This window comes from Platichthys flesus, chromosome 20 (assembly GCF_949316205.1).
Source record: "Platichthys flesus chromosome 20, fPlaFle2.1, whole genome shotgun sequence".
In the NCBI taxonomy this organism is placed as follows: domain Eukaryota; kingdom Metazoa; phylum Chordata; class Actinopteri; order Pleuronectiformes; family Pleuronectidae; genus Platichthys; species Platichthys flesus.
Window position 1 is genome coordinate 20,089,104 of NC_084964.1, and position 68,744 is coordinate 20,157,847.

Sequence of the window (68,744 nt, forward strand, 5' to 3'; positions counted from 1 at the left end):
TAAATAAAGAGCTGTATGTGGTGTTAATATTATTTATTATTTAGTTCACACAAAAAGTCTGACAGATGCTTCAAGCCACAGAAAATTTTAATTTGCCTGATTGTTATTTTAATTCATTGAACAATAGTTTCTCTATCTGAGACAAACGTGAAAATATATAATATAATATATTTAGACATCACATCTGTAAAGTACAACAAAGTTAAACTAAAGAAGCAACAGTATATATTATTTAAAATAAAAATATATTAAATGTAACTCAGATTTATGGCGTTCAACACAAACTTCCTCAGTTTACGTAATTTGCGAGATTTCAGTTACGCCTCTTGCGTAAGTTTCATGTTTGTTGCGATTCCAGGAGAAATGAAACTGAAACTCAGTTCAGGGACCGTCAATAAATTACTCACTAAAACAAAGTGAAGAAATCTATTACTTATTGAATTTAACTGAAGATTTAAAGACCTGAACTGATTATAAGAAACTTAAGGTCAAATGTTGTAATTTAATTTTGTAACATTCTTAACAAAACAGAGTTTATTCAGAAAGTTTCACTTGAGTGGATTAATTTGTGGACGTCCTCTTACAGTTTAATGTCTCCGGTCTTATAAACATTTCCTGATCATTTCATCTGCAGCTGAGAACCAGAAGGTGAGTGAATATCTGTTTATACTGTAAAAGTACTAATACACAGTGTAGATGTACTACTACACTGTGCAAATGTACTACTACACTGTGCAGAGAACACAGTAAAACTCTGTATGTGAAGTTCTGATCCTTGTAGAAACATTAACAGATCAAAATTCAGTAAACCATATTTATGTCATCGTCTGAAACCAGCTCAGATGTTCATAGAAGCAACTACAAGTCGTTAATAGTTTTTCTTTTCTTATGTCATAGATCTAATCAGTCACTTTAACTTTTATTCAGTTTTTAATCGTCTTATTTTCTAGGGTCAGATCAGAGGATGTTAGGTCCTGACACAACTTGTGAAAATGGGCCATACAAATAAAATGTGATTGATGGATTATTGATAACTTATTGTCCAAGTCAATTATTAACATTTAGTGGCTCCACTTGTTAAAATATGATCATTTGCTGCTTCCTCTGTTTTGTTTTACTCCAAATTGAATTTCTTTGGTTTCTTGCCTGTGACGTATTGATCATCACAAATATATTAGTTTACACAAATAATGATTAAAGATGGATGACATGACAGCTCCATCGCCCCCTGGCGGCTGGCTGCAGTACACGTCATAAACCCTTCAATCTCCACGTTAGCAGATTTGACCAAAATAAATCAAATCAAAGTAGATGTGAGATACATGTTTGTCAATGTTTGTTCAAGCTCCTGATAAATTTGATTTAAATTGATGATTAAATCATATAAAGATGGGCTGAGACGTCATGATTGACAGCTGAGACTCACTCCTCATTTTTTAACTCCCTAAAATCTGTGTCTAAATTATAAAGTTGTCTAAATTAATAAAAAAACAAATGAGTAATTGATGATGACATAACAGGTATCTACAGCCATAGTGGTTTTTATGGTTATTTACGACTCGTCAAAGTCCCTGAGGAAGAGGAGCTTATCTGAAGATTAAGATTCAGATTAAGATCCATTTATTAGTCCCAAACTCATGCACAGAAACACTCATGCAGGTAGGAAAATGTAACCTCTGCTTTTGACCCATATGGTGCAGGACACACAGAGCAGTTAGCAACCATGTACAGCACACAGGGAGCAGATGTTGGGGGAGTAAGGTGCCTTGCTCAGGGGCACTCGACAGGGTAGGGAGACTCTTGGATTTTTGGACAGGTCAATCCTGGTTCGTCTTTTTGTTGTCTCTCCGTGGAGTCGAACCAGAGACCTTCTCTGTCCATAGTCCAAGTTTCTGCCACTAGGCCTCTCCAAAGAATAAGTGTTTCCGCCCGGTTGTGCACAGTGTCACAGAGGTTTTGCAGACATGGTGGATGTGACTGACTTTTACATCCAGACACAGGAGCATGGAGCAGAGACGCTCCTAAAGGCCAAGTGGACAGATGGAGGAGGCAGCAGGAAGGGGCCCCGGATCCCAGCGGGGAACCAAGGGGAGGGAGGATGATGCAACCACAAGGTCCCAGAGAGGAACTAAGGTACAAGAGTTTCAAACAACAATCGTGTTTAAAACCCTGAAAGAAATGAAAACCAGTCTTGTGGTCGCGGGTTCAAGTTTACTGTACGTTACTGTGTGTCCCAGGAACAAGGTCCAAGCCGGAGAGGTCAGGACAGAGAGAAGAAGAAAAAGAGAAATCCAAGAAAGAGAAAGCACAACTCAAACGCAGGAGCAGCTGCCAGGAGTGAAAACACAGAAGAAGAAGAGAAGATGGAGGCTGTGACGACGACAAGCAGCCGAACTCCAGAGGAGGTTCCTGTAGAGACGCTTCATGTGGATCCTCCGGCTGAAGAGAACGAGCAGAGACCAGAGAATCAACCGAGGAGCAAGGAAGTGAGGACGGGGGAAGTCGAGACTCAAACAGTGACACCGGATGGTTCAGATAAGGTGACGCAAACTGAGGTTGTTGCTCAGATGGACAAGGAAACACAAACAGACTCAGCTGCTCCCGAACAGGACGACACAATCAAAGAAAAGACTGGACCTGGGTCTGACGGAGCAGAGACAGGACGAGACAAAAACTCACCTGAACCCACGGGGCCGGACAACGACGCCGCTCAGACTCCGATACCGAAACCTGAGAATCCAGACAACAAAGCCTCAGAAGCGTCCGATTCAGCAAAGAAGCAAAACCCTGCAAAGGAAGAGAGTCCTCCTGCAGGAGGCTCCAGCCAAGAAACACAATCCAAACCTCCAACAGGAACGGTATCGTACGCCGGAGCCGTGTCTGGAGACGGGAGGAGAGAGAGAGCATCCAATATGGCTGCTGACAAAACCACTGATAAAACCTCCAGAAGGTCCCAGAGCTCCCGGTGAGTGTGACCCGGATGTTTGTGACTCAAGCGGTTGAACCTGATTGTAAATGTGTGTTTCTCTCTCTGCACAGTGATTCCAGCCCAGTGAGAGCGCCCCCTGGAGTCCCCATGTTCACCTTCCATGTCTATGCTGTGCTCGAAAAGAAGTTTAGATTCAACCAACAGCACGACACGCTGGCTCTGTTTCACTCTTCAGGATATTGTCCTCTCAAAGTGAAGCACTTTGTGTAAGTTTGTTTCCTCTCGTGTGTTTTTACAAATATAAAAATTCTGCAATCTGCACCAACGGATACTTCCCCATCATAAGCCAGATACAGGTTCATTACACGTCAAGTAGTTTCTATCGTCCACGTTTGTATTGTGAAACATCTAATGAATGGTTTGGTCCTTTAACCCCTTTTTACACACTGTCCCATTAATATCCCATTAACCCAGTATCTGCTTTGGGCCACGCTAACCAAACTTAAAGATTAGCCTCCTGTCCGGGTAACCGACCTCCGGACAGGGTCCACTATTCATCCACTAGAGGGCAGTGCAGAGTCGTAGGTAGATAAGGTTTTGATAATGTTCCTCTTGTTGTTTAATGACCAGCCGACCAATCAGAGCAGACTGGGCTCTATCAGGAGGGGGGGTCTTAAAAAGACAGGAGCTAACAAGTGTTTGAGCCGAAGGCTGAAAAGAAGAGCTGCAGCGATGGACAGTTTGAGGAAATGTTTTCTGAACTTTAGAGAATGAAACCTGAAGATGATCAGAATGTGTCTCCTTTAATATTTGACCTGTTCTTTACCTGAAGTTCACAAACAAAACCACACATTCCATCCCTCTGTTCTGATTAACATGTTTATCTTGTTATGTTTAGTGGAGTAGGACAGCAAGGCTATCTGGTCGAAGCGACTCTTTCGCTTGAGGAGAGTGATCTGCAGAGAGACCACTACCTCTGGTATTCATATGGTGTCCTGCAAAGACAAAAAGAGATAAAGGAAGACGCCGAGAGATACATTTTGATTCCTCGAGACTCCAACCTTAAAGGTAAGACAAGAAGCATTAATCCTCAGCATTTCCCTGCTGGTTTCAGTCTCATTTGACCTGATGGTGTACTGGTCTGCGTTTCATCCAGAGCTGCACCTTTACGAAGGCCTCATCAGTGTTGGTGGGGGGCGAAGCTTTTGGAAAACTGGCTTTAACTTTGTCGGCTGGAGGGGATCGAAAGGTGAGGAGGTGTCAGATGCCTGGCTGGCCTCCGCCAAACTGCTGCTGAACAGGATCTTCCAGAGCTGGTCTCCGTCAGACAGACTGAGCACCACCAGCCTGTGTGACCACTTGAGGCATTTTACAACAAGTCTCGGTTCTGCACATTCGAGGGTGAAATTCAGCGACAGTTCACAACCCACCAGGATCCAGGTCGGTGCAGCAAGAAGGGTTAAGACATCTCTCTGAGTTTGACCTCCATGTTCCACCTATAACAAAACTCGTTGTTTGTTTGCAGACCTCAGAGCTGATTTCAGAGATGTTGGTTAAGATCTTGAAAGGAGAGGAGTTGCCAGGAGGCCGCGGCGGCACCAGTCCTCTGGTTCTGGGCCTGTCGGTTTTCACTGTGACCAGAAGCTGCAGTATCGATCTCGGAGTGAAATGTTGGGAGGAGCTGTGTGTCATGATGTCTTCAGAGCCGGCGATGGAGAAGACAAACCTGGACGGGCTGCTCACATCTTTCCCAAACCCACAGCAGTAAGTTGCATTAAGAAGGTTGTTCACCACAGCTGATAAATAAATGATAGATTCAGTGGATTCTATTTTCCTAAATGTGTTTAAAGTTGTGAAAAGCATCAACCACAAACTGAGGAGAATGTGTTCTGGGTTCAAAATGAAGACTATATTTAAAGGGTTAGGGTTAGGGTTACCTAGGGTTAGCTAACTAGGGTTAACTAGGGTTAGCTAACCCTAGGTAACCCTAACCCTAACAGCTCCAAGGACTGAAGCCAAAGCGCTCGATTGCCCTCAGGTGGCTGACTGCATTTTAGGTCATAAACCCCAGCCTCCTCCATGTTAGCAAATGGGACATGGACCAAACAGAAAGTGGGGTCCCTGTGATGGACGGGCGACCTCTCCGGGGAGGAACCTGCCTGACGCTGTGGAATGTTAACAACTTATAAAGTGATAAAGTTTGTGTTGATCTTGGTCACTGATGATTCGACCTTGTCTTCTCTCTGTTCCCCCCCCTCAGTACCGTGTTGGGTCTGATGAACCTCTGCTCTCAGCTCCTGGTGTCAGAGCTCGTCCTGCTCATTCCTCTGCTCTTCAGGCTCAGACAGTCGGGAGCCGCCGCCTCCAAAGTGGGTCCAGCCGTCGAGGAGGAGCAGTGGTCCGGACTGGAGGGCGTCGGCTTCACACAGTTCAGAGAGAAGATCCAGTCCTACCCCGACAAAAGAAGGTGACTCTATCTTCCCCTCAGCTTTCCTTCTTCATGAGTGAATGACGTGAGTCTTCATAACACTTCTTTCCCTCAGGAGGATGATGGATTTGACACAGTCACGCTTATCATTGGCTGAAGAGATGCCTCAGCTCCTGATTGGCTGGCTGTCACTCTTCGCCTTGGGGGACCTTCCTGAATTCTCGGACCTGACAGGGATACATGCAGAGCACCTGATCCAGAGTCTGCTGTACAGACTCCGAAGATGTGAAGAGACGAGGGATAACAACAGACTACAGGAGACCGTGAAGGTGAAGAAACCAACGAATAACATTTAAAATAACGTTGTCTTCTCTTTAAAATGACCCTTTGTGGTGATCTTTGTCTTTTCTACATGCAGAACACTCAGAAAACGTTGAGCCATATTCTGCTGATGGTGGACAAAGAGAAGGACAGGTAAGAGCAGGTGAAACCTTCTTACAGACCGATGCACCCTGGCTTCTTTCCCTGCAGCTTTTCCTCTTCGTCTGCAGATTGATTGAATCTGGAAACGTGGGCGCGGCCTTCATGAGCAGCATCAGCGTGGCGAGGAGCACGTGCATGATGGTGAAACTGGTCCCGTGGTTCCAGGCGGCGGTCCTGTCCCACCAGCTCGTCCTGAGACTGGCCGAGGTTTTGGACACTGCACAGAGAAATAAGGTGATGATCTCTTTTTTTATAATCCGTAACTTCTTCAATACTTCAGTGTAACTCAACGTTTTTTGTCTCTCAGTCTGAAGATGAGACGTTGGAGACCTTCAAGCTGAAGCTCTCGAAGACGCTTGGTGCCGTGCACCAGCGAATCCATGAGTGGCGAGAGGAGCTGCTGAAAAAAGACCTGATGGCGCCAAATAAAGCTCTCAGCTACCCAAAGGAAATTGAGGTACACGGGGAATCAGAATTACTGTCAGTGGTATATGGAAGCTCATCATCATTCAACTTACCAGAGTTTACTAAAGAAATATAAGAGTTTAAACTCTTGTCTCCTGGATTTAATTACGTTTTGTTTCTTGCTGCAAGAAAAAGATGATGGATTCAGTTTACAGTGAACTGATGAACCATGCAGGTGAAGCAGTGTTAATATAAACTGAGTGAATGTACCAGAGTCTGTGTTGTATCACCAGCTGTGGGACGCACTCTTCAAAGTGGAATGCTCCATTGAAGAGGTTTCCTCCCGATGGACTCAGAGCCTGAGAAAAGAGCTGAGGAAAAGGATCTCCGTGGTGAGTGGGTCTGTGTTGTTCAGTGTGAAGTCGATGTCTTTATCTGAGGTCAGAGTCAAACAAGGTTTATTGTACAACACATCTGAGCTGAGCATCTTCACAGGCAAGGGATGAGGCTAAAGTTCTGCTGTGCTGCGTTGATCCACCGGCATCGGCTGTGAGGAGCAGCCACACTGAGGTGCAGACGTGTTTCGATGAGATGTGTCAGTCAGCCATCAAGACAATCTGCCAGGTGCCGTTCAGAGTAGACCTCCTCCTCAGAGCGTTGCTTTTCCTCCTCTTCTTCCAAGAACATTTTAATTTGAGAGCTTATTCATTTTACGTACCCTTGCTTTTGGTTTTTAGGGAGGCCATGCCGGAGACCTGATGCGCAGTCTCAGCTCAAAGGTGAAGGAGGTTCCGATGGTCATCCTGTCTGCTGTCGTGGTCGAGTCCGCAGCTCGGTTCAGAGACGACCCTGTGCTCCAGCTGCTGGATTCTCAGTCGGCCATGAGCCACCTGCTTTTAAACGGTACCTCAGTCCATATTTCATTGTTCTAACTTGTTTCCTATCTTCTCAAGCTTGTGTAAAGACCAGTGTTGTTGTCTTGGCCCAGGGGAATGGAAGTCGATCCGGGTGGATGACTCCGCAGGGCAGGTCGTCCACAGCTGTGTGGTTGCAGTTGGATCTCTGATGGAGTCTGTGCTTCAAGGACACGTGGCGCTGGGACACCTGCAGACCTGCCTGAAACATAAAGAGCAGTTTAAGAAACTCTACCTGCAGTGTATGAACCTTCATCAGCTTCAAACTTCCTTCCTGGATTACTTTGTTAGCTATATTTAATATCTAACATTAATATCTTCCCACAGACAAGAAACATTCCACAGCTGGAAGCGTTCCTATCGATGCAGGTGATGTTCTGGCTGAGAGAGAGAAGGATTTGAACTCTTTCATGCAGCGGAAACAGCAGATGGACACACTGATTAAGATGATAGCAAAGGTTAAAGAAAGCATCACAGGTTAGTTTGAGCAGAATTACTCTACATTAGACATAATGGGCTTTTGGGTTTGGTTTGGTTGGGCTGAGTAACGTGTTTCTTATTCCACCAGTTCCTGAGATGTCGACTCTTGAGGAGCAGCACAGCGCAGATCTTCAGAACATCAGCCTGAACAAACTGGTGCTGGTTCAGTCTCTCGATGCTGAAGGGACTGTGAAGAAGACGGGTCCTCCCCATGTCCTCTGGTACCACATCAGTCTGAATGTGTTGAAAATGAGCCACGAGATGCACAAACTGCATCAGAGCAACCTGGTCCTCTCTTACTGGGTGAAGGGGGCTGCGAACTTAGCTTCGGCGAGGCGACCCTCCTCAGCTCCCATTGCAGTTACCCTAACACAGGTCTGTGAACAGATCTGGAATCCGCTGCTGACCGAGTTCCTGCAGCTTGGCGTCAGCATTGCGGGTGCAGACGTCACGCTCGAGCAGCTTGATCAGGTTCTGTTGGAGTCTGGCGATCAAGGAGACGGGAGGCTAATGGAGAAGGAGCTGAGTCTGATGTCAGAGATGTTTTGTGAACTCAGACAGTTCCGACCGGTGGAGAACTGGGTGGAGACGAGGCTCGCTCAGATCCGGGAGTATTCTCAGCTCCACGGGGCAGCGGCCGCAGCCGGTGCGATGCTGAAAATAGCTGAAAAGATGAAGCTTTCTGGAAACTTTGCACAAATTCAGAACCTCAGCCAGCTGGTAACTGTCTTATTATCTTGTGCTGCATTTGATTTCAAGTATTTACGATTTTCACTTGGTCTCTGAAGGTCTGATATGCCTAATTATTTAAAAGGGAGAAGACGCCTTTAAGCAGAGGCCTCTGGGATCTCTCACTGAGGACCTGTTTAGAGCCAAACAGCAGCTCTCCACAGTCACCAAGCAGAACACTCTGTGTCTGGAGGAGTTTCTAGCGAGCCAGACGCTGGTCACCTGGGTCAAAACAAACCTCAAAGGTAAAAGAAGAGTCTCCACATTGATGCAGAAACACAAACTGTCCTGGGATCTGGCAGGAGATGCTCATATTTCTGTCCTCTCGTTAGATATGAGCGATGTGAAGGTTTACGTGGAGTTGGCTTCCATATCTGCTGGAGAGAATGACACCGAGATCGACCAGGTGGCCTGTTTCCATGATGCAGTGATGGGCTACTCACCCCTGCTCTACCACCTCCCCCCTCATGCTGGCTTTGACGAGTTCATGAAGTGTGCTCAGCTGGTGTGGGACACCCAGAATCGAGATGAGAAGCTACCGGACAAATTGGTATTTATTTCTCCATTATCGGTGAGGGCACATTAATTTAATTTTGCTGTGGCGTCGTGACAGTTTTTTTTTTTTTTCAGAAAGAATCTACTCGATTGCTGAGCTGGTTAAAAGACCTGAAGGAGACCCACGGCTCAGTGGAGCAGTCCTCTCTTTCCCTGGCTTCTTCTGTTAATGCACATGGGGTCTATCACATCGGCTGGTCTGATGGAAACACTGAGAGGGTGAGTGAGAACTCCACCATTAAAAGATGAGTCAAAGAGATAGAGATACAGAACTTTACTTTCTCCGCTTTCTACTGGTTTGCAGAGATGTCTTCAAAACATGGTGCAGGTCAAAGTGACCAGCGACAGAGAGGAGAAGAGCTACAAGCTGGAGGAGCTGCTGGAGCTGCAGAACAAACTGATGCTCATGTCGTCTAAAGGAGAGCACGGCAGAGAACAGGTCAACAGGTTCACTGAGGTCAGTGGCGTTTACATCCATCATCTATACCTCTTACCCTTTGAGGGTCATGTTAACATGTGGAAATGAACTCCTGCACTTCTGTCCACGTGTCCTTTAGGTTTTCGAAGGCGTTCAGAGACTCGGCACCATCCTTCTCCAGATGCAAACATCTGGCAACATGCTCTTCAGAGAATGGCATGCCGAGGTCCAGTGCTGTCCACAACAGCAGCCGTGCATCACTGTCACCTTCTGGTCCCTGGGGAGCAAAGAGATAGTTTACTCTGGGGAGCTGACGGAGCAGCTACAGACACTGGCTCACTCTATGGAGAGCTGTCAAAAAGAATGGAGTTCCTTCATCTGCGACATGCGCTCAAAGTTCAGCTTGCTGAACCACTACACGTCAGAGCAGATTGTGTACCTGTGCTACTGGATACACAAAGTGTGTCAGCAGCGGGCGGCAGCTCCTCAACAACTGTGGTATTTACTTTTCCCCATAAAGCCCCAGTGCACTCTAACTGATGTGAGAGTCGCTCACAGAGAGGCAGTAGGTCTGATGTCAGAATATGATGAATCAGAAGAGTCTGGGTCAGATGATGAAGATCAACACCTCATACCGTCAGACTTAACACCAGATTCACCAGGACACACTGAAGAGGACGAAGACGAGACTCGTGATTTGATGGAGTTTTCCTCAATGGATGAAGATGACTGTGTGATGAAATGTGATGATGACCACGACGAGGATAGTCTGGAAAACCTCTGGAGACTATTTAAGAAAGACCAGTCTCGGTATCTCAGTGAGTACTTGGACATCTCCACTCTGGCCCAATTCCTCTTGTGCCTCTCTGAGATGAACCAGCAACACATGATCAGGAACCTACCACCGGTTCTCCAGGAGGGAAAGCCCAATCTCTTGCTCTGTCCCAGCGCAGAGGTTCTTACCACTGTCCTGTCGTTCTACATGGAGAGTCCAGAGCAGCCTCTGCCGTCAGCTGACGAGGTTCTGGTCTGCAGAGAGGAGACCACAGAGGAGGAGGTGGAGATCTTCCTCCGCCGGGCGCTCGGCCAAGGATCCAAACCAAGCTGTCAGAAGATATATAGTCTTGTGGATCCAGGGCTGCTGGGATATGATGTGAGTGTGGCGTTGGGGGACCTCTTTGACGCCCTGGAGAGAAGTGCCAGCCCACATTACCGCTTGGTCATCGTCAGTCCTGTTGTGCACCAACACAGATACGTGCCGTCTTTCTTCAGCAATGAAAAAGTACAAGCTGCCGTGAGTCCAACGTCACATAATGCCAGGAAATATCTGCATCACCACTTCACACAAAACACACCCCCACAAAACCCTGTGGCACAGGTTTCTCCAGATCAGCTGTCGGTCTGGATGGTGTCCTCTCTGCGCCCTGCAGTTGGTAAGGATAACCCTGATCGGTAAACCATCATGAATAGAGAATAGAATTTGCAACACTTGAGGTCTTGTCACACCAAGTCTATATTTTTCGTAAGCTTTTTTCAATCCATCATCCAATAAAAACCTTGAAATAGTCTGAAGTCTTTTATGTTTCTAAAAAGGAGAATTTCTTCTTCTTATCAAGTTTTGAAATCATTCCCGTTGCTTCCAAGTCTGTTTCAGGACGTCACTGGTTCAGTTTGATTCGATACCAGCTCTGAGACCAAACGTTAAAAAAAAGAGGAAAACAACTTTCTGTGATCTAGTGGATCCTGAACAACTCAAACGTCTCTCTGAAAGGACTTTGACAGATGAGAATCAAACGTGGTCATTTAAATAAATAAACGTGACTTGGTGGGCAAAGACCTTAAAACTGTATACGATCCACAAGGGCAAAAATGTCATGTTTACTGAGGCGGTTTAATTTTTCAATATCAATGTTATTTAATTTCTTGACAGAATGGATCTCTGTGTCTGTCATTAGGTAAATCCCTGTATGTGAATCGCTTGTTTGAGAAGTTCCAGCAGAGATCTCCTCACACCAAACACATCAGGATCCGACTGATTGAGCCGCGTGTCGATATCGACCTGTTGATTAAGAGTCTATCAGAGGAGCTGGCCTCATTGAGAGAGCAGGACCCCGTCCTTCTGCACATCGACATAGCTGGAGTAAGTATTCACTCCTTCATCTCTGCCGAGAACTGGTTGTGGCAGTTGTGCTAAAGAGTCTGTGTTCGATACCTGTCAGGTTCGCTCGGGCCTGGAGGAGCTGCTTTTCCATCTGCTGGTTCTGGGCTGTTTGAGTGGAAGTCATGGGATGCTGTGGAGAAGGAATGTGACTCACCTCGTGATGGTTGAGGTCCTGAAGACGTCAACACAAAGCCAGACTAAAGAGGTAGAATGTCGTTTTCAGATCCTAACTCCTTTTCAGTATGCGTGTCAGTGTTTTCAAATGTGATTTGGTGTGTCTTCAGATGTCAAACTAGACATTTTAAACTTTGTCACTTTGTGAAAAACCCTAACCCTATAAATGTCAAGCTATTTTTTTGAAACAACTCGGAATCCAAATGATTTCATATTTGATATATTTGAATAATGTGTGTGTTGACTTTGTTCCTACAGAAGAGCCTTGGACTTCTGGACGTCTTGCCTACGATCAACTGTCGGCCTCCAAGAGAGGTGACGCAGCTGCTGGCAAAACAAAGTGTTTTCACCCTCGATCCACTCATGGATGAGCAGGAGTTTCTCAGTGAAGGGATTCAAAGACCTTATCTATACTTAAAACTTTACAACAGCCGTCAGAACCTGGATCGTGTTACCTACAAGAAAGGATCCAGACAGGGGGATCCGCTTGATTGTCTCAAACACTTCCTGCTCCACTGTGGAATGAAAGATCCTTCTTGGGCTGAGCTGAAGAACTTCTCCTGGTTCCTCAACGTGCAGCTAAAAGACTGTGAGAACTCCATTTTCTGTGATCCAGACTTCCTTGGTGACCATCTGCCTGGTTTCAAGGGCTTCATTGTGAAGTTCATGATTCTAATGGCCAGAGATTTTGCCTCCCCTTCTCTGAACACATCTGATCAAAGCCCTACGCTGCACGTTGAAAGCAGCTCCGGTGACGACCTTCTTGTCCGTCTGATGATTCGTAAGCGATGGGAAAATGAGTCACATCCATACATTTTCTTTAATGCAGACAGATTCTCGATGTCTTTCCTTGGCTTTAATGTGAAGAAGTTGCGTAACACACTCTGTGCAGTTGATCCTCACAGCAACCAGGTCCTGATAGAGGATGTGATGTCACAACACCTTTTTGACGGTTTGGAGCGGCAACAGATCTCTCTCACCGAGGACTTTGATCAGCTGCCCCGACAAGACAAAATCAAGAGGCTCTCATTTGTTGTTGGTGCAAAGAAAGGAATGACGGACCCCAGATTTGATCCAGATCCAACATACGAGCTTACTGCTGACAACGTGATGAAGATGTTGGCCATAAACATGAGATTCCGATGTGGAATTCCAGTTGTCATCATGGGAGAGACTGGCTGTGGAAAAACCAGATTAGTCCGATTCCTCTGTGCTCTTCAGAGAGAGGGGAGACCGATGGAGAACATGGTACTTGTCAAGGTGCACGGTGGCACCACAGCAGAGATGATCTACAGAAAGGTGAGGGAGGCAGAGAAACTCGCTGAGCAGAACAGCAAAATGCACCACCTGGACACCATTTTGTTCTTTGATGAAGCGAACACCACAGAGGCCATTTTTGCCATCAAGGAAATCCTGTGTGACCAATCGGTGAAAGGGAATCCTCTGAGAGCCGGCAGTGGCTTAAAGATTATAGCTGCTTGCAATCCCTACAGGAAGCACTCGCCTGAAATGGTGGAGCGTTTGGAACGGGCAGGGTTAGGCTACAGGGTGAAGGCGGATCAAACAGAAGACCGCCTTGGCAAAGTCCCTCTGAGGCAGCTGGTGTACAGGGTTCATCCTTTGCCACCAAGCATGGTGTCTTTGGTGTGGGACTTTGGTCAGCTGAGTGATTCTACTGAACTTTCCTACATCAGACAGATTGTCCAGAAGAGAGTTGCCGACCATTCTTTGCCAGCGACCTGGAAGAATGTAATTTCCAATGTGCTGGCCGCCTCCCAGAAATACATGAGAAGCCGGAAAAACGAGTGCAGTTTTGTGAGCCTCAGGGATGTGGAGAGGTCCATGAAGGTGCTGGTTTGGTTTTACCAGCATCGTGAGCTCCTGTTCAACAACTGCTTTCATCACAGTGACATTGAGATAACCCTGAAGTGCCTGATTCTTGCAGTTGGTGTTTGCTATTACCCGTCTCTGGTGGCCAAAGGGACGTACCTGGATGTCATATGTCAGTACTTTCCAGAACCTCTCTGCTCCTCAACAACCTTGCAGGAGGAGATTTCCTCCTGTCAGAACTTCTTCCTAGAGAACATCAAGACAAGGGAGACCATCGCAAAAAACATTGCACTCAAAGAGAATGTGTTTCTCATGGTGGTTTGCATTGAACTCAGGATCCCACTCTTTCTGGTTGGTAAGCCGGGCAGCTCGAAGTCGCTCGCAAAGACAGTGGTTGCTGATGCCATGCAGGGCCAGAACTCCCACAGTGACCTATTCAAGAAGCTCAAGCAGGTTCACATGGTCTCCTTCCAATGCAGTCCTCACTCCAGTCCAGAGGGCATCATCGGGACATTCAGGAACTGTGCCCGCTTTCAGAAGGACAAAAACATGGAGGAGTATGTATCAGTGGTGGTGCTGGATGAGATTGGACTAGCAGAAGATTCCCCTCAGATGCCCCTGAAGACCCTTCATCCTCTTTTGGAGGATGGATGCATTGACAATGACAAACCAGATCCACACATGAAGGTTGGCTTTGTTGGCATCTCCAACTGGGCTCTCGACCCAGCGAAGATGAACAGAGGAATATTTGTGTCCAGATGGGATCCAAGTGAGGAGGAACTTGTGAAAACTGCCAAAGGAATCTGTTCATCCTCCAAACAAATTCTTCTGAAAATCACGCACCTCTTCGAACCTCTCGCGAAGGCATTCCTGAGCATCTGCAACAAGACCTCAAAGAATCAGTTCTTTGGTCTCAGGGACTATTACAGCCTCGTCAAGATGCTCTTTGCCACAGTCAAATCCACCCAGCAGGAGCCGGATGGTGCACAGTTGGTGGAGGCCATCTTGTGTAACTTCAGTGGTCAGCCAGAGGGTTTTGACCCTGTGGTATTTTTCCAAGAGGTTCTCCAAAACCTCACAGAGATCCCCAGACCGAGCACCTTGCAAATGGTGAAGAAGAATCTTGATCATGACACGGATCTGGAGAGCCGTTACCTTCTTCTGCTGACCACCAACAATGCAGCTCTCCACATCCTCCAGCAACAAGTCTTTGCCAAAGGAAACTCTACACAGCCTGAAATCATCTTCGGCTCAGGATTTCCAAAGGACCAGGAATATGCCCAAATCTGCAGAAATGTGAACCAAGTGAAAATATGCATGGAGACTGGTCGCACCGTCATCCTGCTCAACATGCAAAACCTCTATGAGAGTCTGTACGACGCTCTGAATCAGTACTATGTTTACCTCAGTAATCAACGATACGTCGATCTAGGTCTTGGTTCCCACAGAGTTAAATGTCGTGTCCACACAAACTTCCGACTTGTGGTTGTGGAGGACCAGAAGAAGGTCTACGAGCTATTCCCTGTGCCGCTCATCAACAGACTGGAAAAACACAGACTGGATCGCAGTACTGACCTGGAACCATGGCAGCACAGGGCTCTGCACAAACTGAAGGAATGGGTGAAGGCGTTCTCCGGTGAGGCCACAGAGGATTTCATGCTGTCTGACATTTTTGTTGGCTTCCACGGCGACGCCTGTGCCAGCGCTCTCTTGCAGGCACTTGAACGGAGAGCACACAAAGTAGGAGACAGTCCAGGAAGACAGGATGAAAACAGAGACTCATTGGAAGAAGACAAGCTAAATGAAACCATTGAGTCAAGTCCTAATGGACTGATAGAGGCAGCCGATGATGCAACTGATGCAATGGACACTGAAGTCTCTGGGAAAGAGCAAGAAGCTGAGTTGGTTGAACAGAATGATGATGATTCCACTGAGATGTGCCAAGATGAGACCAAAGAGATGTCTGAGGAGGTGGAGATGATGGAGTCAGAAAACAGTGTTGGGTCTGCTGCTGCTGATGATGAGGAAGAAGTCTTCGATTTAGCCAAATGCCTCTTGTTGAACTGCGCCACCCCCGATGCTGTGGTGAGGCTCAAGTATTCTGATTTAGCAAAGCACGAGAGGGAGAAACTCCAGAGGATGTACTTCCAGAAGCAACATCACCACTCACTCCGAGACTTCCTGGAAAACTGCCTGAGCCAGACCCAGCGATCCACCAGGTTTCTAGAGGTAGGCCAAAGGGCACTGATCCAGTTTGGTTTTCATCACTTTCTCTACAATCTTTATAAATCGTTGACATCACTAACAACTCTGTTGCTTGGTGCAGGTAACTACGTTCTCTAGCTTATTCACCAGATCGGATGTCAAGGTGGTAGCCAGGGCCCTCGGACTGCAAATGGAGAAGATCCTCCTGCTCTCGCTCCACCAGTTTGACACTGAAGTCTCCTTCTGCAACACCATACGGTAGCGACTGCTCAAATGACAGCAGCACAGCTTTCTATCTCAGTTAGTTCTGTTATTTATCTTTCTCCGTCTGTCCCAGGGGCTTCCTGCAAGATGTCGGCCACTCTCCTTACCTCCTGTTGATTCAGATGGACCTGGAGGAATCCCACTGCAGCGACGAGCTCATAGCATCAGCAAAGTAGGGCTCGATACCCTGAGCAGATCTGATTATATATGTTCAAATTCCAGAGATTTCCAACATGTGTATGATTCACTCCACCTACAGATACTGCGTCATGAATTACCTGATGTCACTGGAAGATCAGACTGGTTTGGTGATTTTTATTGTAAAGGTTTCGAGGATCACAAGTCAGTCTCAGTACATCGGTTTCCAAGGAGGTGAGTGTGAAGAGGATTCTGATCATTTCTGTGATACGCTTATTTACCGACTGAATCCTCCATAAGGTTTGATAAGACTTCAGCCATGTTCTGTCCTTTTGTCTCCAAGGCGTGTGGCAGTCGGTGCATATCGATGACCTGAGGGATTCACAGGACATGAGCCTAAACCTGATGGTTTTCTGTGGAACTCTCATCAGCAACCTGCTCAAACCTGCACTGTCAGGTAGTAACTGTCCCTCCTCCTGTAAATTAAAGTACTTTCTACATCACAACAAGGAAACAACGCAGTTTATTGTCCTTCCAACAATTTCCAATTAAAAATCAAGCTGTGTTATTGATCGTTATCAGACCATGAAGACGAAGACACTGCGAGGAACACAGAAGACTCCCAGGTGAATGTAACTGAAATTCACTTTGAATTAAACACATCTTCATTCATATTTTCGCCTGATTGAAATGTGATTGTGTTTGTGTGCAGGCGGACAGAGCCCAGCTCCACAGCCTGGCCTTAGTGACATCATGTATTCAGAAAGCTGTGGGTTTGCTGAGGGACCCTGTTGGTGTGGAATCACGAAGTATGAAGCGGGTACACCTCCTGCTGTCTCTACTGGGAAGTGCTCAAGGGCACGTAGGAGGTAAATATCTACTATTCATTTGAATTTAGATGTAGCACTCAGACCGTCCGTCAGCATCGGTCTCTGGTGTTTAAACCTCCATCTTTACTTGAAGCTCACTTCCAGAGGGTGCTGCTGAGGCGACTGGCTGAGGCCTTGGCCAGAACAGAGGAGTGGATGGATGGTCCTCAGGAGTGGGTGAGCAGAGAAGCCAAGAAACGACAGGCTCTGCAGGAGGGAGGAACTCTGAGGTAAAACTCTTCATGTGGCACAAACTCTTTATTCATGGTCATAGGTTGTTGATCTTTAATGGTTTTTAATGACAACGTGTGGAAAGAATCATCATTATAGGAACAACTGATTTGGCTGTGGATCCTAGAATTTATTAAGAATTTCTAACAAGATGGGGAAATAGGCCATTTGGAACATTTTCACTTTGTTTTAATCCAAACTAGCACCAAGGGAAAAACATGTAATATTAGAATAATAGAACAATGTTGGAGGGTTGTACAGCATTGGTAGAGTTATGTTGTGGCTCGATCGTGTGTTATCACGTGGAGATTCATAAATAAACGATAATAAATGTAGTAGTATAGAAATATATGTTGTGTGGGCAGGAGTTTTTCTATCGAATCACTGACCTTCTGGTTAGAGGACGACCCGCTGTACACCCTGAGCCACAAAGAGAGGGAGGTGTTGGCAGAGATTTCCCTGAACAACAGTGAAACCTCAGTGATTTATCTGATAATTAATCAGTGACTGATTTACATCCAATATCCTGAAGCTGTCAACCTTCATCAGAACTCTCTAACTCTCCCTGTCTCCACCCGGCAGACACACCCTGTGGCGCTGTCTTCAGGCCACTGTGATTCCCATCCTGGCCAGTATGTTAGAGGCGATGGACAGATACTCAAATCTGGACCTGCTCTCTGACCCGACACTCGGCCCCGGCCTGACCACACTGTGGCTGGACATCCTGGACGATTCACAGATCTTAGACCTAACACCTCCTCAAAGATCAAGGTATGGTGGGTTCACATTTATGTTCAATTCCGTTAATTAAAATGTAAACTAATCAGCTGTGTGTGTTGATTGTTATGTTCCACAGTGAGTCGGACCAGGAGGTGCTGGTGCAGCACTTCTTCATGCTGGATGGTGAAGAACAGCCCTGCTCTGCTCCGTTCAGCTGGATCATCACCATGCATCTGGAGAGTCTGTGGGCAGAATCTGAATTCCTTCCAGGTTTGGACTCAAAACTCCGGAATAGATCCTGAAGTTATAGTTAGAGCCACTTGACTCCACTTGAAGGAGTTTGAGGAGATGAGTCCGTCTCCTGTGGCCTCATGAGGAATGTGGAACATCTTGTTAAGTTATACTTCAGTACAGGTTCCACATAATGAAAGGTATTCTCATAAGATCATGACTCTTGTCCTGTTAAATTAAGACTTTATTCTCTCAATATTATAATATTTTATCTCGTGGGATTATGGCCCAATACTCCGTTGAATTAAGTATAGAAGTGAAGTTGAAGTATATATTTCTCTGTCTCTTAAATCTGTTCTTTAGTAACTAAAGAGGGCGGCACAGAGAGGGTCCTCCAGTTTGTGAGCTCGTTCAACAGCAGCCGGCTCGGCGCTCACTTACACAAGCTGTCCGACGAGGAGCGGCTGACGTGTCACCATCGCTACCTGAGAGACTTCCTGCTGCTGTCTCTGAAGATCAAGACCGAGGAGGAGCGGAGGGTACGGTCATCACCTGTCACATGTTTCCGTTAGACATTTTGAGAGAAGGTCACAGTCTGAACCTTCCACGTGTCACGCAGGTGTTGACCACAGCCATGTTGGGTTGCGTGTCCGAGCTTCAGACGTCCACGGGCGCCGTCCCTGACCTCTCTCCGGCCTGGGTAATGGCGGCTGCCAAACATTTTGCCTCCAGACTGGACACGCTCTGCCACATATTCCTGCTGCAGCCACACCTAGCTGCCGATGTCTCTCAGCGGGGGTCAGAGAAGGAGCCCCAAGAAATGGTGAGAGAAACGTTTTGGCTTCATGTTCAACCTCTTCCTCCTCCTCGTCATCACCAACAGGTCCCATGTCGTTGCCTCTGACAGGTGGAGGACATTCTGGCTCTCGGCGTCTGTGTTGAGCAGATGAAACTTCTGACTGTGACTTCGCTGCAGGCGTGCGAGTCCTTTGTGAGCAGAGTGGAGTTCCTGCAGCCGTGTCTGGACCGAGCGTTTGGTCCGACCTACAGCGCCCTCTGCAGTTCTGGCTGTCGGCAGCATCTGGACTCCATCAGGTGAGTCTGGACACGTGCAGTGAGAGGATGAGACCGATGTCCTGTGTTTCTGAGGCTTATTGAGAATGTGTCCTCAGGCTGCTGTGGCATGGGATGCTGGTTGTTGCGTCTTTCATCCAACACGTGGTTTTTGAAGTTGAGCCGGACGACTCTCGACTGAAGGAGCTGTCTCTCAAACACTGCAACCTTCACCTGAACGTACGTCCAATGCTTTTACTCTTTAGTTTGGTGTTTAGTTCCAACCAGAGCGAGTCTCCTGATCCATTTATGTGGCATTTTTGATTTATTTACATTCGCTACATGAAGAAGCTTCTCTGCAGTTTTTCCCTGAAGGTATTTTATTTCTGACATGTTCTTGAATTGATATGAACATTTCATAAATTGTTATTTATTTTATTTTAGCTGAGGCACTCTTTATTTCAAGGGAGCTTTAGTGGAGTTTTCTTGCTGAGGGCAGGAAACACAGTCGTCCAGACGTGTGTTCAGATCTTGTTCTTCTGGCTCTGTCACAGCTGATGCAGGAGTCACCTGACATGAGGAGCGTGGACACGCTGCAGCAGCTGATCCGGATCCTCAACTCCTTCCACAAAGAGTGCATCAGCAGAGATCTGAGGTCAGACGCTGCTTTTAAACGCTACTCTTCCAAACTTGAATATACTCACAGGAGCACCTGATCTCATTTAAAAAGCACTGCAGCGAAAAATATCACTTTTTCTATTTTAAGCAACTTTTACAAAATAAGATTTACCCAATGTCTAACTTGTGATGTACAGGTTTGGTATTTCCTGCCCAGTTTGCCTACTGGAGCTCAGCGAGCCGTCAGCTCTGCCCTGTCTGCACGTCCTCTGCCTGCCGTGTCTCCAACGCTGCATCCAGGACAGACGCTTGTGTCCTAAATGCAGAGCAGACGTCCCCCCCGACTTCAAGCCGACGGTTTCTGACACCATTAAGTGAGTTAGAGATAAACAGTGTTTGTAGAAATGTGGTGATTCACAATGCATCATTGGAAACTGCATCCTAAAGATTATATGTATTTATTATGTAGAAATTCACAAACAGCATCTACGTTACATTTTTTATATTAAAGCAGAATTGTCAGAGCATTATTTACTGAAACTGTAAACTGAGAGTCTTCATAATGAAAATAACAAGAACATGAATATGTCTCTGTGTCTCAGAGTCGCTCTGCAGCAGCACAGAGAGATCAGGAGCTGCTGTAACTCCTTCTTCCTGGAGGTGGTGTCCAGGTTCTGTCTGTCCGAAGGGCAGGAGCCTGGAGCGGGGGTGGTGGAGCTCCTCTTCTCCTTACTGGTCTCTGCTAATGGTCGGTGGAAAGGAAGCAGCGCAGGGTTTGAACTATATGATGCTTTGATTTGGTTCATCCAGACTTTTCATTATTTTGTGTGATGCAGGAGACGTGTACAGGACCAGAGAGCTCACTCCCTTCCTGGAGTGTGTGGACAACTCTCCGGTGGTTCGATCCGTTCTCCCCAAGCTGCTGCTGCAGTACTGGTGGGGACGTGAATCCAACGAGCCCGGGTGGAGCTAGAGCTCCAACAAGCCCGGGTGGAGCTAGAGCTCCAACGAGCCCGGGTGGAGCTAGAGCTTCAACCTCATTTAGAAACAAAACCACCAACATTAGAAAGTTCAGAATTTCCCTTTAATTTAAATAATTACTGAAACATGCACCTGGTACTTAGAAATTTACAAAATTTGAATTAACAATTGGAAATTAAAATGTAAAGGTCAGATTAAAGTAAGCAGCTGATGTTGTTTCTCTGTTGTGCATCTGTCAGCTTTGATCAGGCAAAGACTCACATTGAAATCTATCTGAAGAACCTGGAGGAGAAACTTCTACTTGACAGAGAAGACCGCACAGAGCTCTACCTGCTGTTTGTCAACTGTTTCCAGGTAGAACGCCCTGGTGCCCATATCCATCCTTCTATCCTTCCATCCTTCCATCCTTCTAGCCTTTCATCCTTCTATCCTTTCATCCTCCATCTATCCATGCTTCCATCCTTCCATCCTTCCATCCATCCATCCTTCCAGCCATCTATCCTTCCATCCTTCAATCCTTCCATCCTTCCATCCTTCCATTCTTCCATCCATCTATCCTTCCATCCTTCCATCCTTCAATCCTTCCATCCTTCCTTCCATCCATCCTTGCATCCATCTATCCTTCCATCCTTCTGTCCATCCATCTATCCATCCTTCAATCCTTCCTTCCTTCCATCCATCCTTCCATCCTTCCATCCATCCTTCCAATCCATCCTTCCATCCAGCCTGTAATAACAACATCACCTCCTGGTATTGAAGCAGAATTGAGGTGTCACGTTCTCACGATCTTTCTCAGGACTCTCTGTTGTGCTCGGACGCGAGAGAAGAAGACGAGAGAGGAGAACGATGGATGAGAGCAGAGATCCGGTTCCTGAGCCGGCTGGCCAGGAAGCAGGCGGCAGACCGAGCTGCCGAGCCGGCAGAGTTCCTGCTGGACATGGCCCGACTGAGAATCTGTCTGAGCTCGGCTGCACGGCTCCTGGAGAAGGTCACAGTTCAGGGTGAGTGGAGCTGACTGAACTTCATGATGAAGGTCTGATGGATCTGATCTGTTCCGTGGAAACATATGAGGCTGTGGTGTGTGTTTCTTCAGGTGCAGTTGAAAAGGTGGAGGATCAGTTCCTGCAGCAGGTGAGAGCGGTGTGTGAGTACTGTGCTAATGACTGGTTCAGGGTTTACCTGCTGCGAGCGCTGCACCGCCTCTCTGGGATCGACTGCATCCTGTCGCTGATGAACAGACCGACCTGCGCATGGCTGTTCCCCAAAGAGCTCCCCCGGCTGGAGGTACCGGGCCCACACATTCACATTCACATGGTGTAAACTTAGAAACTTAGAAACTTAAAACTCACTGTTTATAAATAAAACCACAACATGGAGCTGTTGTGCTCTATTATCTACCATGAGCTACTTACCTGTCACATCGTAACAACGCTTTTTAAGAGTGAAACCAAACTCAACACTAGAATGTTTGATCCCTCAGGTGGTGACCACCGTGGACCCGTTCATGTGCTGTGGGACGTCCTACCGAGAAGTGAGAGACGCTGTGACTCAGGTTCGGCTGCAAAACAAAGCCGGCAACTTCCTGACACAACTAAAGGTCAGAGGTCATCGATCTCATTTTTTGTACACCTGCTTCTAAATTCAGAGTTTTCACTTCTCTTGTCGTATTTCTCTCATGTGTTGAACTTTCCTGGTTCTGTGTCGTTCTCCTCTTCCTGTGTAGAAGCTGAGAGGTTCTCAGATCCGACTCGTGGCTCTGGCCTTGTTCAGGAACGTCACCTCCCGCTACAGATCACCTGACGTCAGCTCACAGCCCTCAGCACAGGTCGCTGCACACGTCTCAAGGCCTTTGTGTCATATAAACCAGATACTGGAACTTTCCGAGCTGGTTCTGGGTTTCACAGGTTAAATAATGTCTCACTGGGAAACTGGGAGATGTCTGTGGAACCACTGTGAAGTGTTTGCAATCAGTCTCTTCTTGACTCACTGTGCTTTGGCCCCATGTGATCGTACAGGACAAGGAGAGACTACAGCCGCTCCTCAGGAACATCCAGTCGGTGAAGTTCAGGGAGTTCTGCTCGTCACTGCTGCAGAATCAGATCGGTGGACCGGGCTCACGTCTCCGTGTCTCCCACGATCTCTGTCCTCAGAGACAGACCGTCCTGGAGCTGCTGGTGCATCTGGGCTCGGTGCTGCTCAGTGGAAATAAGCTACTGGCTCCTCTCTCCCAGATCGCCTGCGAGCCGCAGAACGCCAGAGTAAGACTCCACCTGTCCTCTCACTTCATCATGTCTTACGTTCATGATGACATCACTAAGTGCAGTACAGTGTAAGATGTGTTGTCACCAGGTGGTGGCGCCACAGTCTTTCCCTTAACTACCCAGGGGTGATGGTCTTTAGAATAAACCATAATAGTTTGCAGCAGGAAGTTAAGAACTCTGTCTTTCAGCTCTTACTGACGTCAACTAGAAGCACTCTTATAGTTTAAATAACTAATAGACATGTTATTATTTTAATTCATAGCACAATTTCACCCATTTTATCATTTATTCTGGTTTATTGATTTACATACATTTAGCTGAGGTTGTACAGATTTTAGAGACATGAAGCATTTGAAGATTCTAAAGGAAACTTTAACAAATAATATAATAGGCAACCGGCAGCAAATTTCCAATCTCAATTCTGTATAATTCAACTTTTTCCTTCTAGAACTATTTCCTGCCGACGATGCCGGACGATCACTCGGCTGAAGCCCGGCAGTGGCTGAAAGAACAGAAGCTGCAGTCGTACAGTAAGTGTTTCACAGCCTGAAGCTGCTCGTTGCTTCTCTCGTCAGCTTCTCATATCTCTCTGCTTCTTCTCAGCCTGTGACAACGGACACATCTGCTTCGTGGGAGAGGTGAGAGCTTCTTTCTGTCCTGTAATGCATCAAGCTTTGAGAATGAGGTCATCTTTACAAATTAAATACATTCTGTGCTTCTGTGTTTTCACCCAGTGTGGTCGACCAGTGGTTTTATCCAAATGCCCTGACTGTGGAATTCCCATCGGTGGAAACAGACATGTCCCAGTCCACGGCTTCACTCCACATGCAACTGGGAGGTAATGACACTTTAAACGAACCAGTGTGGTCCCAACAGTTTGTGTTCCGGTTGATTTCATTTGAGCTTCTCCTCGGTGGTGTGAAGAGATCAGACTCGGACGGGACACGTGTTAGGAGACGCTGCTCGCAGGTCTGAGGCTCCTGAGAGACAGATGACCTCCGCTCAGTCCTGCGTCCTGCGGCTGCTCACGCACCTCGCCATGCTGCAAGGAGCCACCAGGAACCAGAGAGTGAGACCTCACTTCCATCTGCTCCACACTTCAGTTTTCACATTCAGATTTTGTAAAGTTTTCACTCAAAATCCTGTAATCTATAATCCCTGCTCTCACACCGATGAGAGGATTACAGATCCAGATTGTAATGATCGGCATCATGTGAACCTCCTGCTGCTCTCTGTGCTGCAGGGAGTCGAGGACTTGATCCAGCCCAGGCCCACGGAGGTCTTCAGCTTCCTGTGGAACCACCTTCTGAAGGACATGAGGGTGCTGGGTCGCAGTTTGAATCTGAACCTGGACAACACGGCGGTGACGGTTCATCTGGTGCTCAGCGTCTGCACAGAGTTCAATTCAGGTGATTCTGACTCTCTGACCACGTCCAGTTCTTCTGTTCATGTGAAGAAACGCTGACTCTGCTGAATGTTACCACAGGTTCCAGAGGTCCGATGCCTAATCTGTCCTCTAAAGGAGAACGGCAGCGGTGGGAGGAGCTCGTCCGTGACGTTGCCATCAAGCCAGTGCTTCAAGTTAGAAATGATCTGTTGCTGATTCAAATGCTGTGACTACATTTTGTTTTGCGCTGTGATCAAATGTTTTTCTCCTCCAGGATTTGCAGAAGAGTCTTTCTGAAGCTCAGGAGAGAATCAGTGCTGACGATGGATTTGCTGGAAGCTCCCTGATGAACCTGGTGCTCGGGGATCCGGGGAACATGTTGTCGCTCCCCTCCGACTGCCCGACACACCGCTCGTCCTTCTGGACTCTTCCTGAGATCATGACAGTGGAGAGGTTCTCTCAGCTGGTGGGGGAGGCGAGGGGACGCAGCTCTCTACCTCTGCTGCTCGAGTTCCTCAACAAGGTACCGATGAGCCCATTCCACAGGTTTAGTTTGTCTCAAACTCAACTTTTGTGTTGTTTTTCTCATTGAATATGTTGTGGTGTGTGCTGGTGTGTGTGTGTGTTTCAGATAAACTGTGTGAGACAGTTGCACCACCTCCCTGAGCTGGTTGTGTTACAGTCAGACCTGCTGAGGGTGTTTCCTCAGACGTCTGCAGCTCAGACTATCGCTGAGATGTTGCAGCAGATGCCAGCAGGTAAATCAACGTCTCATTTATTACTGAACGTTTATCATTGTATTTTAATGTGTGTCTTTTTGTTAAATGTGATCCCAGCACTTATATCACACATGCACAGACACACACTCACACAACCTGAGCCTCTGTGGTTGTCGTCCTCAGGATACCAGAAGAGGAAGCTGCAGGAGAGAGTGATGACGTTCATCAAAGTGTGGAACTGCCTCCGAGCCGAGGTGGCAAACAGCTGTAAGCACCTGACCTGTGACCTCTCATGGGTTCATGCTGGGTTAGGGTTAGGGTTAGGGTTAGGGTTAGGGTTAGTTAGTTCAGACATGATTAGAATCACAAACATCAAACCTCTGTTACTGCTGCTGATCTAAATACTGCTAAATACTGACCGATGTGATAATATGAATATGATGGCAACTGTCAAGTTAAATATACATATCTATATAGTTTATATCTATAGTTATTATAAATGACCTGATTTAAATTGAGTGAAAGTGAATGTAGTGAATTGTTTGATACCTATTTAATTCACAATTTATATTATAACAATATATTTTGATAAATTGTGATAGCTAAGAATCAAATAGAAAATAACAGTAAAAAAATAACTGTATGTAATTTGTTGTTATTCTTAATGTGACACCTATTCCTACACATATTAATTTACTTTCTCCTGTATGTGTTTGTGTGTGTGCATGTGTGTGTAGCAGCAGACCTGGGTGTGGACGTGAAGTTGTGTGAGAGAGAGGTGACAACCAAGAGCTCCGGGGAGTTTCTGACGCCGTCCCGACGCGGACCGGGCTCGTGTCTCCGGACGCTGGTGACCTTCCTGTCGGAGACTCACAACAGCCTGGTGAGGGAGGCCAGGAGAGCGAGTCGCCAGGAGGACAGGTCCGTGCAGCCGCCACGTGATGAGACCAGAACCAACACAGAGATCAGCAACTAAAACTCTTTTTAAACTCTGTTTCCTTTCCCCCAGTGAGTACATTGTTATGTTGGAGAGGATTTCCGAGACCCAGCTGACTCTGTGCAACCCAGAGAGAGAGCTGCTGCCTCTGGTGTTAGCTCACTGTCACTACACCCTGGAGAAAGGCCGGGAGACGGACAGCAGCTACGATCTGATGGGGATCCAAACGCAGCTCGCCCGCCGCTTCCTGGCTGGAAAACCTCTGATCAAAGCGGTAAAATTGAGATATAACCCTGTGTCTGTGTGTCAGTCTCAGGTAAAACCAAACCTTCCTCTCACCAGCACCGTTTTCCACTCTGATTAAAACCAGGACACGTCGCGGTACCTGAACAGACACCTGCAGGATTTCTCTGTGGTTCTATCCGAGGTCCGAGGGAAGGTTTGTCAGGTAAAAGAATTTCTCTCACCTCAGAACATTAGTAACAGTACCAGTCTGGAACTGAGTGGTGCCAGCTGAAGAATGTTCCCAGGAGTCTCCCCTGTACGAGTGTGTGAGGCCACTTTGTTACAGGTCAAATTCCTTCCCTTGGCCCTGCTGACTGTTTCCCTGTCCGTCCTGCAGGAGGCGCTGAAGGGTTCTGTGTGCAGCACCATGAGGACGGCGCTGCGCTCGTACACAGATGTTTGTGACGCCGTGTACGTGGTGGAGATCGGCCTTCGCTTCCTTGGCAAGATGGGCGGTGATCCTCAGGGTCAACTTTCATCCTACCTCACTGACTCTTTGCAGATGCGCCCACAGATTTCCAGCACTGTAGCCAAGGTAGAAGCCTCCAGACCCACAGCTATTTCCACTGAAACACCACTATGCAAAGAAAGGGATTCGATCTCATCTTGTAAAAAAACAACCCTCTCTTGTTGTCTTTCTCTCAATGAAAGTCCCATTTATAGAATTGTTCACTTACACGTTATTTCATAATCAAATTTTAACAGTTTATATCTGACTCTGATCTTCTCTGTTGCTATATCACATAACAAGATTTACAAGACTAAAAAGCAATGGGGTCCGTTCTTTCTCTGGAGTTTGTCTTTCACTCTGGAAAAAGTCCTGAGACTCTGGAGAACGTTTGCTTCCTCACATGCAGCCCCTCCGGATAATGTCAGGAGTCAATCCAGAGTTCAGTGCATGACTGAAAGCAGAGGAACATTGGTTTTCATGTTTTATAAAATGTGTATTTTGTCTTCTTCTATTGATTTCTATTAAATATGAAAATCAGCAGATGCTAGAAATTTGCACGCATGATTTAACTCACCTCAGTGGAAAAGTTGAATTTACTAGTATAGTTTTCCAATGTGTAAACTCTACATTCTGCATCATCTTGCCACGATAACGTATCTGAAAGTGCAGATTGTTCAGGTCACAGAGAAATGACTGGAGGCTGATTCCTGCTGTAAAGATAAATTGCTTTCAAAAAAAGATCAGTTCAGGAGATAAAACCTGCACAAAGAGCAGCGGTGGTTTTCTGTGACCTTTTAAAAACATGAATCTTTTTATTTTAGGGTCTTGGAGAATGCAAACTGGAACACAGCATATTCACCTGGCAGCTCCTGACTTGTTGGAAATCCGAGCTCATGCTGAACAGAAAACAAGTGAGTATCAATAAAAACAGAGTTATTGGATGTGGACAGAAGAAATATTTGAACCAAACCCCTTCACAGACTGAAACTGTTAAATCCATGAGAGAAACTCTATCCGCGAGGACCACATAATCACTCATGACCCCTGCTGGCTGCCAGAGCCTGACCCCAACACCACGGAGAGTTACATTTTCTGGGCTGTAATCCGTTGGACGTGTGCCATCTGACACGGCAGGCGCCCACAGATTGACCCCAATGAAACGACTTCGAGGAATTCTGTGTTCGCGGCGGTTTCTGCATTGATGCAAATAGTCGTGGAAGTGAATTAGACATCAATTAAACGTAAATCTGTGATTCTCTTTCAGGACCCGTTTCAGAAACTGCCCCCAAGGTTCCAGCTGAAGCTGTCCGAGGACGAGAGGAGAGGGCTGAAGGTTTTCCTCGCTGTCACAGACGTCGACACGTTTTCTTTGGAGCTTCATGAAATTCTGCTGCTGAAGACGAGCGATGCCGTAATGGACCAGGGTTACCAACCAAACTGGGAGTAAGCACAAGCCTTTTGTATTCACCCATCTGTAGAGACACTCATTCACCTTCTGTCAGTGTAGTTTCTGTTGGAGGAGATGCACCAAATGGTCAAACATTCCTAAAACATTTGCAGTATTGACACAAATTTCTCCAAAGGGTGTTTGTAAAAACACAAAGATCATGAGTCAAAGAAGTGTGCCTCTTTTCACGTCAGAGATTACCACCCTGGTCCAAAGGAATCCACAGATCCCAGACAGTTTTAATCAGAGTAAAGTGTGGAGGTCTCACCCGGCCGCTCCCCTGGGATGTGGAGCCTTTTGACTTCCAGGATGAGAGCGTGACCCTCCAGCCATCTGTCAGGGGAAAGGAGCTTAAGTTGTATCCCCTCTGCCGCAGGTCACTCCTATGGGGGCGGCAGCTGGACAGAGGAGTGAATAGGAATGCTTGGGGTGAAAACAATGGTTCTCGGTGCTAACGCTTCTCCCTCCCTGCTGTTTCTAGCATCAGGTCCACCATGGAGAGCCATTTGGAGGAGAAGAACCTTCCACCTCTGCTGGAGCTCGAGTCTCTACCGGAGGAGATCACTCTGGCACAGGGGGCCGACGTGTGGAGGGCGGCTGTGGACTTTAAAAGAAGATAGATGCTGATTTTTTGCAGAGATCTGATTGTTTGTTGTCACTGTAAGATAAGAGAATATCTAAATTCAAATAAGATCCTAAATTCATACATTGGAAGAACGACCAAAACAGGCCTCCAAGGCAAGGAGCAGGTCCGAAGTGACTGTAAATAGAGAGAAACAATCACAAGGAGACACACAATGACGACAAAGGGACACAAAACAACCACTGAGAGACACAAAAAGCACCACGAAGAAAAGCTACAAGACCACAGAGACAAATTGACCATAAAGAGACAGATAAAGACACAAATAAAATAATAATAAACATGCTGAGAGACACAATAGTCTTATATTAAGTTGTAGTGGTACATACCTCAGGGGCCGTTAACCAGCCTGTGTTTTTATAATGCATTAATCGTTCTATCCATGGGGACACATTCTGAATAATTGTTCTTTCTCTGGTGTGAATATTGTAAGTGTTGGAGATGTGAGGCCTTGTTTCTTTCTGTTAAAGTCTTCCTGGTGTTCGATCATGTTCATTTTGTATCTGAGGTTTGAGGGAACATTTAATAAATCATCTGTAAACGAGCTGGAACTTTTTTTAATGTTTGTAATTCAACGAGAAGTGATAATAAATCAAAGCGTCGTTTTGTAAAGTCAACCAAACGGTTGAATAAGCCACGCCCCTTGTGAGGCAGATCCTCTTGACCAATCGGAAGCACGACCGAAGGGACGAACTTCTTCTTCCGCCAATCGCAGGCGACGGGAGGCGGGGCCGAGTGGGTTTTCGCCACATGATGCTCCGCGTTATCACGGATCGTCAGTTTGAGTCCAGCGACAGAACCGAGCGGAGTCAAAGAAGTAACCCGGACTAACCCGGACCAGTTCAACTAAACTCGTTGAACAGTTTAAACTGGTTAACCCGACCCAGCTGATCTGGAGTCTGGAGCTACAGCCTCCCGGAGGACACGAGCTGCCGCGGACCCGCGATGCTGCCGCTCCGCCTCTGAAGTGAGTTCTTCACGTCCCATCAGCTGTTGTGTTGCTTACCGGACAAACGTGGTCATCTGAAGAACTGAGTGTGTCTCTAACAGCAGCTCGTGTTGGTTCCCCCCCTCCCAGCGGGGCTCAGGGGCAGAGCCGAGGCAGGGATTCGAACCCTCATCGGGACAGATCGCGGTCCAGTCTCGTGTCACGTCAGGAGTCCCGTTAGAGACTCGTGTGTCTGAATTCACTGATGTTTACATTCAGCTCGTGGGTCGGAACCGTGCGAGCTGCTGTTCCCCTCATACACCGCTAGCTAGCTAGCAGGTGCTGCATGCTAACGTAGCTCACCACAGCTCTGTGTGTTTCCACTGCTGCTCCTGCAAGTAACGGTCTTTAATTCACCTGTCGTCATCCACAGGCTCGTTCCCTGTGCTGTGCAGTGAGCTAGCTGAGCTAACAGAGCTAACAGAGCTAACAGAGCTAGCAGAGCTAACAGTTGTGTTAGATTGTTGTTTCCAGGAGCTGTGAACCTTGTGTTTGTGTTTTCACTCCTTAGCAACAGCGGCAGAGCTGTGGTTAGTTGCCTCACAGCCTCAGCAACACTAACCAGCTTAACCAGCGTCCCCAGTGACTCACATGGTTACCAGTGAGCTGGTAAAGCACAGGAAAGATCCTTCATTAGTCTGTGTTACAGCTTTAAAAAGCAAATATTAAAATACAAACTCAGTAAAGGTTATAAACCAGTTGAAAAATACAATGTAAATAGAAGTAACTACACAAAGAATAGAGATGTGTACAATATACACAACACTCAGTGTTGTTATCGTCACCCTCTTAGACTAATGGCCCAAGTGATGGCCTGATTCTTGCAGCTGGTGATGATGACGTCGTCTCTCAGGTTGAAGTTATCTGTAACTGATTGTCGTTCAGTAGTACTACACATGCTGTCACACTCCATTTGTGTGTGTGCCCTGCCACAAGGTATTTGTGTGTTGGTAGTACCCCTTGTTTCCCTGCAAGCTCAGAGAATGCACACACATGCATTGTGATTCTGATAAACACAAAACAGTTAGGGATAACTTGATCTCCTTGAGTTCTGGATGGTCTTTGATCTCCCCTTCAAAGCACTCCTCACAGGATGGGGTCTAGTCTGGATCGCTTATGACATCATGATTATCAGATATATCCTCTTCCTGGTGTGGACATGTCTGTTTGGCATCTTCATCTTCATCAACGGGAGTGTTTGAGGTCTTGTCTGCTCCCTCTGAGACAGAGTCTTGACCCGGTACCTGCTGCTTCATCTCTTCAACGACCGGCTCATTGTCATTTTCAGTGGATGAGGCTGGAGCGCTGTCAGAGTTGTCAAGTTCATCTCCTACAAATTTGAACAGTCACAAATGACTGATCATTCTGAAAAACCTTCATTGCCTTGTGGTCACTTGTATTAAAGGGGACATATTATGAAAATTCCACTTTTGTATTACTTCTACAGATTAATTTGTGTATCTGGCATGTCTACCGTCCCAAAAACACAATACACATCTTTTCTAGCTGTTAGATCACAATACGGTATTCCAATCTTTCTTAATTAGATCTACATTGTGGAAACATTTTTACAAGCTGTAGATGAAAGTGGCCGTTATTCCCTGTGTTGCTGTGGTTGAACCCTCTGAATCTCCATCCTCTTGTCCTCCACTCCAGGTTTTCAAAGGATGCATAAAGCACGCAGCCCCTCCTCCATCCCGACAGGTGTCTCCAGAGATGCTTTGGACCTCAGCTTGTCGGGCTCCCAGCTCTCAGTGTCCAGGAGGCCCAGCAGCGCGTCGCCTGGGAAGTGCTTCTCTCGCTCCGTGTCGGTCTCCGTGGCTGGTGACAGCAGAGGGAAACGCAACACCCTGGTGAGTCGGTGCCACATGTGTGCTCCTGTGCCGGCAGCAGAGCGGAGCTGCACATCGTCTATGAGTGTTTAGATAATCCCTTCATGATGCAGGAATGAGAGAAGTCAGCACTGTCAGCTCAGTCTTAGTTTCCCCCCCGATATGAAGAGTCAAACTCTTTTAACAAGCTTTTTAAATCCGCAGAGTGATGTCAGCTTCGGAAGCTCCCGCTCCATCAAGAACCTGCGGCGCTCCAACAGCACCACGCAGGTCAACCAGCCGGCCAGCATCAGTCTCAGGTCTGAACTCATCACACAGTAACCAGCTCACCACCAGTCCTGTATTGACAATCAATATGTCCTCTCATTTCTTTGGGTCAAACCTTTTTCCTCATTCATTATAACTGACATTGACCAATGTGCAATCACCAGATGACCTTTGGAGCAGCCTCTGAAATATGAAGGTCATGTTTTTGGAAATGACAGAAGAGAATGTGTGCATCTTAGATAATGTGAGTCAGAGCGTCCGAAGCAGTGCTCGTGTTACCAGGACACATCTTTGTTGTAAACGGAGCTCTCTCAACCAGGCTGCTGCTCTTCACTGAGCAACAGCTGGCAGCCCCGGAGCTGCAGCAGGTCGGACAATGAGAGTTGTGGCACGCCAGCTTCTGCTTGATAAAGAGCGAGGGAAGCTGGGCGCCTGTTGCTAGGGTCGGGGGGGCAGGCACTTGCTTTGTCCCAGGTTAGAGGGGGAGGGCCCAGGACCTCTGGGTCAGGTTACCCCCTCCACTAGGAGCCAGTGAAAGGAGAAGTGTGCATGCTCTGGTTCTATTGTCCGGCAGCTGCCGCCATTACCCCCCCCCCCCCCCCCCACCCCCCGCCCTCTCAGGATGCAGCGCAGAGGGGCTTTAAATTTAAAGGCATTCTGAATACCCCCAATGCCCCCCCCTCTCCCTCCCCCTCCACAGTCCACAGTCCACAGTCTCAGAGACTTTAGGGGGCGTTGGGGGGTCACTCACCACCCTGCTCCTCACCACTGCCTCCCCCTCTCCCCGTGCAGCTCTCTCTTGCAAAGCATGAGTAGAGGAATGTGCTGCCTGAATAGTGTCGTCAGATTGCTTTACATTGGGCCAGCTGGCTTGATCCCCCCCCCGAATACTCACACACACGCACACACAATAATTTATATACTCACCCACAATACCCAGACAGACTCACCCTGCACAGGAGGCTGCAGCACAGATAGCAGCAGAGGCCAGACAGGAGGTCATCTGTGCCTCCTGATGGAGGCGCGGGAGTGTCAGGCTGAAAGATGATCACAGGCCATCGAGATCAACATATGGGAGCACGCATTCAAATGGAATCCACAGCAGAGTTCTCCCTGACACACCAGTCAGCTGCTGGGGTGAATTCCAGTGCCTGGGGGGGGGGGGGGGATGAGACCGGTTTCTGCAGCTGTCATTACAACATTTAATCACAAAAGCTGCAACTTACCACGTCGACTCGGGCTCCCTGCTTTGTGTTGAGATGTCTAATTGTGTGTCGTGCCCTGCTAAGCCCTTGTTGTGGGGAACTGAACATGCTGCTCCCCCGCCTATAAGGATGCATTGGAAATTATTATCTCCTCCTGTATCAATGGTTCTGAGATTTCAGTTTCCACCAGCGATTATTAGATTTCTTATTAAACAGCGTAGTTCAGTAGAACAGGGTCCTGACCTGTGCTGGGCTTGTTTGCTCCTCAGTCAGGAACCGAGCGAGGACTACTTGGCCCTGTTCGACAGCAGCTTGGATGGACGCAAGAAACGCTCCAGCCTCAGCCGGGCCTCACCAGACGGAACCACATGGAACATCCTGGTATTGGTCATTTATTTATTTATATATGCTGGCTATCATATTAAACTGTGTGGATAAGATAAGAGATATAAAATGATCAATTCTTGTCTGATCAGCTTAAATTTTGTATTTTTGCTTTAAAACTCGAGCCTCCGACCTCCTGAGGCCTCATGTGCATTAACTCTCCGTTTCCTATCTTGAAGGACGACCAGCCCAGAGCTCTTCCTGTGCACTTGAGTCCTCGTAGCACCGGCAGCGTGGACTCTCCCATCAGCCTGAAGAAGAGAGCGCCTGGCATCGCTCTGGCCGCCAACTTCACCGCCAACAACAGGTGGGCAGCGTCTTTGACACGTCCCCCAGGTAGAAGAGGCACAAGTCCAGAACCAGCACAGTGACTACCTGCACTGCTGCATTCTGGACTTCTGCCTGCTTCTCGTGTTTCATACCTGTGGATCACGGCAGCTGATACTGCCTTCAGGAATTCCACCCACAGACTCTTTCGCGTAAATGTCAGAAAACCGTGTGGGCTGACTTTGTAATATGATGAGAATTTGTGTCACAGCACGTACAGTGTCGGTTACTGTAATGCCTGGAGGGGGGTGAGGTGAGAAAAGATGGCAGTGGCGTTCTAAATACTTAAAACTGATACCCACACATGAGGGACTTCCATGGGTTTGTGAATCGTCTCCTGCAGGGTGTCATTGTGCCTTTCTGTTTTCCCCAGGAGCAACAAGGGAGCTGTGGGGAACTCTGTCACCACCATCTTACACAACAACTACTCTGAGAAGCCGCTCACGCCAAAGAGCTCCAACCAGAAGCCGTCCTTTAAGTATGTTGTGCACTCAGCATAATCGGATGCCTGTCATGGTTTTATAGATTTTTTTATTGATAAGGCCAAGCCAAATGTACGATGTTGACCATAACGGAAACAAATCCTGCTGCTGCCTTCATGAGAAGGTTCTTCTGTCCAGTTTGTTAGTTATCTCATCTGATTTTGTATCTTTTCTCTCAGTAACATCCTGAAAGCCACAGCAAACGATGAAGTGTCCCTGGAGAACGGCTCCCTCACCAAGTCCCAGAAGAATTTCTCCTCAACATCTTTAAGTTCCAACAACAGATCTCCGGTGTCGGCCCTCCACGGCAGCCCCGTCATGCTCCGGAGGAAGGAGGTCACTGAGGAGGAGGCTGAAAGGTTGGAACCCTTAATGATGTTCTCAACGAGTTGGCACTGTTTAGGTTCTTTGTTTAATTGTTCTGTGACTCACAGCGGTCCTCTGTGCATTTGAAGGTTTATTCAGCAGGTGAACCAGGCGGCAGTCACCATCCAGCGCTGGTACCGAGCCAAGAGACGACTCTCGAACCAGGCAGCGCTCAGACGCATCCTCGCTGGTAAAAGAAAGGTATCCATCTGTCCTCAGGCTGCTGCACTCCTCACCTTTCATTCCACACAGTCTCAACTGGGTTTATCTCAGTATTAACCTGTTTGTCTCCTGGTAGGAGTGGGAGGAGAGAGCGGAGGAGGACGACAGTCGCCTGGAGCAGCCGCAGAAACGGGACGAGGACAGGAAACGGATTCGTGAAGAGAAAGCTCGTCTGGCTCGTCTCGCCGCCATCCAGGTGCCCACCTCTGATTTACTGACGAAGTTAGAAGACATATTTTCAAAACTGATGCAATAGAGACGAGATGGCCACAGTTCTAATCCTCAGTCTGTGTCAAGCACCTGAAACATCGGACTGCACACTTCCCATAACGCAGCTCAGGAGGTTTTTGTTTGGATAACATCTCTGAAATTATCATGTTAGAAAAAAGAATCTAGTCCAAGTGCTGATTTTCACTTGGTAATCAAATACATCTGGAACGTTTGGATGTCATTAGAGAAAAAAAACAGGCAGACATCACTTTATGGTCTATAACCCTGTCCCCTGTCTCCCCCTGGTGGTGTGCTACAGGAACTGCAGCAGAAACGGGCCCAGCGGGTTACAGAGGTGCAGCAAGCGGCCAAGCTGGAGCCTGAGAACCAGAGGCCGACCAGTGGAGTTGGAAGGAAGAAACCACCCAAGATTTCTCTGACCAATACAAGTCCAGTGGCCTCGCCGAGCAACCACAGCCCTGTGTCGCCCCCCGGTGTCAAAGCCAAAAATACAGGTGTGTTCTTCTCTGGAGGCTTTGGACTTCAAATTGTACAGCATCGACTTGTTTAAATATCCACGATCATCTTATTACATCTTTAAATTGATAAAAATCCATTGTTTCTGACCTCCGGATGGTTATGTTTCCACAGACTCTAATTTGAACATTGTGGCCGACGTAGGTGAACTGAGCTTCAGAGCCATTTCTCCTGCTCCGTCCAATCCCAGGGGATCTCAGTGTTCCCAGGTAAACAATTATTTAATCCTAATGCTCTACAATCACAAACTCCATCCCACTCCTGATATTAAAATGCCCTTTCTCTTGTAGGAGCAGGAGGACAGAGCAGAGGAGGATATTTGTCCGGAGCAGCAGAACCAGGAGAACGACAGGAAACTGGTCCGTAAAGAGAAAGCTCGTCTGGCCCGGCTCGCTGCCGTGCAGGTGATCCCGGCTGATGTACGTACTGAGCAGTAAAGTCAGGGTTCAACAGTTCTTTCTAAAGCAAATCAATCACATCACACTTTTGAGCTGTGTTGTAATGTCTCCCTCTGGTGGTGTGGTGCAGGAGCTGCCACAGAAAAGAACCCAGCGAGTGGCAGAGGTGCATCACGCAGCTGAGGTGGAACGCCTGAAGCCGGTCGGAGTGATCGGACGCAGGAATCAGACCAACAGGAGTCCGGCCTCGCCGAGCAGCATCAGCCCGATGTCACCACCAGACATCAAAACCAAGAACACAGGTCGGAACGCCGGGAGCTCAACGCCACAAACATCTTCATGTGCAGTTGAGGTTACTAAAATCTGATGTGAGAGAATCCTGTAAGGAACATGCTGGTCTAATGTTTCCATAGACACCAATTTGAATGTGGAGACTGACATAGTGGAGCTCAGCTTCAGAGCCGTTTCCCCGTCGTTCTCAAATCGCAGAGGTTCTCAGTGTTCCCAGGTACGTAATTATAAACTGAAATGATCAAAGTTACGCACCAGTTTTTCTTTTTGGTCCTATGTTAAACACTTGTGTGATGACCTTACTCTAGGAGGCTGTGCAGAGGTCGGTGAGTGTGGAGGAGCAGCGTCAGGGAGCTTGGTCCAGCAGAGCTCAGTCTAAGACGACGCTCAACGAGCTGCTGGACACTCTGAAGCTGCTGGAGGACGAGCCAGAGAGGCTGTCCGAGCCCAAGTGCTACCACAAGGAGAAGTACGCCTGGATAGATGAGGTGAGTCTCAAGGTTCTGAGGTGTGAAGAGCTTGTCTTCAGCCTGAGGGTTTCCATCGCCGGATAAATCAGCAATAAACAAACCTGCACTCTTTCTGTCTTAAGGACGGAGACTCCATCTCTCTGACCACTGACAACCTGGAGCGCCACAGGCAGCTGAGCCACCACCCCGCTCTGCCAGACGGGGGCGCCCTGCTCTCTGAGGCCAAGCTGCAGAGCATCATGAGCTTCCTGGACGAGATGGAGAAGTCTGAACAGGAGAGACCTCGCTCGGTCACCTCAGGATCACACAGAGAGGTCAGGGGCTGCAGCGACACAGCGACTCTTCCTTCCTGTTGTGTGTCAGTGTGTCCCCATCCCAGTCATTAAATAACGTGCTGACTCTACCTGTGTGTTCTCAGGCTGTGTTGTCTGAGGAGGAGCTGGTCGCCGTCGAGCAGGCGTCGGCCCCCCCCGCCGAAGTCACCAGCCCCATGATGAGAATCAAGCTGGAGCTGGAGGAGAAGAAACGCACCGTGCACATGCTGCAGGCCGCGCTGGTGAGCAGCTCCACCACCTCGCAGGGATTCTCCTGTGAGTGACTGTGAGTGGAGGTTTGTTTATCGTCTCTGTGTTGTGTGCGTCAGGCCCAGCAGAGGGAGCTGACGCTGAGACTGGTGAATGAGACGGAGAAGGAGCTGAACAGGAACCTCCATCTCCAGAAGGAACAACATGAGGCCACCATCCAGAGACACCTCACTTTCATTGATCAGGTAAATTCAGTGGGATCTCGGCTGTCACATGTCTCCTCACTCGCCTCATCTCCCTCTGACTGTGGATTGTGATCTTCTCGTCAGCTGATCAACGATAAGAAGTCCCTGAGTGAGCGCTGTGAGGGAGTGGTGGCCGAGCTGAAGCTGGTGGATCAGAAGTACACCAAGCAGATCGCACAGATGCAGGAGCAGCATGAAATGGTGAGACGGAGGATAACACCAGTGATATAATGAATCCACCTCTTTTCATCTCCCACTGCAAACAGCTCCGGCCGCTCTGCCTGGCTTTGTGTGTCTTGCTTTCTTGCTGTGTTGCCTTTGTTTAACCGTCTATTCTCTGTTTTTCTCTTCCTCTTCTTCGCTGTCTCCCTCTGTCCCCGTCGGTTTGTCTTTATTTTCTTGGCCTTAGGTTTGGCAAATTCTGGGTCCCTTATGCCAGGTAACTTTGTTTTATTTTCCTCGAACCCGTTCATCCATCGATTCGATCATCTCTCTCATTCTACCACTTCTTTCTTCATTTCATTCATCGCTCGGACAGAGTGTCTGCATGTGAGTCCCCGCTGTCTTTTCTCATCTCTAGGTTTAGATATACAGCTTTCAGTGTTTTATCTTATTCTGTAAATTGTCTTGTCTCCACTCTCCTCTTCCTCTTGTTTCATTTGTGGTGTTTCTCAATTTGATATTTGATCTCTTAGAATGTTCTGTAACTTAACCAACAGCAGAGTAGATGTACTACTTCCTGTTTGTACCACATGACCTGTGCAACATGAAAGGTCACATGATGTGTTAGTGTGGATGTAGCCTGTGTTATGATGTAAACATTTAATCTCTACAAAACACCTCTCTTGTTTTAAATGATATAAATGCTGGTGTATTTGTTCTCCTCATGACTTCACTTCACTGTGACCGCGCCTCACCACTATAACTTACCCTCCCCCCCACACCCTTCCTCCCTCTACAGGAGATCAAGAAGTTAAAGGACCTGATGAGCGCCACAGAGAAAGTACGGCGGGAGAAATGGATCGACGAGAAAACCAGGAAGATTAAAGAGATCACTGTGAAAGGTAGTGAAGCCTCCGAGTGGAAATCTGGGATTGAAACTTTTATTTCCAACAGAATCCTCAGACATACGTCAGTGACTCAGCATAATTCTATCCCCTCATTGTGGTGATACATTTGTCCCTTTAGTATTGTCATGTTCGAACATTTTGTCTCAAGGCAACTCCCTGAAACTCAATGTGTTTATTGTTACTGTGATGACCTGATTCCATCAAATGTCCCAGTGAGTTGTCAGGATGCGGTGGTGACATGTTTGTACAGTCACACCTCTGTAGTTTCCAGCTGTGTTAGTGTGGATGTAGTGTCTAGAGCGAGCGATGGGATGTGTAGGAACCTTGAAGGGCAATCGAGTGCAGAGGAATGTGATGGCATGCTTGAGGTCGGAGGCCGATGATTACAGAGTGGTGTAGAAAGTTTCTGAATGTTAGAAAGAAAGAGAAGAAGAGGAGGGAGCAGGGAAGAAGGAAAGTGAATAGAAAATGTTTATAGGGTTAGGAAAGCAGAGCTGGGACAGAGCGGGTGGTGGAGGGTTCGGGGGGGGCACCAGGCACGTGACCAGAGCTGTGTCAGAAGCCAGATGGGTTGAGGCTGGTCAGATCCAGAGGCCTGCGACAGAACACATCCAACTCAACACGGAGAGTCACACACATAGAAGCTGTCATCCTCTCAGGAGCTGACAGGTCCCTGAACATGCAGCTCTTTCCTGTTTCCTCACCTGGACACTGAATGGAGATTTGTGAAGCTCCTCTCTCAGACACACAAAGTCTTTGTGGATAAGATTTCAGTTCCAAAAGGTCCATGGCTTGAGTGAGTGAGGGCTGAAACCAGAGAACCTCTAACCCTGGAAGTGAAGCCTGTGACTGAGATGCAGCACGATGTGAGAGACCTTGTTCTGATGTGACTCTAAAAGCCTTTAGGTAACACCTGCTATCACAATGTACTTATTCTCTTGTCTCTATTTATTTCCCCCTCATCTTCCTGTGAGCATGTGGATTTCCACCAGAATCCTCCGACACACGTCAGTGATTCAGCATCGTTCTCTCCCCTCGTTGTGGTTTTACTTTCGTCCCTTTTAGGATGAACATGTTCTCATGAAATGTTGAACAAGATGTTTGAGCTGATTCAGCTTCTTCTCAGTGGCTGAAGCTCCTGTTGGCTCCGCCCTCCCGGCAGGAAACGTTGTCGAAAAAGTTGTCAGGATGCGGTGGTGACATGTTTGTAGAGTAACACCTCTGGAGATAAAGAATTGTTTGTGTTTGTCCACAGCCCTGTGACCAGCACCAGGGTGTGTATGTCTTCAACCGACTATGAGGGCGGAGGTTAAGAACCAGCACCAGGCGGAGAGTGGAGCGCTGGTAGAATATGTCTGATGGCGTGTTGTACACTCACACCTCTGGAGATAGAGAATTGTTTTCATGTCTTTACTGAGGACACAACCTCTGACTTGACCTTCGCAGAGAAAGGTTGAGGATTCAAATGTTTAGTTTCTTGGCAGAGCTGATAAACTGTCATGGTGAGACTTTATAAGTACGCCCTTTTTTTAAAGATGGTTTGATTATAGTTGTCTGGCATGACAAAGTTGTCATGCCAGACAACTTTTTCTGGCATGAAAAGTTGTCTGAGCCACAAGATAAAGGTTCTTATGAAATGTTATCATGTGATGCACTGAATGGGGAATGCAGGGGACACCTTACAAGATATTTCAGAACACATGTCAGAAATGTTTGTATTTCTTTACTGAGTCATCGCTGAGCTGTATTTACTGTCGTTCTCACCAATATGTGGAACAAAAAATGAAAACTGTCTAACAGGAATCTGACTCATGAAAATACAAATTGATCATTTAAAACAAAACACGTCTCTTCTCTGCTCACAGGTCTGGAGCCGGAGATCCAGAAGCTGATCTCTAAACACAAACAGGAGCTGAAGAAGCTGCGGACGCTCCACGAGTCGGAGCTGCTGCAGGCGGACGACCAGGTGGCCCAGCGCGTCCTCCGCCAGTGTGAGGAGCTCCGCCAGCAGCTGGAGAAGGAGAAGGAGGAGCAGTGCCAGAGAGAGAGGGAGCTCGCCAAGCAGAGGTGGGCATGTCACATCATTGTCCCTCACACTGGCCTCCTCTGCCTTTCTATGTTTGCGTCATATAATTAAAATGTTCCACATGAAAACGCTGTATGAATAAATCCTTCATCACTTCCAACCAAACAATCTGAAGCTGCGTGAAACACAGGAAGCTGGAGAGTCTGTTCAAAAAGAAACCTCCCATAAACAAAGCAGCCTTTGTTGAGCTTAATGTCCTCAGACCTGAGTGACATGGCCTTCACTCTTCTGTTGATTCAACAATCTTCATCAAGCAATGAAAACAGGAAAGGGAGAGACTGAGAAGAGTTAATGAGCACACGAAAGGCTGTTAGCGGGTGTTCGTTAATGAGTCCCTTGTTTGTGTGATCTGCTGGTGTGTGCTGATGATGTTTGTTTGTGTCAGGTATGAGAAGCAGCTTCAGGAGGAGGAGCTGTCCCTCCAGCAGCAGAGGAGGAGTCTCTCCAAGGAGGTGTCCGACGAGAAGGAGAGGTTGGCCCAGCTGGCTGCTCGGTGAGGTCAAAGGTCATACGTCCATCTCCCTCTCTCTGTAATGAGAACCCGAAGAAACAAAGCAAACAAGATCTCACAGAAACTGGTTTATTATGAAGTCTGCTTAGAACTTTTGAAAATATGTCTCTCCTGCAATCCTGTAGGAAATATAAGAGACTCTTATACGCTGATCTTATTTTACTCTTATAAAATAAGATCAGCATGAGCCAGTGTTAACCAAAGGTAATTCATTGGAGTATATAAGTTGCATGTGTATATTCAGATTCATAAATGAAGTGTTTAATATTATGTTTCCCTGTGAAACTTGATAATTGTGACTGCCTGTCTCATTCTGCATAACTTAGTAAACAACAGACAGTGGACTGAATATATCCTGGAATGTTCCAAAGAGTCCTGAGTGAATCAGCTGTATTTTACAGATGAGGTTCAGTTATGTTGAAAAGTGTTGTGCTTCTCCATTATCACGGATCTTCTCTGTGTTTGTGTCGCAGGCAGCGAGCGGAGCTGGAGGATCTGAAGCGGCAGCTGGAGGAGAACAGTTCTCTGGCTGCACGAGTGCTCAGAGAAGAGCTGGAAAAAAACAGGCAGGAGCAGGAGAGGAGGCACCAGGTGAGGAGTGTGGACGGTGCAGAGGAACATGAGCTTCAGGCAGATGTCAGGTCTGCAGCCCATTAACAGAGTGTGTGTGTGTGAACAGGTGGAGATGAAGGCACTACAAGAACGACTGGGCATGGACCGGCAAACCTGGGAAGGAAACTACAAGAAACAAGAGGTTTGTTGATCCCTGCCATGAGTCTGTGCAGCCAGTCCAAAGCTTTTCTGATGTGACTCAGTAGCTCCTCTCGTGTTCAGAGTCACGTGAGTCAAACCGTGTCAATGTGACGTGGTGCTCTCACAGGCCCTGTAGGCATCTGGCTGCAGTACTCATTCTTGTGTCAGGGGAAAGGTTTCAAATGCAAGCAGTGATTTCATGTTGGGCTTCATTACATTTCCAGCTTTGTGGAGTGATGGCGACTTGTGTCCTGACACTCTTTTAGAGGAAACTGTGATGGTGTTGATCAGATCCACTGAGGAAGAACCGAGATACTTCTGCTCACAGATGTTTGTTGATAAGTAAAGAATTCAATCGTCCTCTGTGTCTTTGTGTGTCTGTAGGAGGCGTGGCTTCTGAGCCGCGAGCGCGAGCTCAAAGACGCGCTGCGACGAGAACGCGACAAAGAGATCGAACTGGCCATCTGCACGCTGGAGGACGAAACGAGCAAGGACAAGGAGGAGTGTGAGAGGGCAGCTGACAACAGGTGAGTGTACAAAGACAACTTTCCACGTCCTCTGTCTATTCCCAATGTCACATGCTTCTTTTTCTGTTTACAAGTCCTGGCTGTGTGTGAATAGAGGCCCTCTGCTCTGTGTTCTCAGGGTGAAGCGTTTGGGTGAGAAGTACGAGGCGGAGCTCCGGGAGCTGCAGCGCTCGGAGAGGACGGCTGTGGAGAAACAACAAGAGCTGAGGAGGCAGCAGGCGGACACGGAGGGAGAGCTGATCCGACTTCAGGCCCTGCTCAGACAGAAAGAACAGGAGATGGAGGACATCACACAGGTAAAGAGAGAATCCCGGTCATTTGTAAATGGAAACGTTTAAATACAAAACAGATTGAGACTTGGAATTCATCTGACTCGTCTCTACAGACCAGGGACAAGCTGTCCGACGAGCGCCGCTGCCTGGCAGAGGTGATCAGGCAGGAGTTCGCTGACAGGCTGGTGCAGACGGAGGAGGAGAACCGCCGGATGAAAGTGGAGGTGTCAGAGGTCAGGGCCAGGCAGCGGGTGGAGGTGGAGAGGGTGACCAGGGAGAAGGAGGAGGAGCTGGCTGAAGTCCATCAACGGTAAGATGAAGGGCGAGAACATCATGACTTTAAAAATAGGGATATTTAAAGTTTTAATCAGTGAATCAGAAGCAGCAGACAATCTGAAGTGTTCTGTGTGAAAATGAAAAGGATGAAAAGACGAACTCAGGAAGTACGTCAGTGTTCGACTCCACGCTTTTCAGAAGTGATGTCGGTCAAATGGCTCTTTACAGTCCTCTGTCTGAGGTGCACAAAAGGTGGAAACTCAAGCTCTCCGCTCTCTGCCACTTTCTGAGAGAGTGATATGAATGGAGCTTTGGAGGAATCCTGAAAATGACCTGATTTATATCTACACGGAATTAAATGTGGCTCTTAAAGCTGGAGGAGGAGGAGGAGGAGGAGAAGGAGGAGCAACATGTGAAATAAGGGATTTCTCTTCTTCACCCACAGCTCATGTCTGAAAACGGCCTATAACCTGATTAACACCTCTTCTCATGCTTTTCCAGAGTGAAGTCGGCCATCTTGAGGAAGGACGAGACGGTCAGTAACCTTCGGAAGCAGCACGAGGTGAGAGGCTGAATTCTCTCTGTCACAACATCTCTGATACGAAAACACAGCGTCTATTAATATCACCCACTCCTCGTACAGGCTGCTCTGAAGAGGGCGGATCACCTGGAGGGCCTGTGGGAACAGCAGAGGAAGCAGCTGCTGGAGAAGTGACTGACAGGAGGACCAGGCTCTTACCCGTGTGGTCGTCTCCCCTCCGCTCTCAGCCTCAACCAGTGTGTCGCCCCTGCCTGATGCTTTTTAGTTTTTAGCGTGCAAGACTGAACCTGTGTAACTTCAGAGGGTTGAACAAGTGGCTGAACCTTGTCCTACCTCATATGCAAACTACAAAACGGGGAAGTGCTCTGGGTTAGGGTACAGCCCCCCCCCCCCCCCCCCTCCCTGTGAGGCATGAAGGAACGTTTGTGTTAGAATTTCCATAATTCAAATTCCATAGCCCAGGTTGAACCAGATAGAGATCCTACAGAGGGATTGACTCCTCGTTCTTCTTCTTCTTCCCTGTACCGAGGAGGACTGCTGCATTTTCTTGCTGACTGAACTACTACCCCCCCCCCCCCCCACACCCCCTCTGGCTGTGGTCGGTGGGAGCAGGAACGCCTCCATGTTCCCCACAGAGCTGCCACGGAAACAGTTCCAGATGTTTCTGAATCCAGCCCAGGCCTGCCCCGGTGTGGGGGATGGGGGGGGCGCTCAGCTGAGGGGACCCTGGACTCACATAGTGTCTGCATCACAGCTACACTATGAACAAATGCCTGGAACAAGTCAAGCTCTTAGTGCCCCCCCCCCCCCCCCCCCCCTCGTCTTAATGTGTTGAGTCATGTGTTTTGTCCCAGTGCCCCCCCCCCCCGCCCACCCAACCTGGAGACCAGTGCTAATTACAGGATCTATAACCTCCCCCCCTCCTCCACAGCCCTGTGACCAGCTCCAGGTTGTTTATGTCTTCAGCCAAAGTTTAGATGTGACCAAGAGGTCAGAGGTTAAGAACCAGCACCAGGCGGAGAGTGGAGCGCTGGTAGGAAGTGTCTAGAACGAGCGATGGGATGTGTAGGAAGCTTGAAGGGCAATCGAGTGAAGAGGAATGTGATGGCATGCTTGAGGTCGGAGGCAGATGATTACAGAGTGGTGTAGAAAGTTTCTGAATGTTAGAAAGAAAGAGAAGAAGAGGAGGGAGCAGGGAAGAAGGAATGTGAATAGAAAACTTTTATAGGATTAGGAAAGCAGAGCTGGGACAGAGCGGGTGGTAGGAGGGTTCGGGGGGGCACCAGGCACGTGACCAGAGCTGTGTCAGAAGCATTACATTACATTATTACATTACATTTAGATGAAGCTTTTATCCAGAGCGACTCCCAATAAGCACCAACCATGAGGGAACAAACCCAGAACAACATGAATCAAGAAAGAACAATTTCTTCAAAATTGCTGGGGTGTAACGTTTAACCAGGTCCTGGATCTAGACTGGACCCGATCTGTTCGCAGCACAGTACGCGAGTACTAGTGTTCTGAACCGGATGCGAGCAGCTACTGGTAACCAGTGAAGGGAGTGGAGGAGTAGTGTGAGTGAATTTAGGTTAAAGACCAGTGGAGCTGCTGGTTTCTGGATGAGCTGCAGAGGTCGACCTGCCAGGAGGGAGGTGCAGTAGTCTGGGCGTGAGGTGACCAGAGCCTGGACCAGAACCTACTGAGTCTTCAGAAGCCAGATGGGTTGAGGCTGGTCAGATCCAGAGGCCTGCGACAGAACACATCCAACTCAACACGGAGAGTCAGACACATAGAAGCTGTCATCCTCTCAGGAGCTGACAGGTCCCTGAACATGCAGCTCTTTCCTGTTTCCTCACCTGGACACTGAATGGAGATTTATGAAGCTCCTCTCACAGACACACAAAGTCTTTGTGGATAAGATTTCAGTTCCAAAAGGTCCATGGCTTGAGTGAGTGAGGGCTGAAACCAGAGAACCTCTAACCCTGGAAGTGAAGCCTGTGACTGAGATGCAGCACGATGTGAGAGACCTTGTTCTGATGTGACTCTAAAAGCCTTTAGGTAACACCTGCTATCACAATGTACTTATTCTCTTGTCTCTATTTATTTCCCCCTCGTCTTCCTGTGAGCATGTTGATGTCCACCAGAATCCTCCGACACACGTCAGTGATTCAGCATCGTTCTCTCCCCTCGTTGTGGTTTTACTTTCGTCCCTTTTAGGATGAACATGTTCTCATGAAATGTTGAACAAGATGTTTGAGCTGATTCAGCTTCTTCTCAGTGGCTGAAGCTCCTGTTGGCTCCGCCCTCCCGGCAGGAAACCCCTTAACTTGACAAACGCCTAAAACATGATGAACATGAATCAGGTTCATTACTTGTATAAAAGTGAAGTTAATTTGAACTCTGGATTAGTAACTGAACTCTGTATACACATGTCACATATGATTCTCTACTGAGACTTTGTTCTTGTTTTTCTCAAAGCAAGTTCCTGAAACTCGATGTGCTTATTGTTACTGTGATGAGCTGATCCATCAAATGTCCCTGTCAGTTTTCACAAGGCTCTGATGATTGGATTGTACAGTCACGTCTCTGGTGATAAAGAATTGGGGTTGAGGATTCAAATGTTTAGTTTCTTAGCAGAGCTGATAAACTGTCATGTGAGACTTTATAAGTACGCCCTATTTTTAAAGATGGTTTGATTATAGTATGTTGGGTTTTTTCTGACTAGACGAGTTGTCCGAGCCACAATGTAATGGTTCATATGAAGTGTGATAATGTGATGCAGCGTAATGGGGAACACAGGGGACACCATACCAGATATATCAGAAGACAGATGTGGTCCATGTGGCAGGTCTCTGTGGGTCTCACAGCTTCTTCTCTGAGATCCACTGGGAGGCCTGAGGCCTGAAGCTGCAGTCTGCTGTCAGCCCCTCGCTGCTCCTGGCACCAGACAGGCCTCGAGCCGGGGGGGGGGGGGGTGTAATCTCGTGTTGACCTGAGATGACCCTTGTTTTACAGATACACACATGAACTAAGTTCCTGCATCTTTTATAGTTGTGTTTTCTCTCTTGTCAATTGTACCGTTTGTATTTGAACCATTCTGTCGTCACGGGCTGTTATCTGTCCGTCTCCCCCCCCCCTCTCAAACAGCGTTTTCTTATCCTCGTCTTTTTGTTTTTATTGTTTTCTATGGTGAAGGTTCGAAAACTGTGAGGATGACGGTGACTGATCTAGAAGTACAAAGAGAATAAAGAACAAAGCTTGTTTTGAAGACACTGTGTTCCTCTTTCTGTTCTCTGTGGACACAACACACAATTGTTTACTTGCCCCCCCCCCCCCACACACACACCTCTCTCTCCCTCTCGGGTCACGGGTGAGGACGAGGAGGGAGTGTCCTGATCCTGGATCACCTCGGAGTGGAAGTTCTGAGCTGATTTACTGAACTGTTGTAATGAGAAGTTTAACCAGCCGCTCTCTGCCGTCCAAAGACCAGTTAACTCCTCAGGGAGGTTTCAGCTTCTACATCTGGAACAGCTGCCCCCCCCCCCCCCCCCCCCTCCCTCCTGGTTGGTTCACCCCCACCCTGCAGCCAGCTCACTTCCTCTGGACCCTCGAGCAACTGGTGGTGCTCACTGAAACGTGTGTCCCCCGTTCAGAGAGGTTCCTTTCGTTTTCACAGAGGAAACCGGACTGAGAGGAGGGATGGACGGATGGAGGGACGGAGGGATGGAGGGAGGGAGGAGTGAGGTCCAGGCTGCGTGTCGGTGCTCGCCACCGGCAGGCAGTGCGTGTCTCTCCTGTCTGTCATTATCGTGGTTCAGGGTCTCCACACATTGTGAGCATAGCAGAGAGCTGCCTGCTCATGTCTAATGTTACTGCCGCCTGGAGTGGGGGGGCTCTCTCTCTCTCTCTCCCCCTCTCTCTCTGTATGTGTGTGTGTGGGGGGCTCTCTCTCTTTCCCCCTCTCTCTCTGTGTATGTGTGAGGGGGGGGGGCTCTTACTCTCTCTCTCTCTCAATCTCTCTCTCTGTCACTCTCTCTTTCTGTGTCACTCTTCTCTCTCTCTCTTCTCCCTCTCCCTCTCCCTCCAACCTCTCTTTCTGTGTCAAAATTCTCTCTCTCTCCTTCCCTCTCTCCTCTCCCTCCAATCTCCCATGCTCTGCATTGAGGGGGGGGGGACTCATTGCCAGCAGCTGTTGCTCATTTCACATAGTCCCGCCTCACAGGGCTGAGGCAGTCCCTCCTCTCTCTCTCTCTCTCTCTCTCTCTCTCTCTCTCTCTCTCTCTCTCTCTCTCTCTCTCTCTCTCTCTCTCTCTCTCTCTCTCTCTCTCTCTCTCTCTCTCTCTCTCTCTCTCTCTCTGGATGAGCAGCAGCAGCAGAGTGAGCTGAACTTCACAGGGAGAAGTGTGTGTCCATCACGAGTGGACGAGAGAGGCCACCGGGCACCGAGGGGACGCTCTTCTGGTGAGAGGACACTGAGTTGTGTGAGTTCTTTTGTGTTCTCGTGCTCTGTGCAGAGAGGTTTACTCCCGTTACACGAGATCAGGGACAGAGGCAGGAGAAAGTCCTCGAGGAGGAGATGGAGTCACGTCCTGTCACCGCCTGATGCTTGTGACTTTTGTCTCACACTAACATCTAGCTGAGAGTCTTGATCGAGGTTATTTAATCACCGCTGTAGAATCTGTGTCTGGTCGGAGGCAGCTGAGTTTATAACTGGATCTCTGAAACAACCCATTTCTCCAAGAAGAACCAACTGTCACAAAGCCCCAGGAAAGTGATCAGTTTCTAATTCACACAGCTTCATTCAGGGATTCCTCCCGAGGATCCAGGAGGTGGATGGAAGCTCCAGACTTGAGTTTAGAGAAGTTCAGAGAACAGATTTCAGCTCCGGCCTCAGGCTCTGTTTATTACACTACTTACAAAGAGGTGAGGACTGGAGAGGGGGGGGGGGGGGGGGTGCTCAGAGTGTATGTTAATGTTCTCCCTCAACAGGGTGTTGCAAGAGGCGGTTTCCTGTAAGATAGCCTGTGTGGCTTCCTGTGTTTGTTGCCGACTGCCAGCTCCAGATGACTCTGAGTTCTCAGTGTGAATACTTCACATTCAGTTGAGTGTAGTTTGTGTTTTTCTCTTGTGTGTCAGGAGAGAACAGTGAGAGCAGAAAGGAGAGGAACTAGAAAAGGATGGAAGACTGTGACCCAGCGCTTAGCTTTCCCTTTGCTTCATTAAAAAGGGATTATTTGAAGCTGTGTTGACACTGAGAGATAAAGTTTCCCCCTGAGTCTCTGCCCTCGTTCACACTCTCTCTCTCCTTCTTCCTCCCCCTGTAGCTGTGTTGAGAGAAGCCCGGAGTGGAGCCCGGATCCTGGGACTGAATAAACCCCCCACAGTCACCGACGCCCCCCCTGCCTCCTCCGGTTGACCAGAGCAAACTGTCCTGAGCCGGACAGTGTCCTCGTCTCTGTCCTCTGCCTCCACATGTTCCTTCAGCTGGAGCGGAGGGCAAGGCACGCAGCCTGCCAGCCGGGGTCATGATCTCCGTGACGGGGATGGCGTTCAAGAGGAAGCTGGTTCTTGCCGTGTTGACCGCCGGCTCCCTGCTGTGTGTTTACATCCTGTGTGTGAACCTGGAGGGGTCCTGGTCCATAGAGCCTCTGAGAAACTTCCATGGCTTCAGCCAGAAGCCAAACAGGTGGGTGACCAGTTGAGACAACTTGAGGCCAAAAGGTCAAACTGAGGCAGCCACAGAGATCTGGACGTTTGGTCCCAAAACACTGATCCTGCTTAGTTCACCCAGATAGTTTCCTTTAGAAGAAATCCCATCATCCCAGTTTGAAACTTTCTGTTGAAGATGTGTCGTCTGCAGAGATGAACCTGAACATCACCAGGGTGTTTTTCATTCATCAACATTAAACAACTGAATATTCAAGAGATTCAAGATTCAAGATTTTTATTGTCAGATGCACAACAATAACATGAAGCAGTCGCTGGCAATGAAATGCTTGAGTCACAGGCTCTCTTCTAGCAATGCTCAAGTAATTACAACCAAATAAAATAAAACAGAAATAGTTTAAAATAGAATAAAACTATATACAAACTTAACCTGATGAGTAGACTGACCTGTGTTTGCTCTAGTGGTTTGAAACGTGTTGGATGACCTTGAATGACAAACTGGCTGATAACAGACACCAGGATTGTTTGCTTTCCCACCAACTTCTGTCCTATTTAGCACCAAGTTGCAGTTTTCTGAGGAGTCACACATGGGAACAGGATTTACATTAACAACATGACAGGAACACAACATCACTGTCATTTTATGAGGAAAGTTTGTCCAGAGACTACTTGGTGACAACTCACTGAGCAGCTCTTTGTCTTTTGTTTGTGAAACAGTGGAAGGGATTATTTTCTTCTGTTCACTTCTTCTTCCTCTTACTTCATCTGTCTGTCTTCAGCTTCAGTCTAAAAACCAGCTGCATTTCCTGCTTTGTTACTCGATCTAGACAAACACACCCTCAAAGTAAAACTCAAAAGTTATATTGAAATGAAATATTTTACATTCCAGAAACTAGCCAAAGGTCCACAGCTGAGGAGAACAGGCTCCAGATCAGATTCAAAGAGGTTGAAGGGTTAAACACTCAGATCGTGAGTTGTATGAAGTCACATATTCGCCCTGAAGTCGTGTGACTGTGGTTTTAACAGAGGAGCCACAGAGCTGCTGTGTTGCTCAAAGGTTTGTTTCAGACAGGAAATGGAGAGTTTGTGTTCAGGGAGCAGCTCAAAGGTCTTCACATTAAACAGCTCCTCTTTAATCTGAGTGTCTTCCTCTCACCTGATGCACTAAAGCTCACGTGTCAAATGAACATTGGAGACTTTTGCATTTAGAAAATAAATATTTTTTCCTGTTTAAATCTAATGAAGATTTTCCTCGACCTCATTAACACAGTTTGTCAAAGTGTGTGAACACAGATTCTTGTACATTATAGTCCAATGTCTGGTGTTCACTTATATGAACATATAGATGTTTAATTAATAGAGTTTAATTCTGATTTTTAAATCCATAACTATCTCTTCACACGTTAACAAGTTCTAGTTCCACTTTGTGTCTCAGTACCAAGTCTGAGCAGAGAGCAACATCTGCTTGTCTAATAATAAAGAGCCAATCAGAGCGAAGCTGAGCATTGTGGTCACCTGACACTGTAGCTTCCTTTTTGTCTGATAATAAACTGTGTCAGACGTCACGTGGACGTGAGCGTCTGCATGAAGACACAACAAGCTCGGATACAAGACACAGAGAAACCAGAAAGACACAAAGGGCAAAGAGACACAAAGTGACCACGAAGAGACACAATGTGACCACGAAGAGACACAAAGTGACCACGAAGAGACACAAAGTGACCACGAAGAGACACAAAGTGACCACAAAGTGACCACAAAGTTACCATGAAGAGACACAATATGACCACGAAGAGACACAAAGTGACCACGAAGAGACACAAAGTGACCACGAAGAGACACAAAATAACCACGAAGAGACACAGAGTGACCACGAAGTTACCATGAAGAGACACAAAGTGACCACGAAGAGACACAATATGACCACGAAGAGACACAAAGTGACCACGAAGAGACACAAAGTGACCACGAAGAGACACAAAGTGACCACGAAGAGACACAGAATGACCACAAAGAGACACAAAGTGACCACGAAGAGACACAATATGACCACGAAGAGACACAATGTGACCACGAAGAGACACAAAGTGACCACAAAGTTACCATGAAGAGACACAATATGACCACGAAGAGACACAATGTGACCACGAAGAGACACAATTTGACCACGAAGAGACACAAAGTGACCACGAAGAGACACAAAGTGACCACAAAGTTACCATGAAGAGACACAATATGACCACGAAGAGACACAATGTGACCACGAAGAGACACAATTTGACCACGAAGAGACACAATGTAACCATGAAGAGACACAATTTGACCACGAAGAGACACAAAGTGACCACGAAGTGACAACAAAATAACCAGGAAGAGACACAATGTGACCACGAAGAGACACAATGTGACCACGAAGAGACACCAAGTGACCATGAAAAGACACAAAGTGACCACAAAGAGACACAAAGTGACCACGAAGAGACACAAAGTGACCACGAAGAGACACAAAGCGACCACGAAGAGACACAGAGTGACCACGAAGAGACACAAAGTGACCACGAAGAGACACAAAGTGACCACGAAGAGACACAAAGCGACCACGAAGAGACACCAAGTGACCATGAAAAGACACAAAGTGACCACAAAGAGACACAAAGTGACCACGAAGAGACACAAAGTTACCATGAAGAGACACAAAATAACCACTAAGTGACCACAAAATAACCAGGAAGAGACACAATATGACCACGAAGAGACACAAAGTTACCACGAAGAGACACAAAGTGACCACGAAGAGACACAAAATAACCACTAAGTGACCACAAAATAACCACAATGAACATAGAAACATAAAAACACAATAAATACAACACACATAAGACAAGCAATAAAAAGTATATATTTACTTCTTATTTACTCCCTTTTTCTAATATTTATACAAAGTAACATTTATTTAGACAAACAAATCTAAATAAAAATGAAAAGAGAATTACACTTTATTGAATTCTGATCCTCTGTGAAAGTGACAAACGATTGGCCTATGCATCTTTCACTTAATATATCTAAGACACACACTAGAAAAAGAAAGAGGTTTTAAAACATAAATCCCTCCCGAAGGACGACAAAAGAAAAGGCTCAACAAACTAACTAAAACTCTCTAAACATAAATCGCTCCAAAACGGAGGAAGAAAAACAGATTACAAACAACACAAAACGAAGCTAAACTGGAAAACGTTAATAAACGAAAAATCTCTCGAGGAAACAAACAACAACTTACGTGGCGTAGTAAACCTCATGACAAAAAACGACAGACTGTGGAAAAGGGCTTAGGTGCACGGACAAGGACGAAACACTTTGGCACAAGACAAAGGGGAGACGCAGACTATAAGCAATCCGGATCAGGGGAGACCGGTGACACATGAGGAAGGGCAAGTGACCTGAAACGAGAGGAGAGTTAGGATTTTAAAATAAAACATGAAGTTACGAGACAAAAAGCCCAAGACAAGACAACATCACCGCGGTGTGACAATTTTTTTAGAGTTGACGTCTGTGAAATGAAATCTTCAGTTGACTTCTGTTTCTGCAATAAATCAATTTGTGGGACATCATCAAATATAGTCTTAAATTAAGAGTCAAGATGAGTCCTGCTCAGATTACTGGCACAGCTCTTCATAAGTGATGCTAAAAGATCATAAGAAAACTACAATACCCAACAATAAATAGCAATCTTAAGCACAAACTTGATTATCATTTAAATCAGAGATATATCAGTACATTCTTTTCTAAAGTAGTTATGTCATAATTGTTTTTACAGATTGTAAAACTATCATATTGGACTATTTTCAATTCACAAGAAGAGTGAACCTAAGTTATGTTTATCATTCAGAGTGATATTGGTTTCATCTCATTTCACTTTCCTCATAGAACCAAATAAGTTGATTAATTCCTTAAAGGGCGTGCGGCACGTTGAGCGAGGCCCAGAGGATTTGTTTCCAGCATCGACCTCCCGGGCTCACTCCACATGTGTCTCTGTCTCCCACAGCAGCTCAGGAGACTCTGAGGAGCCTCAGGACAGAAGGAACAGCAGTGAGCGGTGGAGCCATCCCTCACCGGCCTCCACCCGTCACCCAGAGCATCCCTCTGCAGCCGCTCTGCAGAAACACACACGTGCACACACTCCGCCTCCAACCTCAGAGACTCAAACAGCCGCCGGGCCGCAGGCAGCCGCTAGGGCCACGTCCAGGCCTGAAGCTGTGGGGGGGACCCGGAGCAGCACCAGAGGCCCCACAACCCCCCAGTCCACTGAGTCTCCCTTCATCGGAGACACACACTACATGGGTGAAGACGTCCCTGCACAGACGGTGAGTTCTCCTAATGTCCAGACCTCCACCCAACAGTCTCCTTACGTTCAATCACATACTCTTAGATATCAGTTCCCTTAATGTGCCGGATTCTTCTCATCGAGATCCAGATACATTCCAAAAACATTCTGTCTCCCAAGTTTAAAGAAGGTGAAAAACATCCTGGAGTTCCACCTCCTCAGATGTTCATAGAAATCTGTTCAGTAGTTTTTTTTCCATCTTGTTTACAAACAAACAAACCTTGGTGGAGGTGATGAAATCTGTGAATCATGGTAGAAAGTCTTTTCTTGTTTATAAGCACGAAGGCTGCATCATGGGCGGAGGAGGCTGCAGCTGCTGGACACCTGGTTGTCCTCAGAGCTGCTGTCAGAGGGCGGAGGCCTCCGTCCACTGGGCGGGGGGGGCGGCTCCAGAGTGTCTCACAGGACATGTAGTCATCGCTCCTCGTCATCCACAAATGTTGCATCGTCAGGGGGGAAATTACAGCATGCTCACGCTGAGGTTCAGTCTGAAACACATTTTAATGGATCAACTCAGTTTAGCTGCAGTTAAATACTTTTTAATATCCTATACTCAGTTGTGTTCACGGCCGGAGATCTCACAGGTTTACTTTTGCTGGTTTAATGTAATCTTGTGTAGTTTAAGGTTTTGAGCTTTTCGTTGAGGAGAACATTTATAATGGATTCTCCAGGCGCAGGTTTCCCTCTCTGTCCCCCTGTGTGTGGTTTTATCTTTCATTCATCAGCAAAGTGTTTCCACACGAATCTAGAAAAGCTCTGACTCCTTCTCTCTCTGGCTGGAATCAAACGTTTCCATCCTACTGGTTCTGTCCCAGACGTGTTCTTACTGGAGGATGTTCTCCCAGTGAGTCTGGAGGTTTGACCCTGAGGTTGCTCGACCTCTTCAGTGGAGCTAGCGAGGCTGCGTGTGCACTGATGGTGTGGGACGTGCAGGTTGGAGATAAGACGTGTGTTTGTGTTTGATAACAACATGGAGGCGTTGTCTCCTCCTCAGAACTGCACCGACGGCGTCAGAAGCCGAGTCGCTCAGACACGGTTTGGTGGACGGTTCCTGAGGCGTGTCCCGGTCCTGCAGTGGGCCAATCACGTGAGCCGAGACCAGTACCAGCGTCTGAGTCAGTACTCAGGACCTCATGGCTGGGGGGGGGTCGACTACAACAGTGAGTGTTCTTTTCATTTCTTTGTTTTCCTCTGGATCTTTCATTCCTGCTGGTTAAGACTCTGTGTTTCTGGTTCCTTATTATATTCCAAGAGAAATAAAAGTAGAATCTCACAAGAAAGTACAAAAGGTATCGACCAGTATTTAAGACTTTGTGTTAATGTTGAAGTGTGTTTATTAATGATGTAATACAATCATATCAACATGTGTGTATAGACAGTGAAGGTTCTCCAGAGCCGACACTGTTCCTTCATGTTGTGTTTTCTAAGATTGTCGTTATAGATGTAGTGTTGTGGATAAATGTCAGAGGAAATGTGTGTCTGTGTGTGTGTGTGTGAGCGAGCCCACGCTTTTCTTTCTTTCAGACCAGTTTCAAATAACTGAATCTGAGGGCGGACGAAATGACACAGACACAAGAAATAACTAAATAACTGAAAGAACCTCTTGTTCAGCCCAGTGAATCTTTCCCTGATTATTCAAAGACCTGAAGATGAATTCTGTTTGTCTGTTGTCTGTTGTCTGTTGTCTGTTGTCTGTAGCGCTGCTGGAAACTCTCTCCGTCCTCAACTCCTCCGCTAACGGGCGGATGCTGGACGACTGGAGCCGCCGCAGCAACGGGTCCTCGTGCTCCCGCTGCGCGGTGGTGGGGAACGGGGGGATCCTGAAGGACTCAGGGAGAGGGCCGGAGATCGACAGCCATCACTACGTCTTCAGGTACAACTCCCACTCTCCAAACTTCTGTCTCTGGGTTGAAAGACTAAATAAAATCAACAAAATAATCATGGAGTTGGTTGAAGACAGTCGGACTGTTGTGTATTTGCTGTTCTGTCTGAAGGAGACTTCACCGAAACCTGTTTTCATCCCTGGGTGTGTGTCTGTGTGTGTGTGTTGTGTTGTGTTCAGGACCAACGGGGCGATCCTTAAGGGCTTTGAGCAGGATGTGGGGTCTCGCACCACCCACTACACCTTCTCCACCAACACCTTGATGAACTCCATGTCCAGCTACGCAGGACTGGGCTTCACGGGACCGCCGCTGTCTCAGGTCAGGACCAGGACACAGGACGTCTGTCCCAGTGGTGAGATCAGGACCTAACAGACGTGTCTGCTGCTGTCCAACAGGAAACACGATACGTCTTCCTGCCCGACCAGGAGCGGGACTACCTGCTGATGAAGGCTGCAGCCACGCACACCGCGGTGGAGCGAGGGCCAGAGCGAACCAAAGAGTGAGCGTCCATCACGTGGGACTTTGATTCTGACTTTCTCTTGTCGAGCGTGTTTCTGTGAGAATAGAAGTGAGGGAGCTAAAACCAGGTGTTTGAGACAGAGGCTGAAAAGAGGATCTGCAGGAGAGTCGTGAGTTTTCTCACATATCAATCTGTGGTCCCTGAGTGACGTCATGTTCCCTCCACAGTCCCACCAGATACTTCGGACAGGACGTGACCGCGGAGAAGCTGAAGATGTATCATCCAGACTTCGTCCGTTACCTCAGGAACAGGTGAGCCAGTCGTCTGCGTAAGGCGGGAGCAGCCGTGTGGGAGGAAAGTTTCAACACAGATGGTTTCACTTCATCTTCCTTCATTGTCCTGAGTCTGCAGATTTCTGTTTGTTTCAGATTCCTTCGATCCGGGACTCTGAAAACACAATACAAGAACATCTACCGCCCCACGACCGGCGCCGTGATGCTGCTGGCGGCTCTGCACTCCTGTGACCAGGTAGCATTCCTCTCTCCTGTCAGTCTGCACATCTACATCTTCTACTTCCCACAGGACAAGGCTGCACCCGCCTGAGAGCGTGAGAATGTTTGACCCTCGGCGGTTGAGTCCTTATTGAGACTCGTTCTGTCTGTCTGACATCGTGAGGCCTTGATTACATGCAATGATTAAACTGTGAAACACCACAGGATCTGTTAGATCATAAAATCTGTTAAAACGGCGTTTCCTTCGGTCAGCTGGGGGGGAGGGGGGCAGAGAATCAGGTGGAAGAGCTCGAGTGGAAACATGAAACAGGTTCCTGCCTCACTGTGGTTTCCTCTGTTGATGCAGGTGAGCGCCTACGGCTTCATGACCCCGGACTTTAAGAACTACTCTGACCACTACTACGACAAGACCTACCACCCGGTGGGCTTCTTCGTGAACCACGACATGCGCATGGAGCTGACTCTGTGGCAGCAGCTGCACCAGGCCGGCCTCATCACCCTCTACATGCACAAGTGAATTCAGGTCGACAGGAAGTTACCTCATCAGGTCTCTGGTCACGCTACGAGCACGAGGCAGGAAGTCGGTTCACGATTCTCTGAACTGAGCAAAGTTAGCAAGAAGCAGAAGTTTTTCTTTTTAATGAAGGAAGCATTATTTTTTTAAAGGTCAGCTGCTGTGATAGTTTTAATTTTTAGTTTAATTTATCAAAGACGTGTCTTTTAATTACCTTTTCCAAGAGAGCTAGGGTTCGGTGATTTGTAGAATGAATCAAATTGGATAAACAAACAAATTTTCATGATCCCCAGAGGATAGATCCACTGATTTCTCATGGAGCGCCATCTTCAGGTCACTTTTTTAATTTTGTTTATGAATATAGGAATTTTTTTATATCTCTACAGTTGCCAGATCAGAGACTTCAAAGGAAGATGGACGACATGTCTCTTTCTTCACAAATCACCAAACTCTAGTTCAGGAGTTGACTGGCGCTCGGTCTTCTAGCTTCTTGTTGTGGTGCAGTGTGTTGACGAGTCGGCTGCTCAGTCGGCCTCTTGATAAGATCTGTCCCGGCCCTAAATAGACGTCTGGACGCTGCTGGCAGTGACCGGCCGAGTCGGAGATGGGCCAACATCTCTCTCTCTCTGTGTGTGTGTGTGTTTACTGTAAGACGTTGGATGGGAACACAAATCAAACCTCTGCGATCATGAAGCTTTCTGGGACCTCTGAGTTTCTTCACTTTTCGGGACTTAACTTACTTCTCTCTGGTTTCTGGACGAGGTGCCTCAACGGGACGACCCACGCCTCTGTGCCTTCTTAATGTGAATCAGTAACTGGGGGGGGGGGGGGGGGGTTCAGGACGTTTCCACCATGACGGCCTTTTCTCTGTGTTTGGAGTTCGATGCCGTTGCCAAGGACTCGTCTGGAGGAACGTGTTCGTTCACGCTGCTTCACCCGGACGCCGCTCTGATCCGTGACAATAAAGGTCCAAGTTCATCCAGAGTTATTGATCCATCTCAGACCGAACTCTTATCATTAAATAGATGATTTCATGGTGTTCGAATCATTGAGGATAAACTGTAGATCTGAGGGAAGAAACCAAAGACTCACTGTAAATCAGGGGAATGTAATGAAATGTACTTTATAAGTAACACATCTGTTTTTACGAAGTGTCGTGGGATGAAGGGGAAAGCTTTGATGTGCAATCTCATTTTTTTATTATGACCTTTTTTTAAATCTGTATAAAAGCAAACTGTGATTTTATCTCTGGATTTGTGTTTTTTTTTTTCTTGATTTTAAAAACATTGATTTTTCATGTCCTGATTAATAAGCAACAGAAATAGTTACACAGAGTTTCTTGAAAGAGAATCATTTGTCACAAAAATATGTTTTGGTCACAACGTCCAATCAGCATCAGGAGCACAGGCGCAGTAAGAGGGTGATAGTGCGTCTCTTAAAACGAGATGAAACCTCTCCACCCAGTTCTGTAGTGTTACAGGAATCTGCACTGACTTTTAATGAGAATTCTCTCCTGACCCACGTCACTCAACACGTCAGTGGAACTTCGTCCAGTGGTTTCTGTATAATCCTGATTTCACTTTTTTGTCAACTTAGAGATATTTTAAATATTTAAATCCAAATGTTAATTGTTACACTTAAATGTTAAAAGTAAATGCTAATTTTAAAATTGAAATCTAAATGTTAAATCTAAATTTAAATGTCAAATTTAAATTTAAAACTAAATGTTAAATCTAAATTTTAAATCTAAATCTAAATGTTAAACCTAAATCTTAATCTAAATGTTACATCTAAATGTTAAATCTAAATGTTAAATCTAAATCTAAATCTAAATGTTTCGAGTGAAACTAAATATTTAACTAATATTTAAATTCAAATGCCGGTAACAGGAAGTAACAAAATAAAAGCTTGAAGAGGTCAGAGTTTCCTCTTCAAGAGCCTCATCTTTCTCCAGATAAACAGGGCTGAGCAAACAAAGATAAACAGGGACAACAGAAAATTCAGCTGAAAGCCCATAGAGAGCGAGAGAGACTTATATCAGAGGTTCATAATGTAAATAGACCAACATCTACACTGTATTTCTATGAAGCCCAAACAATATCTTACACAAATTCTGCCACATTATAAGGAAACAATTGTCTCGGGTCCCCTGCCTGGCCCTGATTTTCAATCTCTGTCTCCTGCATCTGGCCTCACTGTCTCTCGGTGGTGAAGGCACTGTACTCCGCACTGCATAAAGAGAGGAGGTCAAAGGAAAATATTTTTGTAATGATGTTAATCTAATTTTATATAAATGCAACTTAACCCTAATTCCATCTTTTTAAGTGTGTTTCCTTTAAAAGGCAGCCTTTAAGGATTTAGGGTGAAGCAAAACTGAATGAGATGAGCTAGGTTTGAGAGTTGCCTCTCCCTTTCAGTACAAATGACTGAATTGTGCAACTAAGCTCAGTCTACACCTCTTATAATGACTTGTAGGTAGATGAATCAAGACATCTAATCCAAAAACAGTTTACAGGTTGCTGACAGTGATCCAATTGAGGCTGACAAAACAAGAACAAAAAACAAACTGGTGCTTAAATTCTGTCAGGTTGGCATTTTACAGTAAGCTTTGGTCACACTACATGACTTTCAATGTCTTAAGATCACTGTACTGTTCACACTACACGACTGTCTTGTACTCAGGGGTGTTGTGAGCAGAGGAGCAGAGGGCAACCATAGCACAGTGCCCGGGAACCAAGTACAGATTTGACAAGTGTTTTAACCTACTTCTTCTTTGACGCGGTGGACTTTCTTGCAGTCTGTCATTTTCATTCCCTTGACTGATGAGCTCACTTTCAATTGTGGAAGGTGACACTGTATGAACTAGATTACATGATGTTATGGACAAAAGAGGGGGAAATATATATCAGTAATTGGAAACAAAGTACTTAACATTTTCTAATTACCCAAATCTGAATTGTGGGATGAGCAGAATTAGAACAGATAATTTTTTTTTTATAAATAAATGATAAAGTCATTGCAGTGAGAAAAACATGACAGATCAGTCAAAGTGCGCCCCTTTGTGGCTGGCTATAGTGGCTACAGGTCATAAGTCCTTCATAAAAGTGACACTAAATACTCAAAGTACTCTTCAAATAAAGTTTCTCCAAACGTGTTTGTTATTTTATGTGTAATATCACGATAATCCATGTCCAAGAGTCCATTTCCACGGATAAGATTTATTCGTTATTTTCCACTATAAACACACTCTGACCTCCTCGAGCTTTTATTTTGTTACTTCCTTTTACCGGCATTTGAATTTCCATATTAGTTAAATATTTAGTTTCACCCGAAACATTTAGATTTAGATTTAACATTTAGATTTAGATTCAGATTTAACATTTAGATTTAGATTTAACATTTAGATTCAGATTTAACATTTAGATTTAGATTTAACATTTAGATTTAACATTTAGATTTAACATTTAGATTTAAATTAAACATTTAAATTTAGATTTAACATTTAGATTTAACATTAAGATTTAGATTTAAATTTAAAATTTAACATTTAGATTTAGATTTAGATTTAGCATTTAGATTTAACATTTAACATTAAGTGTAACATTTAACATTTGGATTTAAATATTTAAAATATCTCTAAGTTGACAAATATAGCTGTAAATGTGCAAAAAAGTGACTCTCAAAAATTCACACCAGTTTTTTAAACATGGTTTGGAGCTAAATGTGAAAGAATGTTGCTGTTATTTTCAGCGTGAGCTGCTTTACAAACGGCAGCCCATAGCAGCTGTGTGCAGAAACTTTACAAACTGAACTTTTAGATAAACACACTCAGATGTTTAGTTTTGGACACGTGAAGGTCACATGTTTCCTTGGTCTTTAACAAACTGATGAAGACCTCAGCCCTTGAGGAGGAAGAGTCATTTCAGAGAGGTGTGGTATGCAGGGCCTCTCTCTCTCTACCTCTCTCTCTCTCTCTTCCTCTCTCTCTCTCTCTCTCTCTCTCTCTCTTCCTCTCTCTCGCTCCCGCTCTCTCTCTCTCTCTCTGTAAGAACACACATAAACCACATGACCTCTGAGTCCTCTGCACGTCTGAGAAGCCTACGAGGCAGTGAGGAAGGCGCAGAGATCCAGATGTGGCTGGATGTGGCCTGGGGGGAGCGGGGGGGGGCTGCATTCACCAGGTCATGGGTCAGGGTTTGCAGCGATGCAAACATGTCTGGCAGCTGCACATTACAATTACACTCTGCAGTCGTCTGGTAACGTGGCGCCACCGGCCCGCTCCTGACTGGAAGATGAACAGATGCATGATGGGACATGGTCAGATCATCAGTTTGCATGCTGTGGGAAAGTTTCAGCACAAAGTTTCCCATCAGGGCAGAGCAGTTTCTTCAGAATGATGCTGAAGGTCTGGAACCTGTAATGTTCCATATTAAGTTTATATAGATTTATTCATGTATTAATTGTGTCTGTGGCCACAGGTTGATAATTAACATCGGTCATCATGTTCCAGTGCTCTCATTATGACATCACTGTATTTATACTTCATTACTGGACCTGTACATCAGCAGATACATCAGACGACATGTGTGTGTCTATTCAGAATCACAAAGTGAAGATGCAGCTCTATAGAATCTGAAATGTCGGTTTCTTCCTCACATGAAGAGTAACGAGCTGCAGACACCTAGTGGTGAGATGAGGTCGGTGCAGCTTCGTCTGTGTCTGCGGTCTGCGGTGACAAATTGCCAGCAGCTGTTGCTCATTTCACATAATCCCAACTCATAGGGCTGAGGCAGTCACTCCTCTCTCTCTCTCTCTCTCTCTCTCTTCCCCTCCATGCTCTGCAGTGAGGGGGGTGGTGAGCAATTGCCAGCAGCTGTTGCTCATTTCACATAATCCCGCCTCACAGGGCTGAGGCAGGCACTCCTCTCTCTCTCTCTCTCTCTCTGGATGAGCAGCAGCAGCAGAGTGAGCTGAACTTCACAGGGAGAAGTGTGTGTCCATCACGAGGGGACGCTCTTCTGGTGAGAGGACACTGAGTTGTGTGAGTTCTTTTGTGTTCTCGTGCTCTGTGCAGAGAGGTTTACTCCCGTTACACGAGATCAGGGACAGAGGCAGGAGAAAGTCCTCGAGGAGGAGATGGAGTCACGTCCTGTCACCGCCTGATGCTTGTGACTTTTCTCTCACACTAACATCTAGCTGAGAGTCTTGATCGAGGATATTTAATCACCGCTGTAGAATCTGTGTCTGGTCGGAGGCAGCTGAGTTTATCACTGGATCTCTCAAACAACCCATTTCTCCAAGAAGAACCAACTGTCACAAAGCCCCAGGAAACTGATCAGTTTCTAATTCACACAGCTTCATTCAGGGATTCCTCCCGAGGATCCAGGAGGTGGATGGAAGCTCCAGACTTGAGTTTAGAGAAGTTCAGAGAACAGATTTCAGCTCCTTGAATGTTAATGTTCTTCAGGGGCTCAGAACTTCTGCTCTACCTCAACAGGGCGGTGGAAAAGGCAGTTTCCTGTAAGATAGTTAGGAATTTAAATTCTTTATTTGCAATAAAGGCAGAAGGGGCGGCCTTGAGCAGTTTGAGCCAGATATAAGTCCTTTATACAAATGATTCATAAATAACCCTGGCTGCTTATTGTTAATAATGAATTTTATAATTGTTCTGAATTCTAACTTTTGGTATTAAACCATTATTCCCTTAGACTCATTCACATCACATCTATTTCAAGCAGCTATCTGATAAAGTTAAAGCTGGAGGTTGGACAGAGTGACTTTGTTGACATTGTTTTGTTTCGTTGTTTTGGTTTCGAGGATCGTGATCAGCAGGACATTATTTGGATGTAGCATGAACATCATATTCCTTTCTCCAATGGCCCACATGGCATCAGCTGTGTCTAGGCCTTTCATGAAGAGAACATTTTGCTTAGCAACTCTCAGAGTAATAGGAGCGTCACGGAGAGCGGCTTCTTGTCACTTCCTGGATTCCTTGACAAGAAGCGGGGGACTACAGCTGTGGACCAATAAGGGAGAACCAAATTGATTTGCGTCGACTCCCCTTCAGTCTTTCATAACCAATCATATTAAATCTACTGTTATAACTATATCAACTACTATAACTACCTATTGCTAACTCATTTAGTCTAGCATCTCAATAAATACTTGAATTGGATCAGTCCGGCTCTTCTCATATTTAGGATAAACCCCCTCAACAATAGCCTGTGTGGCTTCCTGTGTTTGTTGTCGACTGCCAGCTCCAGATGACTCTGAGTTCTCAGTGTGAATACTTCACATTCAGTTGAGTGTAGTTTGTGTTTTTCTCTTGTGTGTCAGGAGAGAACAGTGAGAGCAGAAAGGAGAGGAACTAGAAAAGGATGGAAGACTGTGACCCAGCGCTTAGCTTTCCCTTTGCTTCATTAAAAAGGGATTATTTGAAGCTGTGTTGACACTGAGAGATAAAGTTTCCCCCTGAGTCTCTGCCCTCCTTCACACTCTCTCTCTCCTTCTTCCTCCCCCTGTAGCTGTGTTGAGAGAAGCCCGGAGTGGAGCCCGGATCCTGGGACTGAATAACCCCCAAACGTCACAGACGCCCCCCTGCCTCCTCCGGTCAATCAGAGCAAACTGTCCTGAGCCGGACAGTGTCCTCGTCTCCGTCCTCTGCCTCCACATGTTCCTTCAGCTGGAGCGGAGGGCAAGGCACGCAGCCTGCCAGCCGGGGTCATGATCTCCGTGACGGGGATGGCGTTCAAGAGGAAGCTGGTTCTTGCCGTGTTGACAGCCGGCTCCCTGCTGTGTGTCTACGTCCTGTGTGTGAACCTGGAGGGGTCCTGGTCCATAAAGCCTTTGAGAAACCTCCATGGCTTCAGCCAGAAGCCGAACAGGTGGGTGACCAGTTGAGACAACTTGAGGCCAAAAGGTCAAACTGAGGCAGCCACAGAGATCTGGACGTTTGGTCCCAAAACACTGATCCTGCTTAGTTCACCCAGATAGTTTCATTTAGAAGAAATCCCATCATCCCAGTTTGAAACTATCTGTTGAAGATGTGTCGTCTGCAGAGATGAACCTGAACATCACCAGGGTGTTTTTCATTCATCAACATTAAACAACTGAATATTCAAGAGATTCAAGATTCAAGATTTTTATTGTCAGATGCACAACAATAACATTAACGTTATTTTGAAATGTTTCACTGACAGGCACTGAAAGACAGTGAGGCCCTATTGAAATTGTAAGGATTATTATTATTTTTCAGGTCATTGGCTTTTTGAGGCTTTAACATGCTCAAATTCATATTTCATCTTCATGATGATAAGGAATTTTGGGCATGATTACTCAAAAAATGGGCGGAGTGGAAAAGGCAGATGAGCTTTTAAATAAGCACAGGTTTCAGTCCCCCACTGACTTGAAGTGTAAAAGAATATGTGTGAGAAGGATGTTTGTTCACTACACTCATCCACTCTGTTGTTTTACTGCCCCATATGTTTGAAATGTTTTTACAAGGCAACAGCACACATTGGTTCAAACCCATGACACATTTTTTATTACTCTTTCAATATATTAAGTGTCTATTTATATTAACAATAATATATATTATATTAAGTTTATGTTTTTATTCGTGTAGCTGCCAGTGATATAGAATTTCGAAGGAAACGTTCCCTGATGGTGGCATCAGAATCAGAAAGTGTTTATTGTCAAGTAGGTTTACACCTACAAGGAATTTGCTCTGGTTATTGGTGCATGCAATGAACATAGAAACATAAAAACACAATAAATACAACACACATAAGAAAAGCAATAAAAAGAAACATTATATATTTAATCACTATTTACTTCTTTTTTACTCCCTTTTCTAATATTTATACAAAGTAACATTTATTTAGACATAAACATATCTAAGTAAAAATATATAATATATAAAAAATATAAATAGTGAAGTAAAAAGTGAAATGCAAGATGCAAAACAGTGAACAGACAGTGAGCATTAAACTAGCATCACATCCTGTTCTCACACAGAGTGATATTGGTTTCATCTCATTTCACTTTCCTCATAGAACCAAATAAGTTGATTAATTCCTTAAAGGGCGTGCGGCACGTTGAGCGAGGCCCAGAGGATTTGTTTCCAGCATCGACCTCCCGGGCTCACTCCACATGTGTCTCTGTCTCCCACAGCAGCTCTGGAGACTCTGAGGAGCCTCAGGACAGAAGGAACAGCAGTGAGCGGTGGAGCCATCCCTCACCGGCCTCCACCCGTCACCCAGAGCATCCCTCTGCAGCCGCTCTGCAGAAACACACACGTGCACACACTCCGCCTCCAACCTCAGAGACTCAAACAGCCGCCGGGCCGCAGGCAGCCGCTAGGGCCACGTCCAGGCCTGAAGCTGTGGGGGGGACCCGGAGCAGCACCAGAGGCCCCACAACCCCCCAGTCCACTGAGTCTCCGTTCATCGGAGACACACACTACATGGGTGAAGACGTCCCTGCACAGACGGTGAGTTCTCCTAATGTCCAGACCTCCACCCAACAGTCTCCTTACCTTCAATCACATACTCTTAGATATCAGTTCCCTTAATGTGCCGGATTCTTCTCATCGAGATCCAGAAACATTCCAAAAACATTCTATCTCCCAAGTTTAAAGAAGGTGAAAAACATCCTGGAGTTCCACCGCCTCAGATGTTCATAGAAATCTGTTCAGTAGTTTTTTTTCCATCTTGTTTACAAACAAACAAACCTTGGTGGAGGTGATGAAATCTGTGAATCATGGTAGAAAGTCTTTTCTTGTTTATAAGCACGAAGGCTGCATCATGGGCGGAGGAGGCTGCAGCTGCTGGACACCTGGTTGTCCTCAGACGTTTCCATCCTGCTGCAGCTGGTTCTGTCCCAGACGTGTTCTTACTGGAGGATGTTCTCCCAGTGAGTCTGGAGGTTTGACCCTGAGGTTGCTCGACCTCTTCAGTGGAGCTAGCGAGGCTGCGTGTGCACTGATGGTGTGGGACGTGCAGGTTGGAGATAAGACGTGTGTTTGTGTTTGATAACAACATGGAGGCGTTGTCTCCTCCTCAGAACTGCACCGACGGCGTCGGAAGCCGAGTCGCTCAGACACTATTTGGTGGACGGTTCCTGAGGCGTGTCCCGGTCCTGCAGTGGGCCAATCACGTGAGCCGAGACCAGTACCAGCGTCTGAGTCAGTACTCAGGACCTCATGGCTGGGGGGGGGTCGACTACAACAGTGAGTGTTCTTTTCATTTCTTTGTTTTCCTCTGGATCTTTCATTCCTGCTGGTTAAGACTCTGTGTTCCTGGTTCCTTATTATATTCCAAGAGAAATAAAAGTAGAATCTCACAAGAAAGTACAAAAGGTATCGACCAGTATTTAAGACTTTGTGTTAATGTTGAAGTGTGTTTATTAATGATGTAATACAATCATATCAAAATGTGTGTATAGACAGTGAAGGTTCTCCAGAGCCGACACTGTTCCTTCATGTTGTGTTTTCTAAGATTGTCGTTATAGATGTAGTGTTGTGGATAAATGTCAGAGGAAATGTGTGTCTGTGTGTGTGTGTGAGCGAGCCCACGCTTTTCTTTCTTTCAGACCAGTTTCAAATAACTGAATCTGAGGGCGGACGAAATGACACAGACACAAGAAATAACTAAATAACTGAAAGAATCTCTTGTTCAGCCCAGTGAATCTTTCCCTGATTATTCAAAGACCTGAAGATGAATTCTGTTTGTCTGTTGTCTGTTGTCTGTTGTCTGTTGTCTGTAGCGCTGCTGGAAACTCTCTCCGTCCTCAACTCCTCCGCTAACGGGCGGATGCTGGACGACTGGAGCCGCCGCAGCAACGGGTCCTCGTGCTCCCGCTGCGCGGTGGTGGGGAACGGGGGGATCCTGAAGGACTCAGGGAGAGGGCCGGAGATCGACAGCCATCACTACGTCTTCAGGTACAACTCCCACTCTCCAAACTTCTGTCTCTGGGTTGAAAGACTAAATCAATTCAACAAAATAATCATGGAGTTGGTTGAAGACAGTCGGACTGTTGTGTATTTGCTGTTCTGTCTGAAGGAGACTTCACCGAAACCTGTTTTCATCCCTGGGTGTGTGTCTGTGTGTGTGTGTTGTGTTGTGTTCAGGACCAACGGGGCGATCCTTAAGGGCTTTGAGCAGGATGTGGGGTCTCGCACCACCCACTACACCTTCTCCACCAACACCATGATGAACTCCATGTCCAGGTACGCAAGACTGGGCTTCACGGGACCGCCGCTGTCTCAGGTCAGGACCAGGACACAGGACGTCTGTCCCAGTGGTGAGATCAGGACCTAACAGACGTGTCTGCTGCTGTCCAACAGGAAACACGATACGTCTTCCTGCCCGACCAGGAGCGGGACTACCTGCTGATGAAGGCTGCAGCCACGCACACCACGGTGGAGCGAGGGCCGGAGCGAACCAAAGAGTGAGCGTCCATCACGTGGGACTTTGAATCTGACTTTCTCTTGTCGAGCGTGTTTCTGTGAGAATAGAAGTGAGGGAGCTAAAACCAGGTGTTTGAGACAGAGGCTGAAAAGAGGATTTGCAGGAGAGTCGTGAGTTTTCTCACATATCATCCACAACAGGAAGGTTCTTGGTTTGAATCCCAGCTCTGCCCGGGTGTCTCTGTGTGGAGTTGCATGTTCATCTCATGTTTGCAAGTTTTTCCAGCTCCACTGTCGACAGTGTGTGAGTGATGTGAAGAGGTGCAACATGATGTTATCACACTTCTGTGTGTCCTCTTCTACTCAAGTGTTGGATCTGATTATTTAACAGACTAAGACACTGGTTCCACATTCACACTGTGTCCAGTGTCTCAGCCCTCGCTGCTGTCGAGGGACACGTCCCGAGCGCTTTGTCCTTATTCACATGTCCTGTATTCTTAGTGTTGGAGGACTCTGGGATCTTTGTGTGACGTTGTGTTCCCTCCACAGTCCCACCAGATACTTCGGACAGAACGTGACCGCGGAGAAGATGAAGATGTATCATCCCGACTTCGTCCGTTACCTCCGGAACAGGTGAGCCAGTCGTCTGCGTTTCAAAAGGCGGGAAATGAGAATAAAAGAGCAGCAGCAGCCGTGTGGGAGGAAAGTTTCAACACAGATGGTTTCACTTCATCTTCCTTCATTGTCCTGACTCTGCAGATTTCTGTTTGTTTCAGATTCCTTCGATCCAGGAATCTGAAAACTCGTTTCAAGCACATCTACCGCCCCACGACCGGCGCCGTGATGCTGCTGGCTGTGCTGCACTCCTGTGACCAGGTAGCATTCCTCTCTCCTGTCAGTCTGCACATCTTCATCTTCTACTTCCCACAGGACAAGGCTGCACCCGCCTGAGAAAGTGAGAATGTTTGACCCTCGGCGGTTGAGTCCTTGTTGAGACTCGTTCTGTCTGTCTGACATCGTGAGGCCTTGATTACATGCAATGATTAAACTGTGAAATACCACAGGATCTGTTAGATCATAAAATCTGTAACAACCGGCGGGGGGGGGCAGAGAATCAGGTGGAAGAGCTCGAGTGGAAACATGGAACAGGTTCCTGCCTCACTGTGGTTTCCTCTGTTGATGCAGGTGA

The 68,744-nt window shown here is 46.8% G+C and overlaps 4 protein-coding genes across 11 annotated transcripts in view; all 4 read left to right on the top strand.

Annotated features, from left to right (window-relative positions):
• The first annotated feature begins 384 nt into the window (after nt 1-384).
• Nucleotides 385-29,490, top strand: rnf213b (ring finger protein 213b). Its single transcript, XM_062413709.1, has 65 exons — nt 385-648; nt 1,995-2,133; nt 2,238-2,965; nt 3,040-3,195; nt 3,828-3,997; nt 4,086-4,369; nt 4,455-4,693; nt 5,190-5,396; nt 5,473-5,686; nt 5,776-5,831; nt 5,909-6,074; nt 6,148-6,297; nt 6,539-6,637; nt 6,741-6,869; nt 6,983-7,148; nt 7,234-7,401; nt 7,487-7,636; nt 7,728-8,359; nt 8,454-8,613; nt 8,701-8,918; nt 8,999-9,142; nt 9,228-9,380; nt 9,481-10,774; nt 11,297-11,481; nt 11,561-11,707; nt 11,935-15,735; nt 15,833-15,969; nt 16,049-16,147; nt 16,235-16,347; nt 16,457-16,570; nt 16,696-16,739; nt 16,826-16,982; nt 17,077-17,212; nt 17,796-17,984; nt 18,070-18,203; nt 18,528-18,703; nt 18,784-18,987; nt 19,072-19,259; nt 19,337-19,457; nt 19,772-19,872; nt 20,033-20,209; nt 20,438-20,583; nt 20,672-20,771; nt 21,056-21,170; nt 21,613-21,817; nt 21,910-22,100; nt 22,297-22,413; nt 22,540-22,641; nt 22,832-23,074; nt 23,526-23,607; nt 23,681-23,715; nt 23,812-23,915; nt 24,002-24,146; nt 24,321-24,486; nt 24,564-24,658; nt 24,739-24,987; nt 25,096-25,222; nt 25,367-25,450; nt 25,921-26,104; nt 26,193-26,394; nt 26,491-26,568; nt 26,743-26,940; nt 27,678-27,767; nt 28,121-28,299; nt 28,785-29,490. Exons 2-65 carry the CDS (start codon nt 2,041-2,043, stop codon nt 28,921-28,923), a joined length of 15,375 nt encoding a protein of 5,124 aa, XP_062269693.1. The 5' UTR covers nt 385-648; nt 1,995-2,040; the 3' UTR covers nt 28,924-29,490.
• A 226-nt stretch (nt 29,491-29,716) lies between these two features.
• On the top strand, nt 29,717-44,529 carry cep131 (centrosomal protein 131). Of its 2 annotated transcripts, XM_062413710.1 has the most exons (30): nt 29,717-29,913; nt 31,591-31,787; nt 31,971-32,065; nt 33,508-33,619; nt 33,802-33,929; nt 34,323-34,427; nt 34,611-34,790; nt 34,887-34,998; nt 35,096-35,215; nt 35,549-35,744; nt 35,881-35,975; nt 36,057-36,185; nt 36,295-36,466; nt 36,578-36,672; nt 36,764-36,943; nt 37,048-37,239; nt 37,344-37,481; nt 37,569-37,694; nt 37,779-37,895; nt 38,104-38,133; nt 38,656-38,758; nt 40,630-40,831; nt 41,236-41,343; nt 41,835-41,952; nt 42,041-42,115; nt 42,499-42,641; nt 42,760-42,937; nt 43,027-43,223; nt 43,691-43,751; nt 43,833-44,529. In XM_062413710.1, the coding sequence occupies exons 2-30, from the start codon at nt 31,602-31,604 to the stop codon at nt 43,902-43,904; spliced, it is 3,765 nt and encodes a 1,254-aa protein (XP_062269694.1). In that variant the 5' UTR covers nt 29,717-29,913; nt 31,591-31,601; the 3' UTR covers nt 43,905-44,529. The 2 variants fall into 2 exon arrangements, with proteins under 2 accessions (XP_062269694.1, XP_062269695.1); XM_062413711.1 differs by lacking the exon at nt 38,104-38,133.
• Nucleotides 44,530-48,080: 3,551 nt separating this feature from the next.
• On the top strand, nt 48,081-58,392 carry LOC133976077 (alpha-N-acetylgalactosaminide alpha-2,6-sialyltransferase 2-like). Of its 3 annotated transcripts, none has more exons than XM_062414164.1 (10): nt 48,081-48,191; nt 49,055-49,416; nt 53,440-53,758; nt 54,773-54,938; nt 55,477-55,651; nt 55,841-55,979; nt 56,057-56,160; nt 56,349-56,432; nt 56,550-56,649; nt 56,980-58,392. In XM_062414164.1, the coding sequence occupies exons 2-10, from the start codon at nt 49,256-49,258 to the stop codon at nt 57,148-57,150; spliced, it is 1,419 nt and encodes a 472-aa protein (XP_062270148.1). In that variant the 5' UTR covers nt 48,081-48,191; nt 49,055-49,255; the 3' UTR covers nt 57,151-58,392. The 3 variants fall into 3 exon arrangements, with proteins under 3 accessions (XP_062270148.1, XP_062270147.1, XP_062270149.1); XM_062414163.1 differs by having other exon boundaries at nt 48,091-48,211; XM_062414165.1 differs by having other exon boundaries at nt 48,091-48,211; nt 53,443-53,758.
• A 3,623-nt stretch (nt 58,393-62,015) lies between these two features.
• The window catches only part of LOC133931864 (alpha-N-acetylgalactosaminide alpha-2,6-sialyltransferase 2-like), a 7,309-nt gene continuing 580 nt past the window's right edge, over nt 62,016-68,744 (top strand). Inside the window, exons 1-10 of one of the 5 annotated variants that reach the window (XM_062378813.1) lie at nt 62,016-62,168; nt 63,672-64,031; nt 65,320-65,638; nt 66,211-66,376; nt 66,913-67,087; nt 67,277-67,415; nt 67,493-67,596; nt 68,105-68,188; nt 68,332-68,431; nt 68,741-68,744. The exon at nt 68,741-68,744 is cut by the window's right edge and continues 580 nt beyond it. In XM_062378813.1, coding sequence (XP_062234797.1) covers nt 63,871-64,031; nt 65,320-65,638; nt 66,211-66,376; nt 66,913-67,087; nt 67,277-67,415; nt 67,493-67,596; nt 68,105-68,188; nt 68,332-68,431; nt 68,741-68,744 — 1,252 coding nt within the window. In that variant the 5' untranslated portion in view covers nt 62,016-62,168; nt 63,672-63,870. Of the gene's footprint in view, nt 62,189-63,671; nt 64,032-65,319; nt 65,639-66,210; nt 66,377-66,912; nt 67,088-67,276; nt 67,416-67,492; nt 67,597-68,104; nt 68,189-68,331; nt 68,432-68,740 lie in introns of all 5 variants that reach the window. The other 4 variants (XM_062378812.1, XM_062378815.1, XM_062378811.1 and 1 more) reach the window with 4 other exon arrangements.

Bases quoted from the DNA above. Each gene is read 5' to 3' on its own strand.
- rnf213b (XM_062413709.1), top strand. From the start codon at position 2,041: ATGGAGGAGGCAGCAGGAAGGGGCCCCGGATCCCAGCGGGGAACCAAG. The intron at 3,196-3,827 runs GTAAGTTTGTTT...TGTTATGTTTAG, and splicing joins CTCAAAGTGAAGCACTTTGT to TGGAGTAGGACAGCAAGGCT. The intron at 25,223-25,366 runs GTAAATCAACGT...TGTCGTCCTCAG, and splicing joins GTTGCAGCAGATGCCAGCAG to GATACCAGAAGAGGAAGCTG.
- LOC133976077 (XM_062414164.1), top strand. From the start codon at position 49,256: ATGATCTCCGTGACGGGGATGGCGTTCAAGAGGAAGCTGGTTCTTGCC. The intron at 56,433-56,549 runs GTGAGCCAGTCG...TGTTTGTTTCAG, and splicing joins GTCCGTTACCTCAGGAACAG to ATTCCTTCGATCCGGGACTC. The intron at 56,650-56,979 runs GTAGCATTCCTC...CTGTTGATGCAG, and splicing joins CTCTGCACTCCTGTGACCAG to GTGAGCGCCTACGGCTTCAT.
- cep131 (XM_062413710.1), top strand. From the start codon at position 31,602: ATGCATAAAGCACGCAGCCCCTCCTCCATCCCGACAGGTGTCTCCAGA. The intron at 33,620-33,801 runs GTATTGGTCATT...CCTATCTTGAAG, and splicing joins GAACCACATGGAACATCCTG to GACGACCAGCCCAGAGCTCT. The intron at 36,186-36,294 runs GTACGTACTGAG...GGTGTGGTGCAG, and splicing joins TGCAGGTGATCCCGGCTGAT to GAGCTGCCACAGAAAAGAAC.